This window comes from Camelus bactrianus, chromosome 11 (assembly GCF_048773025.1).
Source record: "Camelus bactrianus isolate YW-2024 breed Bactrian camel chromosome 11, ASM4877302v1, whole genome shotgun sequence".
Taxonomy (NCBI): Eukaryota; Metazoa; Chordata; class Mammalia; order Artiodactyla; family Camelidae; genus Camelus; species Camelus bactrianus.
The window spans coordinates 34,123,558-34,184,505 of NC_133549.1; the positions used below are offsets into that span (position 1 = coordinate 34,123,558).

The 60,948-nt window shown below is 43.3% G+C and overlaps 1 protein-coding gene and 1 long non-coding RNA gene across 7 annotated transcripts; one reads left to right on the forward strand and one right to left on the reverse strand.

The window, feature by feature from the left end:
- Positions 1-29,751: 29,751 nt before the first annotated feature.
- Positions 29,752-48,065, reverse strand: LOC105080723 (uncharacterized). 5 transcript variants are annotated; one of them, XR_006720063.2, is made up of 5 exons: positions 47,950-48,064; positions 41,252-41,458; positions 40,128-40,403; positions 39,965-40,014; positions 29,752-29,766 (listed from the first exon to the last, which is right to left on the reverse strand). It is a non-coding gene; the product is annotated as an uncharacterized LOC105080723 (long non-coding RNA). The 5 variants fall into 5 exon arrangements; XR_836377.3 differs by lacking the exon at positions 29,752-29,766 and adding an exon at positions 33,830-39,468; XR_012510131.1 differs by having other exon boundaries at positions 39,965-40,403; positions 47,950-48,065.
- An 86-nt stretch (positions 48,066-48,151) lies between these two features.
- On the forward strand, positions 48,152-59,001 carry SMNDC1 (survival motor neuron domain containing 1). Of its 2 annotated transcripts, none has more exons than XM_010969783.3 (6): positions 48,152-48,308; positions 49,521-49,640; positions 54,338-54,480; positions 55,091-55,252; positions 57,118-57,271; positions 57,727-59,001. In XM_010969783.3, the coding sequence occupies exons 2-6, from the start codon at positions 49,521-49,523 to the stop codon at positions 57,862-57,864; spliced, it is 717 nt and encodes a 238-aa protein (XP_010968085.1). In that variant the 5' UTR covers positions 48,152-48,308; the 3' UTR covers positions 57,865-59,001. The 2 variants fall into 2 exon arrangements, with proteins under 2 accessions (XP_010968085.1, XP_074229752.1); XM_074373651.1 differs by lacking the exon at positions 48,152-48,308 and adding an exon at positions 48,668-48,686.
- The last annotated feature ends 1,947 nt before the right edge of the window (positions 59,002-60,948 follow it).

Sequence of the window (60,948 nt, forward strand, 5' to 3'; positions counted from 1 at the left end):
GCACTGCGTTTGATGTGGGAGATTTGCAGTGAGCGATGCAGACAGTCCCTTCCCTCGGTGGGAGTCCATCCTGAGCCTCCCACCACCCAGGACCTGGAATCTGCCCCCTCGGCTGTCTGCATCCTGCCAGGAAAGTTCATGGAGTGCTGTCTCCCCATCAAGCCTGTTCTGACTCCCCTGGCCCACAACGAACACCTTAAACTTCTAACACTGCATTAGTCTGGGTCCTCTGAGAAGCAGATGCCGAGACAAGATTGGACATGCCAGGGTTTCACTTGGGGAAATCCCTATGTGAGGGAAAAAGGAGAGGGAGCCAGAAAGGTTGGAGGAGCCACCCAACCTCAATACAAGTCTTAATCTGAGTGAAGGATGAAAGGAAGAGAGGTTGGGTGAAGCATTCCAGACTGTTTAAGGAAAGCCCAGCAAGGCTGCCAGGGTCTTCAGCCAAAGCCAGCAGTCAGAGGGGTCCGTCATCTCTCCAGAACGCCTGCATGGGTACCCCTGCCGTCCTGTCACTGGCTGAGCGTAGCTGGTGGGAAGGGGGGCCTCGGCAGCACTGGATTTCAGAACGTAGCAGCTGGAGCCTGCAGTTAAGTACCCTTCCTGTAGCTAGATGTCTGTGAGGCTCATTCTCACTGGCGTCCCTGAAGCACCGGACTCTACAAATTATACCCTCGATTTCATGTTTCAGCAAAGATTGTTTTCTGCATTTGCAAATTGTTTCAGGTATATTTTGACCTCTCAATTGGCCTGTGAGCTGCTCAGGGCAAGGGTGGTCGCACCACAATTCTCCATCTATCCATTCATCTGTCTATTGATCTATCAACCCATTTATTTTTTTCAACACACATTTACTGGAGCACTCACTGTCCTGAGCATTAAGTGGGTGAGCAAGGGAGGCCTCAGGAGCCTGGAGGGGAGAAAGGCATTAAATAACTATGAGACAGGGAGTTTCTAGGTAAAGGTCAGTGAGTTTCTATTTCCTTTCCCCACACCAGGAGGGGCTTTTCTCTGAAAGGGCAGCTGTCTCAGGGGCACAGCTCCTGCCCTGTGGACGTGAGTCAGCCTCGAGTTGGAGGAACACACAGCCCTGCAGGACCAGTGGTGACACAGCCTTGGATTCTCCCGGGGAACTGCTTCACGCCACTTCCCTGGGGCCCTAGGGGATGAGAAAAGAAAACACCGAGGGCAGCCTTCGAAGGAGAAACATCCCATGCTTCTTGCAGGACAAATGCCAGCTCCTCCTGCCCCCAGGAGCTTCTCAGTGCGCTCAATGAAATGCTGAGAAATCCAGTCTCTTTTCCTGAACGTGTTTTGGGAGCGGTCTCCTTTCACTCCCCATAGAGGAATAAAAAAATCCTGAATGAATGTTGAAAGAGACAGGAGTGAGGAGGCAGATGGTGAGGCAATAAATAGTAAGGTTTCCCTCCCCCTATGTCAGGTCTGAGATAAGCACTTTCCAGGCAGGTCCTCGGCAAATTCCCCCGCAGCCCAGCCCAGATCCCCATTTTACAGAAGAGGAAGCTGAGGCTCAGAGATGTTAAGGAGTTTGCCCAAGGTCACACCACTGGGAAGTGGTGGAATTGAGACCAGAACTTTTTGCCCCAAGAGCCTGTGCTCCCAACCACCCACCTAACTGCGGATGAGATGCATCCCTCTGTGGTTTCTCTTCCGACTTTGCAGGTGGAGCCTGATGCCGGCCATTGGCTGGAGCGAGGACTTGTAAGCAGGGTGTAGAATCCGGCCAGGGCCTCCTTGGCCCCGTCACGTGTAGCTGGTGGTCAGCTGGTCTTCACACATAGCATTCCTCAGTCACAGGCTGTGGAGACAGTGGCAGAATCGGGGTGCTGACACCAACAGAAGTTGATAAGCATCAGACACCCTTACCATTATATATATGGATGAGTATGCTTCCAAAACCTATAGAAAGCTATTATCTTATTTTGTCTTCAAACTGAGGCACAGAGTGTTTGGCTGACTGATTACTGGAGGCCACACCCTTTGGCATGCTCTGGGGTAGATTTCATGGAGTTCTTTCCCTCTCTCCTGCAGACACCCAGTGCTCTCTTCTTTTGCCTCTTTTCAAAAGTATTCTTTGCAAAGAACTGGAAATTCGGTGATACTAAAGAGTTAAAGACCATTATGATAACCACTACTCACTGCTTCTGCTATTAGCTATCAATTATTAAGTGCTTATGGTATGCTAGGCATGCATGTGTCATCACACACACTAGGTAAGAGTTTACAGTGTTATCATGTGGAGGTAAATGATGTCTAAAGTCCGTGAGAGGTGAAGAGGCCCAGTGGTACAATCTCAGACAGGATGGGTGCTTTTAATCCATCACCTTCTGTAACTGTGTCCAGATCTTATAGTTCAGACTCTACTGGGTAGACCCACGGGAGAAACATGAGAAACATGAGAAAACGTGGCAGGTCTGGCTGCCAAACAGTAATTCTGAGCAGCCTCTGTAAGCTGACCACCCCCTTCCCGGGTTGCTTTGACCCCTGCCCTGTCCAGTGGCCTTTCCTGATGCCCCGATCCTTGAGGGAATGGTCCACTGCTAGCGCCACCAGCATCAGAGCCCTCCACCTGGAGAAGGCCAAGGAGCCCTGGGGTGTGGACAGGCTGCTGCCTCTGGACCCAGGGTCATGGTTATCAAAGAGCGAGTGGCCTAAGAGGAAAAGAAGAGCTCAGAACGTGGGCTCTCAAGGCACAGAGGCCAGGAGCAGCCCAGAGGAGGAGGCGAGCACAGCCAGCAGAGGGGAGCCTGGTAGAGCAGGGCCTGGGCTGTGCCCAGGGGTGGAGGCCTGGCGGGCATTCATCTGAGGGCAGCCTAGCCTGAAAGGCCAAGACTTGGAGACAGCGCAGCTGCCGATAGCCTCCGTGCGGAGAACCTTGGCCTCCTCACAAGGCTCCTGTGGAGCATCGCTCTGCCCAGCCCAGCCCAGCCCAGCCCAGCCCAATCCCTCGGGCTTCCAGTGCACTGACGGACGATTCACAAGCTGACTTCTGTTTTCTTTTCGAAGCCAAAAAAGACATGAAACTGTCAAGGAGATTTTCCAACAAGACTCTGGCTGGGTGGAAGAGCTAGGAGAGAGTCATCTCTTTGCTCCACGTAGAAATGGCCAACCCTAGGATTTTAATTCATCCTTGGGGTGGGAAAATGGGGTGGCAAAGAGGATTAGTTCAGGGAACAGATCACCCACTGAAGCCCCGGCATCATTTCCCCTAAAGAACAGGACAGCTTTGAGTCAGAGCCACAGACACATGTCAGTACCTTGAGCACCCGTGTGTGTGGTGGGGTGGGGAGCAGGGGACAATCGGATCCACCAGCAATAGGAACCAACATTTATGATGTGCTCAGTGCCTTCCAGGCAGTCTGTTGGGCCTTTATTTCAATCTTCTCATTTACTCCTTACAGCACGAGGACAGTATTATTACCCTCCCCATTTTATGGGTGAGGAAACCGAGGCTCAGAGGTCCTATGGCTGGTGAGAGGCAGAGCTGGGACTTGAAGTCTGATCTGACTTCAGAGCCTGAGTTTGTAGCCATGAAGCCAGAGTTCTCACAGTGGAGTCCAGAAACTACCCACCTAGGGATTACCCAGGATGCCCAATAAAAATGCAGCATCCTGGGTCCTGCCTGGATTTGTGGAATCAAGACCTCAGGGAATGAATGGGGCTTGGAAGGTGTGAGTTTGGCAATCTCTCCAGGTGGTTCTAATGCATGTAGTGTAACACCTCTGGCACTGTGCTCTGCAGTCCACTTGGTGGGGAACAGGGTGAGTACTGAGGGGATGAGATGGGAGGCAAAGAGGCCCCGAGTGGCAGTGCATGATGCACTAGGGTGTTTAGAGTGGCAGGGGCATCCTCTGGAGGCTCCCCGCAAGACCTGGAAACTGTCCTCTCACCCTGCCTCTGTTAAGTTACAGCCTAACCAGTTAGCTCTGCAGCCCAGGCCTGAGCTATCCAGGCCCACAGGAGAGTCCTCCTGAGGCCTGAGCTGGTGTTTGTATTATTTTAGCCCAAGTTCTTGCCAGGTATGGTGGCTAACTCATCCTTAGGACACCTCAACTTCCAATTCCCCTAATCCCTCTGACATTGAGAAGCTGCTCCCAGAAGACTCCTTTCTCTCCCTTTCTGTGAACCTCATCTTGACCTGCCTACTCCCTGCACTGCTCTTCTGACCACATCACCAGCCTGGGATGATGCTTCACTAGAGTTAGTGATGGTGATTTCCTGGGAGGTGGTGTTTGGAGGTGTAGGCATCTTCTGAAGCACAGTCAGAAACAGAGAAGGGAGGCACGTGGCTGATGTTAAGTGACACATGGCAAGGCAGGCAGGCCTTCATGACTCACTAGGGCGGCAGCAGGTGGCCCTTGGAACATGGTGGAGCAGAACAATCCCTCCTGGCCTGGAAATGCCAGTGGGTAGGGTAGGGGGAGGCTGCTGCTAACACCTGGGGCTCATATGCTTCTCTGCAGACTCCCAGACCTGCTCCTGCCCCACCAGCATCACCCTGGGAAATGTGTGGGACCCACTTACCCTAAGCCCAACTCACTCAACTGGCCTTCATAGCTGCCCTCAGTATTAATTTAAAACTGACTTCCCCTGCATGGGGACCACACTTGCCTGGACAATTCCACTGATAGGGTTGGTCTCAAGCAGGAGAGTAAGGTGATAAATTCCCCTTTCCTGAATCTGGGAAAGCCTCTGCCCCAGGAAGACTTCCGCTGCATGAGCCTGGGAGAAAGAAACTAGGTCTGCCCCAGAAGTGATTGCCACTCAACTCACCTGTAGATGCATCTGCATCTGCTCCCTCTTCTCCTGACTCACCTGCCTGACCATGTTTTGTCCTGGCATGGCTCCTGGCACCCATCTGGCTGGCATCTCCAGGCGGCCCCAGAGGCTGTCGAGTTATCAGAGATGGAGGCTTCCGTGGGGCAGGAAGCAGCCCGGATCTCTTTCCATCCGCCAGCTGAGTCTCCTTTCTTCCTCCCACCATGCCACCTCCTCCTCGTGTCCTCCAGGAGAAGGGCAACACAGATGGACGGGTGCTCCATCTGTTTGGCAATGGCTGGTCCAGACGGTAAGTCCTGTTCCTTCTCCATCTGGCTTTCTCGGTGAACTTTCTGCTGAACTCCTTCCAGCTCTGCCGGCAGCTCCCCTGCCAGGAGGAGCCAGTGCCAGGAAGATCAGAATAATTGCCTCTCGTGTTGTGCATGCTGAGCCTTCATTAACACATCCCCAGAGTGGCATTTGCAGCCCTCTGTCACAGCAACCCGCCATTGAATAGCATGCAATGCATCACCCCCAGATTCTGCGCTGTCTTGAAAGAGCCAATTAGCCCTGTGTTTCCGTGTGTGGCATTGGCTTATTTGGAAAGTCACATCATTGGCACTGTTTTTATTTATGGAGAGGAGTTTTCTCTACGGCACAGATACATGAGCTGGCTCAGTCACTCTCCATTTTACTTCTTATCTTTGGCACAAGAAAGCAACGCTTCTAATCCACAGGGAACGGGGCAGGAAGAGTACGGGGTGGAAGGTAGTGCATGCGGAAATCAGGAGACCTGCGTTTTAGTAACAGCTCTGCCAATGGTTAGATGTGCGACCTCGAACAAAACGACATTTCCAAAAGCCATTTTCTTCACTTACAAAATAAGGGGGTTGGCATCAACACACGGGCTCATGTAATCTCAGAGTTCATCTCGTCTACCCATCATTTCACATAAACTGAGGTGAGAGTGGCCGTTCAACTCACCCAGGGTCATGGAGCTAGGTGGTGTTAAGACTGAGACCTCAGTTCTGGCTTTCTACCTCCTGGACTGGGGTGGGATTGGATGAAAGAAGGAAGCATTTCAGGAGAGCAAAGACACAGTGAAGGCATCCCACCCTCTGTGCCTGCAGGGAGGGACGCAGGGACGGCTAGCCCTTCTCACTCAAGTTTCCAGGGCTTAAAGCAACGGATCTCACCCAAGACCATTTTGCCCCTTGGGGATATTCGGCAAATGTCTGGAGATACTTTTTGGTTGTTACAACTGGGACAGGATGGAAGGCAGGGGGCACCTAGGGGTCGAGGCCAGGATGCCACAAATACAGGACAGAGAATGATCTGGCCTAAATGTCATTAGTGCTGAGGTTGGGGGTCCCCGTTGAATACCAGCCCCTTTCTCCACTGCCACCTTTCTGAAATTTTAAAAATACTCAATTCCTTACCTTTAGCCTCAGAGAAACTGTCTTTTTGTTGATTTTGTTATTGATAATGAATTTAAAAATGATTTTTTTTTCTTGAATATAAAAATCATCCGCATTCACTTTAAAGAATTTAGAATATTCACAAAGGTACAAAAAAAAAATGGGTCCCACCACACGGAGGTAACTGGTAAGAATATTTTAATATTTGGTATCTTTTCCCCGTTACCTGTGATTCCCCGAGCACACTTGTTTTCTCCTGTTTCGTGGCTTTTCCCAACAATCCTCTCTGCCTCCTCCCTGCACCCGCCCCACCCCCACCCCATTGCCACCTGTTAAAATCCCATCCTGTCTTCCAAGTCACTTCAAAGAGCACCTACTCCAGGAAGCATTGTAAATCACTCAGGACCCCACCTGAGCGGGATGTGAACTCTCCTGTCTCTGAATCCCTGCCGCACTTTATAGCTCACAAATGTCAATCTTCATGTTTGGTTTTTTTCATCTTTGTACTTCAGTTCTGTGCAAATGGCTTGAGGGTAGGGACTAAATTTTAGTCTATTAAATGTGTGTCCTCTCCCCTCCTGGCTCACCCACACACACACTTGCACACACACACACTCACACACACTATGATGCAAGTGTGGCACCTAAGATGGGCCCATCGTGGCTCCTCTCCTCACACCACTGTCCTCCTGCTTCCAGACGGGACACCCATCCTCTGGTTCTTAGCCACAGAGAACATTCCTGTCAGTGGCTTTTGTTGCTCCATCGTTCGGGATTACTCTGGAGCTCTTCTTTTCTGATGATGTGACTCGGGAAGACATTCAGTATTACAATAAAAACTAAAAGCTTTCACTCAAAGAGTCCCTAATATGCATCAGGCACTGGGATAGATGCTCATGTAAATTTCCTGATTCAACCAAAACTATGGGCAGGTGTTACTGACGCCTCATCCCAACATGAACCCTGAGGCTCAGCAAGGCATGGGGCTTGCCCAGGGTCACTTGAGGGATGAGAGGAGGTGTGGGATTTAACCGAGGGCCACCTGGCTCCACAGCTACACGCACCTCCTTGAAGTGTCTCAAGCCCTGTGCAGCAGGCCTGCCCCTGCCCACCTGTTTCTACAGTGAGAGGCAGCAGCTGGTGCATCAGTGCCTGTGGTCCGGGCGGCCCCAAGCAAAGGAAGTCACAGAGCCCAACCCAGCTCCCTGGCACGGCGACCTCTGGCCAGCGGGGCGAGCTGCTTGGGAGCCTGGTGGACGATGCATGTGCGATCAGAGGTCCCAGGAGGCTGAGCGTTCTCTGGCTGGATGAGCAGCCTGAGGGTTGCAGCATCCAGAAGTCTAGCCTCTCGGCCTGGTGCTTCCCTATGCCTTGTGCTAAGTGTTTCGCAGGGGAGGCAGCAGTGGGTGGCTAACCTTACGGACACCTGATGTTGGAGGGCCGGCATCCTCTTTCTCTCTGGTGGGGACTACTGAGCTGGCTGGAGCAGAAGAGGGCACATCTCTCCTTGGCCACCCTCTCCTTCCCAGTCAGCCTCAGCCTGCTCTCCAGACTTCCGAAGTCGTCCTGGCTGCTGCTAAGAGTCTCTTTCTCCCTGGCGAGGCTGACCAAGCACAGGCTCTAGATCAGGTCAGCTTTGTCTCAAGCTCAGCTCTGTCAATGACGTGATCTTGAGTGAGTCCCTCGCCTTCTCAGAGCCTCAGCTTCTCCATCTATAAAACAGGAAGAGTGATGCCCAACTTCAAAGAGTTGGGATGAGGGTTAAACATCTGATGAAGAGATACTGACATGTTGTAGGTGCCCAGATATCTCTGTCTTCCTTTCTGGTGGACATCGGGATAGTGGGAGGGTGGTGAGAAAACATGTGAGAGAGGGAAGTGGGTTGGAATGGGGAGGCTGGGAGGAACAGGCAAGGAGTGGCCCATCCCTTCCCATTTGTTTTTCCAGCTGGGGCCCTGGTGGAGGGGAATCCCTCCACTGGTCGTCGGTGGCTTTGCTCAAACACGCTCAGTCATTTGCACTGATTAAACCTGTTGTCCTAAAGCTCTGTGTGGCGGAATCAGTTTCACTCTATTTCCATGAGGCAGCTGAGCACGGTGGTTAGAACAGGCTCCAGGCTGCCTGACTCACAGGCTCCACCCCTTTGTGGCCTTGGGCAAGTTTTTCCAATTATAGAGCCTCACTTTTCTCATCTGTAAAGTGGGGATATCAATATCTGATTGGGTTGCCTGCAATGATGAAATTGGATCCTACAGGGGGTGTGACTGACTCGAGCCCTGTATATGGGACAGTGGCTTTAAGACAGTGGCTACCATTGTTCATTTTTGTTGTTGCTGTTCTCGCTCTTAGCCACAGACGGTGTCCTTAACTGGGCTGCCTGTCTTGGAGACATGCTCATTGGGAGAGTGGAGCTGGTTCATCGGAGGACCCTTGGCCCTTACTGGGCAAGCGGCATCATCTGATGTTGAGCCCGCTGGATCAGCCTCATGGCTGAGGACCAGCAGCCCAGGTGTCAGTAGGGGCTGCATTCCTCCGACATTCCTCCTTGGCAGGAACTTCAAAACCAGAGGAAGACATTACTCAGGCAGATTCGGAAGGCATTCCAGGATGTCAAACCTGAGGCGTATGTTGCAAACCTAACCTGATGGTCATATGGAGTGCCACAGGAGGCACTGACTGTGCTCCTGGCCGTCTCCAGACAGAGGGGGTATGAGGGAGGTGGGTGCCGAAGACGAAGGGTGATGGTTACCCCACTCCACCCCAGGTCTTGCACAAACACCCTGAAGACAGAACTCTGGTTCCTTCTACTAGAATATCCTAGGAATTGGCCTCCAAAAGCTGTGACTTCCTCCTCCTGCTCCTCTTCTTCCTCCTTATAAGGAAGTCACCTGGGGAGGGGATGGGGGCTCAGCTGGTCTTTCTGACTGTCATCCTTTCTTGGGAGGATGACAATTCCTGGAACCTCTGTGTTGTGATGGGCAGGTGGGCAGAGGCTGGATCCTTAAATTGGGGACTTTCAGTGGCTCCTGTTCTGGACCTGACTCCATGCTAGGTCTGCAGTCCCGAGCTGGGAATGACCCTAGGGGAGCTCCCAGTGTGAGGGAAGGAGGGCAGGGATGCAGGGATGTAAACAAAGCAGACAAAGTCCAGGAATTGACAGAACAGTATCCTGCCTAGAGCACAGAACCACCCTAAGGCAGGCAGGAAGTGATTGCTGGAGTCCAGACTGAAAACAAGAGACCTGGCACAACACACGTTTGGGGAAGAAGGAGGAAAGTGAGATGCAAAGGTGGGAGGATCCACAGGCCTCTGTGGCCACTGAACAAGGTGGTGAGGGCGAGCGAGGCCTCGAACGCTGGCAGGACCCAGTGGTGAGCACTGTCATCCCAGAGACAGTGCAGTCAGTGGAAGGGGCTCAGAAAGAAGGGGAGGGGGCCATGAATACACACTGAGCATCTCCTATGTGCCAGGCACTCTGCTAAGTCATGTTCCTTTAACCCTCCAAACATATCTCTGAGGTGGGCGCTGAAGTCACCCCCAGACAGAAAAAGAGGGCCAGAGAGCGTCAGTGACGCCCCAGTTCTCAGGCTGCAGGTGTCTGGCTTTTCACACCATGCCCACTGCCTGTTTATCTTCCACTGTCTTCAGGCAAACCAGGCCTGTGGCCTCACGATGTGAGCACGGCCTCAGAAACCCCACTGCCAGCGGCTGCAGACCAACGCTGCCTCACATGACTTGTAGATGTTTTCATTTATTGCCTTGTTTTCACCCAGCTAAGAACTTCAAAGGAGCATCATTCCTGGAGGATTCGTTCATCGATGCGTCACAGTCAAGCCACTGAGCCTTTGCACAGGAAGGAAATGGGCAGGTTCAGTGATCAAACATCTGTCTCCTGTGCATCTTGTAAAGTTGGGGAGCTGCGACTTCTGTGACCCGCTTGGACACTGGGCTTCCCTCTGATCTGGAGGGTCTGGCCACCCCTCAAATGGCCTGAAGCTTGGACCGCAGGGTCCGCCCTTGACTTGGGTGGGAGAAGGTGGGGACAGGAGGGACTTCCAATGTGGGAAGGTGCTTTAGTAGCTCCACCTTCCGGCAGGGCCAGCTCTTCTTGTCGCCTGGGGCAGAGGGGTGGTGCTTACTGGGTGCTGGACACTCCACCTGTGCCACGTCACACCTCACAAAAACGTAAGTTGTTGTCCCCATGAGGATGAAGACCCAGGGGCTCAGAGCAAGTGCTCCTTGCGGGGCAAGCTGAGAGCAGTGTGATTTCAGTGACCTTCTGGCCCAGGGCACACAGCCAGGAAGGCACTGACCTGAGGTTTGAGCAGGTTTCAGGAGTGACCACAGTCCCTCTCCAGTCCTGCAGGCAGCCCTTGTGTCTCTTACAGAAGTCAGTACTCGTTGGAAGCCCGGTTCCTTTCAGGTGTTGCTTTTTCTGTTTCTTTTCTTTTTTCAGGCCCCGGGGCTGGGGTGGGAGACCGACGGGAGAGATGTGTTATTTTGCACAACTGACTTGCCTGCACGTCATCCAAACACCAGTTCCGTTCGCAGAGGAAGTGAGAGGTGTCCGATTCGGTCATGCCGAGCACAGCTGGGCTGCCTGAAACGAAACGCGGTGGCTGTTCTGAAGGAGGTGTTGTCCCTGGGCTGGTCTGGGGTTGAGTCACAGCAGATGCTGCTCCCACGTCAAAAATACTGGCCCATTGTCCCAGGGAGCTTGGCCCCTCATTCAGGTCGTTTCCGACCCACTCCCTGGAATCCACATTTAAGGAAAAAGAGAGGAAAGAAAGAGAAGCAGAAATCAAGGTAGCTGAGCTTCCAAGTAAGAGGAGGGCTGGCCAGTCCGAGCAGCACCTGAGTGGGATCCCCAACTTTACCCCGACCCCAGGTATCTGACTGTCACCGGCCTGGCCAGTGCTGACACCCACTGGGTCAGCTCAGCCTTGCTTCCTTTCCAGGCCTGGGAGCGAATCCAGGTAGTGTGGTGTCCAAAGACTTATAATTCGGGGGCGTTCCTTAATTAAAAGAACATAAAACTCTGAAAACAAAGTTAGGTACAAAGTGAACATTTCTTTAGAATGGGGGTGGGGTGGCGAGGATTACTGCAAATCGCTGACACCCCGCAGATTCTTCAGTGATCTCTTTAGGCAGTTTATCAGAAATGTGCACGCAGAAATGCTTCCTGTTTGTGACTGGCTTACTCCCTGCCTAGAACACTCCCAACAACTCCCTGCTCTCACAAGGCCCCGGAAGCTCGTGTCTCATGAGCTTTACAGTAAGTGCACCCCTAACCAGACTTCAGAGTTGACAACCCAACAGTCGCGAATGCTGTGGGTGCACAGACATCACCCAAGGCAGGTGTTTGCAATCCTTTGGGGTCCTGGTCCTTTTTGAGAATTGTGTGAGAGCCATAGACCCTACCCTAGAAAAAGGCACAACACTCAAATCCACTAAATTTTACATACAATTCCAGGGATTCTTGTGAGGCGGGAAGCCCCAAAAAGACCGGCAGGACCCCTAGGCAGGCCCGCTGCTCTCCTCCCAGCACGGTCCGGTTCCCTGGCCCAGAGCCTCTATCTCACTTTTTTGCCTCTAAAGCGGCTAACTTACATCTAGAATTCTATTGGTTCCCTGAGCTCACTTCTGATTGGTTATTTCCTTCACTCCTGATTGGTTATTACTCTCACTCCTGATTGGTTATTACTCTCACTCCTGATTGGTTATTACACTCACTTCTGATTGGTCCACTTTCCTAACTTCTGATTGGTCCATTTGTAGTACTTTATTTGCATGGAGCTCATTCCTGATTGGTCTATTTCTACAAAGCTTGTTCCCGGTTGGTCAACTTCTGTTGTACTTTATTTGCATATGATGTTGCAAAGTGTAAAACTGGCAGCCTATAAAAGGCCTGTGTAAACCTACAGACGGACTCCAGAGCTTGAAGTGTCAGTTACCGTTGTCCAGCTGGTGTAATAAACCTGAGTTCTCCGACTGTTCAAGTGGTGCTTGGTCTTTCCCCCAGGTCCGGGTTGCTGTTACAACTGAGCTGTAACACCGAGCTGTAACACATTCTTCTGCAACACTTGGATCTCTTTAAAGCCTATCTGTGGATCTCAGGTGGGGTGCTCGTGAGCTAATGTGATCTATTCATTTCACAGATGAGGCAGCAAATACCCAGAGGGGTGAGTGACTTGCTTAAGGTCACATGGTCAGTTGGGAGCAGAGTCAGGACTCGGTCCTTCAGCAGCTCTGGAGGGAGACCCCAAGTAAGGGCCCCTTAGAGGGTTTTTCTCGTGTCTTCTGGCTTCTTTCGTAGACATCTATTTTTGCCTAGTATAACTCAGAGTAGAAATGATGGCACTGAAACATAAACACAGACAAGGGAAAAAAGTCTGCAAGGCCTGAATTTAAATGCTATGAAAATATAAAGCTGAGAAACAGTAAGCAAACAACATGCAAATCTCCTGAGAAAGAACTTGGTGCTGCTCTGTTTGGTACCTGGAGACCCAAGCCCCCAGGAAATCCCAGTAAAAGTCACATCTGAGCAGGGCCTGCCAGAGCCCCTTTTGTTTCTTTTTCTCATGTCGCTCTCTCCCTTTGTACGCAGCTCAGGTCGTTGGTGGCCTAAGCCCTGTGCTTTGCAGGTGTGGTTTCTTCTGCTGTCACGGCTTGCCCCCCACCCCCAGCCTCAGCAGCTCACCCACCACAAAGCTGCACAGCTGCCTCAACACTTCCTCTGAGCCCTCGATTAACTTAGGTTAGGCATTGCCCTTCTAGGCACCTGGCTCTCCTCTTTGAGAGCATGCAGTCGTTTACAGTTCTGTATTTGTTTCGGCTCCACGTGGGCAGGGTCTGGGCCATTGGTGCCTCTTGGCCCTAGGCCTGGCATATGGAGATGCTCCCTAATCACTTTCTGGTTTCAGTGAACAGTGGCATCTGCTGCTTTGGACAGGGCACCTAGAACAAACATCAATGGGCCAGTTCATGCCTGGAAGCCTGGCCAGGCCTGCCTGCAGCTGGGAGCTTGCTTAAGCCTTTAGCCCCAGGCACAAAAGGACATGAGCCAGTGGTCAGCAGCCCAGTCCCCCAGAGCAGAGGCACCAGCCAGACAGGCACAGAGGTGCTGAGGTACAAGCCAGGCTCTGTGTGTCTTTAAAGTGTGTCCCAGGGCTCCATTCTTCACTCGGGAGCTCTGAGCTGCGCAGCCAACCAGCTCACCAGCAGTTGTGCCAGGGGCTGTCTGCTGAGGTCTTGGGCCGATGGGTGAGGCGGATGTCCCCTGAGGGCTGCCTCACTCCGAGAATGATTAAGAAACTCAGAAACAATCCCCTCTTCTGCCTTATGGGCTCACGTCCAGATCGTGGAACTATCTTGAGAGGGCAGCCTGTTATTCATACCAAAGTATTTTTTCTTTAGTTTGGGGCGGACTATATTCTCTTTGTTCAACTTGACACCCACGACTTCGTCACTGATGCTGTAAGTGATGCCTCCCAGGGGCCAGGGAGGCTTGATCAATTCTTCTTGCATCATCTTTTCCGTGTTGGGCCGGTGAGGTGGGTAGGGAAGGATTTATGTGACAGGGAAGCGCTGAAGTACCACCTTTTCCTCCTGCCTGGGGAGCAGAGGTGGGTGGAGAGGGCAGATACCGACTGTAGACAAATTCCCCTCAGCCGCCAGTATCTCTTCCCCCTTCCACCTCCCCAGCAGCTGGGGGTGGAGTGGCAGGAGGCCAGGGACAGGTGAATTCACCTCCGCAGGTGGATGTCTGCGCCGGTGCACCCCTTGTTTCCTCTGAAACGTCCTCCCACAGAGCAACCTCCCTCCTCCACCCACCCCAGCCTCAGCTGAAATCATCAGTATGAAATTCTGTGTCTCCAGACAAGATGCCAGATACATAATTTTCTTGCCCCAATCACCTCTGCAGAGGGATGAGAAATAAGCCGTGGTGGGGTATTCAGGCAGCTAAACAAAGCTGGCTGGTGCTGAGAGGGCGGGGTGCTGTGCTGGAGCTGACTGACTTGCCCGTGAGTCTTATCCTCCCAGTCAATCACGGTGTGGCTTTCAGCAGAATCCTGCAGCCTCAGTGGATGTAAGGCATCCTCAAGGCCAGGGTGACTAGTCTCTGGGCGTCATGACAGGGCTTCTCCCCCCACCATCACCACTGCCGCCCCAACAGCTTCCCTCCCTTCCTTACTCAGCTGATGACTCTGTCTTTGATCACAGCATCATGGCTTTAGTACTTTGTCTCTGTTCTGGAAAAGCTTTTGCATTTGCTCTGTCATAGCTTCCCTGACCTCCCAAGGACAGTGCATCAAAAAAGTCACCATCCTGTGAAGAGTGTTTATCGTCCCAGGTGAGTGGCAGGGTGTCTTGGGCTGGCAGGAAAATGTAGGAAATGCCTGAGCGGGGAAAAAAAAAAAGAAAAAAACAGCTCGCTCTTCTCGTAGCCCTGGGCCTGCATCACAGCAGGACTTGGACATTCTTGTCAAATGAATTAATGAATGTCCAGGATTCCTAAGGCTGTGAGAAGTAATACTGAGGTGGTTCCACACCCAGCCTCTGGCAGGTACTGCCCAGCTTTGACCTTGGGCTCTGCCACTTGCTGGCTGTGCAAGCTTGGGCATACTTGATCTCTCTGTCCTTGTTTTCTCATCTATAAAATGGGGAAAATAATAATAATGAGGAGTTGCTATGTGTAAAGCAGTTAAAATACTGCCTGGCACGTAATAGTCAGCACAGAAGTGTTTGCTATAATTAAGTTATACTAGAACAATAGTTACTCTGGGGAATTGAAGACTACTCTTAACAAGAAGCTGTGGGTTTCCTTATCTTGTGGGCATTACCTCCACCCTCACAGGCTCCTCACACACACATGGAACCACCTCTTGCAGGGGTTGATGTGCTTTTTCTGTAAAGGGTCAAATAGTAAATATTTTAGTGACTGCAGGTAGCATAGTTTCTGTCACAACTACCCAGCTCTGCTGCTGTGGCATTGACAACATGTGAACAAGTGAGTGAGGCTGTGTTCTAATAAGCTTTATTTACAAAAACAAGAGGCTGGCCAGATTTAGCCGGCAGGCCATAATTTGCCCGTGATCTGTTGGGATTCCACAATTTTCCAAGACTCTGCTTGAATTCTACTTCTTCTAAGAACCCTGCTGGGCTGTGAGGTTTCACTTTTTCCTCCCTGGACTTCCAAAACACTGAGTTTGCAGAGAGCTCGCTATCCTGGAAGGACGAGGCAGGGAATCTGGGTGTAAGCTCTGTCCTGCTGCGTAACTTTGAGCAAGGCACTTGATATCCCTGGAGCCTCAGTTTACTCACCTGCAAAACAGGTATAAAATGTTTTGCCTCAGGTGGTGGGAAGATCAAACAGATTAAAGCACAGGGATTAGGACTTGCAAACTCGAAAGCACTACACAGTGGATAGGGGTCTTCGTGGTGACCCTGGTGCCCAGCATGGTGCTTGGGGCTCATTCAGTGTTTTGACTGCACCAAATGTGAGGGGTGGTATTAGTGCAGATTTTTATATCAGACACATTGGTACGTGTCTATATGTATACTGATCTCCTTGGCCAGATGGAGAGCTCAAGGGACACAGGCCAGGAGAGAAAAGGTAGGATCAGCAGACAGCTTGCTGATGTGAGATACAGGCTGGGGTCCCAGCGCCACAGGCCTGGATTGTCATGACAGAGAGTAAAGCTTCTCAAGGCACATATGGCTAGAAATCTGTATTCCTTTCCCAGGGCTGATGCAAAAAATCCCCACAAACTTGGTGGCTTAAAGCAATAGAAATTTAAGCTCTCAGTCTTGGAGGCAAGAAGCCTGAAGTCAAGGTGTCAGCAGGGCTGCGCTCCCTACAAAGGTTGTAGGGAAGACTCTGTTCCTTGCTTCTTCCAGCTTCTCCTGGTTGCTGGCACTCCTTGGCTTGTAGCCACATCCCTCCAATCTTTGCCTCTGTCTTCACATCACTCTCTACATTTCTTTATGTCATTTCCTCTTCTGTCTTTTATAAGATACTTGTCATTTGGTTTAGGACCTGCCTGGGTAATCCAGGATGATCTTAAAATCCTTAACTTAATTACACCTGCAAACGTCCTTTTCCCCAGTAAGGGCACACTCACAGGCCCCAAGGATTTAGAGCATCTTTTAGGGGTCACCATTCAGCCCACCACAGTATCATGTTTTCACTTAACTTTTTATCTAAAGTACTTCCTATGTCACTGAGCAGTCTTCGAAGAACTGGTTTTGATGGCTATTAAGATTTCATATCATAGATATACCATTATTAACTAAATTTGTTTCCTCTTGTTAGACATTTAGATTGCTCATGATTTTCCACTATTATGATATGGATGCAATGCATGGACTTGGGAGTCAGATATTCCTGGGTCAAATTCTGGCTCTTCCATTTGCCAGGGATGTGACCATCGTCAAGTTTCATAAAATTTTCTGAACCTTGGTTTTCTCATTTGTAAAATGAGGATCATAATACTTATCTTATCAGGTGACTCATAGGATCAGATGAAAGAAGAGATGTAACTGGCCAGCAGCTGACTGTTTGGCATATATAACTGCTTAGTAAGTCACAGCCACTCTTGTTTTATTAGTATGATGACATCTCAGTCAGTTTCCTTAGGACGAATTGATAAACGTACTGTTCTCAAGTCCAGGGATGGGGATAGTTTTTAAGTCTCTTGATTCACATTTCAACCTGCATTCCAGAAAAAGCATCAGCAAAGACATTCAACCTTACCCAAACCTACATAGTAAACTACTCTTTCTGGACTCTGATGGCCACCTTCATCAAGGGATAAGAATTTTACCGAGTCTGTTACGGAGCCAGGGTTAAGTTTTGAAGAAACTACAGTTTACTTAGGGCAACCAAATTGCATCCATGAAACAAAGCAAACAATACAAAGTGGAATTCACTAAGTCAGCAAATGTTTATCGAGCACCTGTTGTGTGCCAGCTACTGTCCTAGATGATAGAAATTACACCTTGGCAAACAAGATAGGAACAGCCTTTGCCCTCATACAGCTTACAGTCAGGTGGGTCAGAGCTGGGATGCAGCACTTCGTTCCTGTAGCAAAGTTCACAGAGAGAAGAGACCTTTCAGGGCCCAGGTGGATAGGGGAGGCTTCGAGAAGGAAGATGACCCAGAAATGGGCCTTGAAAAAGGAGCAAGGACTAGAGATAAAGGAGTGGGTGGGCATGGAGGCTTGTGACCCACTGCCTGCAGATGTCTTACAGAGGGCAGAAGCGGAAAAAGGGTGGGGGACTCCATCACGGAAGACCAGGACAGCCTGGAGCACTGGTCTGGCAGGGGAGGTCATATTTGTTTTGCTTTAGAAAATCAGAGACTCATAACATTCTCTGAGCAGGGAAAAGCCAGTGAAAGGCATTTAGGAAGAGCGGAAGGGTCTGGATGGGTTAAGCCTTGGGCCAGAAGGCCAGCCATGCTTGAAGCTGTAACTCTCATCCCGTTTCACAAGCAAGGCATGGCAGCATGACTTGGTGGCAGGGCTTACGCTACCCGGCATGTAGAGTCCTGAGCCCCTGTCCCATGCCCTCCTCCAACCACCGTCACTTTCTGATAGCCAACGCTGAACCCTCAGCAAGCTCCAAGCTTTTTTTGAGTGGTTGCCATTGCTTCTTGTGGCCCTGGGGTTAATGTATCCTAGTTGCTCTGATCCTAGGAGGCATTAACTTGATGTTTCATTATTAATTGTCCAGGCCATGTGTCCTAATAATTGACCAGGTCTGTGTCCCTTTTGACGATTAATACGCCTCTCTGGAACAGGGGTGCAGAGGAAGAGGCAGCCTCCTCCTGTTCCCTGCCTGACCACATCAGCACATTCCAGAGCTGGAGGAGGAAAAAGCACCTTGGGAACCCTGAAGGGACTATGGGGAGGTCCTGTGTATTCAGAGAACCCCTCTTCCAACCCAGCTGTCTTAGTTAAGTTTGCTGTAACAAATTACTGTAGACTGGGTGGCTTAAACAACACATACATTTCTCACAATTCTGGAGGCCAACAGCTCCAGATCAGGGTGCTGGCACGGTCAGATTCTGGTGAGGACCCTCTTCTAGGTTGCAAATTGCCGACTCCCCATTTTAACAGAAAGAGAATGAGTTAGCTCTCCGGGGTCTCTTTTATAAGGGCACTAATCCCATTCATGAGAGATCTACTTTTACGACCTAATTACTTCCACAAAGCCCACCTCCTAAAAACCATCACTTTGGGGGTTAAGATTTCAATATATGAACACTGGCGGTTGGGGGACACAAACATAAAATCCCTAACACTAACTACGAGGCCCACTTCTGAGTCACAGGCCCCGTGGGTGGAAGTGAGAGGTGGGCTCACTTAAAGCCTTCACAGAACACAGAAAGAGACACTTTCCTCATCTCCTTCCATCCTGTACATCAGACCTCACAATGTTCCCCTTCCCCAGATGGGCAAAATGATTATCTTGGGACACAGGCAAGCCCACCGAGGCTCCCGCTTGGTGACCCCATGCTGTAGGGCTTTCCTGGGCTTTCAGGCAGGAGGAAAGAGTGACATACACCAACCCTGAGCTCAGGGACCCAGGTGAGTCATCAGGGTTAGAGGAGGGCTTGAGAGCCATCCCCTGGCCAACCCCTCATAGTGCAGAGAGGACCAGTGATGTGCAGGGGCTCCTGCCAGGAGCTGAGGTCAGAGCAGGCTCAGCACCCATGGCCCCTCCACTATTTCACCAGGCCCCCAGGAGGTGGTCTGTCCTTCTTGAAGGTGACTGTCACCAGTGGAGCTGGTTTCAGCTTGCTGTTACTTGACACATCCCTATTTTATTTAAAAATAGCAAAGCTCCTGAATGGGTCAGAAAAATCAACGGATCCATTTAAACCTCAAACAAAAACAATTCGGGAAAAGCCACAAACGTTTAGAAAAACTTGTCCTGGGAAGATGGCTCTTCCTACACAACTAAATATAAATGCTGCCAAGGGCCAGAGTTGAGATGGGAAATAGAGAAACCAAGGACGGTCTCACCAAATGGCTTTCGTCTCAAGAGGGAACAAAGTGGAGTTTAAACAGAGTGGGGAAGGTGAGGAAAGCTTACCAGAAGGAGCACAAAAGGAGACTCGCTGGGGACAAGTTAAAGGGCCCACAGAAGCTGGGAAACCCTCTTCCGCCTACACACGGTGGGCATGTGGGTCGGAGTGGTGAAGGAAAGAATGATGGTACGAAAGCCACCTGCTCGCCCAGGTGCCTTCAGGAAGTCCTGCTCATAAAGTGCAATGAAGCAGAAGTGTAGGGTGTTCTGAGCATGTAAATGGGATCCAGCCTCGTCTGGGGAAGCCAGGAAGGGCTCTCCTGGGGACGTGACTTTTGGGTGGAGCTCTGGAGGCTGAGCGTGAAACAATTAGGAAGAGGCAGAGGGCAAGGCGGGAAGAGGGGCCAGAATGTGTGCAGATCTGAAGGGGATAGCTTGTTCAAGGCCATAAAAGGCAGACACAGAGAGGGGAGCCCAGAATGGCCCAGTGAAGTTGTGGAGGCGTGGGAGAGGGTATACACTCAAGATTGAGGGGCATTTCCTGAGGCTGTTTACTTCAGAGAAAGAAGGGAGAGAATTAAGGTGATGAAAATGAAAGGTTAATATGTCACCTGCCAGCCGAAGGTCAGACTCAGATAAGGTATAAGTGGAGCAGGACTGGGAAAGGCATAGGGAGAGGTGGGGGCCATGGAAAACTACAGGAGATATATATATATATACATACACTACTCAAAGGCATTTAAATTTAAAGTGTTAAAACCTGTTATTTGCCAAACAAAACAAAATCTGAGGGTCAACAGTTTTGGATACTTGATTACAGAGGAACAAGTTGCCTGAAAACAATGAATGTGGAAGAAGGAGCCGGGAACCTCTTGACCGTAGAGCCAGAAAAGAGCCAAGAGAGCCCATCTGGTCCTGCTTCGTCCCTGTGGCTGTCAGGTTGTCTGCTCTCTACCCACGCCCCTTGGAGCCCCCTTCAGCTTGCCTACTGGGGCTCACTCCACTCTCCCTAAATGCGGAATGAGGTGGTAACTGCTGACTTGCATGAATGATGAGATGGGAAAAGGGCCCTGAGACATCCTTTGCGCAGGAGGGCATGTCCACGGGTTGCAAGCCCTGCTGTGCTGAGACTGGGAAGCTCCCATGACATGAAGATGTGAGGGTGGGGTGGATTTGGGAAAATAAACAGAAGGAAGATGCAGAAAGGAGTAAAAACAGATGCAGAAACTGAGAAAGTAAGGTTAGAAAATTGACCCACTCATTGGTTATCTCAGCGTTAACTACCTAGCACGGCTTTGGGTCATTTGCATCTCATTATTGGCTCTTTTGAAGCTTGAAGGTAGGGGAGCTTATTTGGGGACCTCCTCCACTTTCTCTTTGTGACAGTAAAGGCATTTCTCAAATGCAATCATATTTGATCAAAACACAAAGATTGCTTTTTCCCTCTTTGCTCTGATTTAAATGTCCTTCCACGTACTGCGGGGTTTTCTGCACCCAGTCTCTTGTCAGTTGTGCAGAGGAAAGATGCTCAACCCCTACACGTTTGCTCTCCACACGGCTCTGGTTAAGAACTAAATTCATTTTAATAGCTCTTTATAGGGCAAACTTCTTTGCTTGACGGGGGAAGAGTCTTCCGTATCATGAAGGAAGAAACATTTTTAAAGGCCATTTCAATACATAAACACTCCTTTTGACACATGCATGTGTCTAATTGCTTGTTTTACCACCTCCTAAAACAGAACGTAGAAATATTCCTTGAGAGGAACTCAGCTGTCTGAGCAAGAAGTTTGAAATGACAGGCTCATGAACAGCAAATCCCCAAGTGTGGTGAGCACGTGTGGCTTCTTGATGGCCCAGTGTCCACTTCACTTAATGCCAGAATAGCAGAGGGTTTGTGTTCAGATATCTACTCATCCTCTTGATCCCTGGGATTCCAGTGGACTTGACGTTGCCTTGAGTTCCTGAAAAGGCATGACATCTGGGCTGGGACAACCAGAGAATGATATTCTCTGGTTGGTTCAGGGACAGCCACTTGACTAAAGACTGGCCAATAAGGGTCAAGGAGACTCAATTTTGGCTACTAGGAAAGAGGATTCTTTCCCTTTCCTGTTGTAGGAAAGCCAAAGGGAACCTGAGGCTTGGGCTGCTATGGCCATCTTGTCGCCACAAGGGAGAGACTTCTGATAATGGAGCCAATACATCGGGAGGTGGGGCTAAGATAGAGAAACTGAGTCCCATGACATCATTTGAGCTTTCAAATCTAGCGGCGCCTAAAGCCAGCCCTATGCTATGGTCTTGTACACGAGACAATACACTTCCAGTTTTTCCCTGAGTCCGTCTGAATTAGGTGTTTTCAATTTCCCTAGTGTCATTTACCCAAGCATAAAGCAATGTGGCTGATTCCAGTATATAATTCCAGTAGAATCTGCCCATTACTTTGTGGCCACACCTATTATATCTGTACAATGTTTTCAATTTCTTTAAATTTTTTATTTATTTATAATTTTATTTTCTTTTAATGTTTTCAACTTCTTAAAGTACCTTGACCAATGTGTTACTGGACTGCATCCAGACCATTCTTCTGGGAGTTTTCCCCCAGCCCCTCCACGTGACAAGCAGCTCCCCCGAGGGGATGTGGTAGTAGGCAGGAGAGCCCCATTTTCCCAGCAGGACTGCAGAAGTCTCCTCCCTTCCCACATCCTCTTTTCTTGAAAGGAAAAGTTAAACATTTGAATAACTACCCAAGGAAACTTAATCTGGAAAAGGTCAGATGAAACAGAGAGGTTCTTGTTCACTGAAGCCTCATGACGCCAAGTGTCCAGCGCCTGGAAGCTCTACACAGTGGAGCAGTACGATGCCTTTAACAAGGCAGAGCTAAAATGGCCAGTTGCCAAGAACTCTCAAGTAAAAAAGCAAGCATTGTATGTAGTATGTTATTATTTGAGGTTTTTAAAAGGAGCAAGGCTATAGATACATGTAATCTTTGGTAGAAACTTGTGATGTTGCCTCTGGAGAAGGGGCTGGGGAGGTTGGAGACAGGAATGAGATGAGAGACTCTTTTCACTGTGTCCCATTTTTACCCTTTGAATTTGGTACAGTGTATAATAGGCTTTTACCTATTTTTTTTTTTTAAAAAGCAATACAACAATTAAAAACTATAGACACACACCCATCTCAATGTGGAGCCACCACAGGATTCTGAGCTGATCTGTGACTTGGCTGCTTCCAAAAGCTAGGGCTGGGGCTTGTCCTTCCTGCATGCTAACTGGGGGTGGGAAGTAGATTTAGAGTCAGTGTTGAGGGTTCCTTAGTAGGAAAAAACCACAAGAGCTATTGGAGCAATTAGGCAAAATTTAAATGAAATCTTTGGGACGTTTTGGAATGGGGTTGAAAGACATGGTTAAGGGCCTGCAGCTGGGAAGGAAAAGAGGAGGCTGGTTACTTTCCGGAGAAAAAGGTAGGCCCTCAGTACTCTGTGCACTCATTCACTGTCTTAATATTTCCTTGTGTGTCTTCTCCCAGTCATCAATCTGGGCTCGTCTGCAGAGGTTAGGGGTCCTGACTGCTTCATTCTCTAATGCTTCTGGGGGACCTTATTTTGGATGAGTATATGGCTTGAAATAGCATGTGAGAAAAACCATTTTAAAATGTGCTAAGTTCAAGGGGAGGGAATAGAGGAATGAAGGATGTAAGAACCTAAGAAGGGCCCCACACCATCACCAAGCCCCCGAGGAGGTGGCACCAGGAATGCAGGGTCCACCGCAGGGAACAGCAGCAGGAGCCAGGGAAACACTCCGAGAAGGGCAGGCGCTCAGCCTACCAGGAGCAGGAGGACTGAACGACGCAGTCTGAATGAGCTCCTGTGGTTCAAGAGCCAGCGGGCCAAGTGCTCTTGTCGAGAGTGATCCAACAGCTGCCACGGTGGACCCCTCGCACCCACCACCCTTTCAGGGACCCTCTCTCACCCCTCGGCAGGGGCTCTGCAGACAGGGGTGACTCCAGCTGAGGACGTTACTGGATTCATACCAGAGTCTGACCCTGAAATGTCCTGAAATGCCCCGCACCAATGTCCTGACCTGTCCCAACAGAGGGTGTGTGCTGTGAGCTTTGTTGACGTCCTTGTCTGAAGCTGTGGCCTGACGGGCTCACCGCGGCTTCCTCCTCCACGGTGTGAACAGCACAGCAGCTGTTTATCGGGTCCACTCTGGGTGCTCGTTTCTCTTGTTCCCACCTTGCAACCACTGCCAATCATGCTGCTGTTGTCATCAGGTCTGTGCATGTGTTGGGGTTGGAGCCTAGGACTGGGACTTGGAGTGGAACTGCTTGCTGCTCACGAATCTGGCTTTTCATGCTCAGCTTTAGCGAATGTTGCTAAGGAGTGTTCCAAAGGCCTTGGCTGGTTTGCTCTCCCACCAGAGAGTTCCTGCTGCTCAGCGCTCCCAGCATCTGCAATTCCGAGACTTGTTTTCTGTTGATCTGATGGCCCTGCGGCTTCCTTTGTGGCTTTTACATTCTTTTCCCTGGTGATATTGAGGTTGATCACTCCTCACATGCTTACTGGGCATTAGGATTTCTCATGTAAATATCTGTTCATGTTTTTGGACCATTTTTATTTGAATTGACTCTCATAACTCCCTTAACAATTTATGTGCTGCAAATATTTTTTTTCCCTCCATTCTTTGGCTTGTTTTTCCACGTGTCTTTTCATGAACTGAATGTCTTGGTTTTCATGTTGTTTATTTTATTGCCTCTCAAACTACCTGTGGGTGAGGAACCAGTTTTGTTTTGTTTTGTTTTGTTTTTCATTTCCATCAGTGGCAGACAGATATGCTCTAAGATAAAATAAGATTGGTTTAAATTAAAATTTTAAAAACCATTAAAAGTAAGAAGACAACTGTCAGGGAAATCTTGCTGAATCCTTTGCTGTAACTTTGGCTAATAATACTCTATCAGATTTTCTTCAGTGAAGCACCTGTATTGAGCCAGACACACTGAGACACTCGACAGATGCTTTAGAATCTAAAGTCCAGAGGATAAAGATACCACACTGTCCTGGACTACCAAAAATGGAGCATGACAGAAAAAAAAAAATCAGGCTTTCAGACATTTAAAAGAGGAACACTAGAAAACTAGTGTAATGACAAAATGTCCTCAGGCAGAAAAGTCTGAAAACAACCGGATTAAGAACGGAATACATTCTTCCCTAGCATATTTCTTGCCATATGAGTGGTCTACCAGAATCAAAAACAGGGAACACAGTGATCTTACTCATTTACACGCCATTCCTCAGAATGCTCTATGGGCTTATCATTTTGAGGAAGAACTCTGCTGGCGTCAGAGTTTGGAAATGAAAGCATATTAATTTTAGATAAGGAGAGATCATCATTTCCACTTGTTCACAGGAGTCTTCAGTAACGTTTTGGTTTCACATCAACCAGCATCCATTTGCCTACACAGTGTCTGGAGTATTCTCTAAACCTCCAAGCTTTGTGGGAGTAAACTCAGGGTGGCCTGTTTCAAACACATCCCCTTTAAACGCCATAGTACCTGTTAAGTATTTTTGTTGGGCTAATTTCTAAATAGGTCACCCTTCTGGGCTAACTTTTCCATGATCAGAGATAGAGACAGAGAGAGAAAAAGAGAGGGTGCTCTGTCGGTTGCATCTTCATGCGCAAGAATCAGCTGCTCATTTTTCTTGATCTCCTTTCTACCGAACTCTGATCTGGCAGATAAGTGGCGTAAAATTATAATTGAAAGTGATGAGTGTTTCCTGAGTCACTGCAATTTTCCACACTGTCCCACTTTCGGTTGCTGGGCAATAAAGGTATAGAGATGGGAACTGTCTATAGTCCGCTAGAATCATGAACATTCGGATTGCACATGAATGTTTACGTGAGTGTTTGAATGTGTGGGTGCTGAGTGTGTGTATTGCCTGTGTGTAACTGTTGGGTATGCGTGTGTCTGTTGAGTGGATATTGGGTATGTATGTTGTGTCTGTATGTTGTATATGTTGAGTGTGTATTAAATGTGTGTTGAGGGTATATGTGTGTAGGTTGTGTGTGTAAGTGTGTATGTATGTGAGTGTGTAAGTGCCTGAAGATGTGCCTGTGGTAGGGTTGTGTGTGGCAAGGATGCCAGGAAGATAAAAACACACCGGCCTTAAGTCACATGTGTTGCATCAGGAATCTAAAGGGCTGCTTCCACAGTCTGGTTTATTTTGTGTGATTTGCAGCTTGGCACAAATGAAACAGCGGCGACCAGCTAGTAATCATTTGGAGGGGATTACTCTGAGTAGCCTGCAAAAGCAGCGAGGACACCAGGGCTGGTCTCTCGTGGCTGGTATCTTCTTAGTCGTCTCTTTCTTCACTGGGGCTCACAGCCCACTTTTGCTTCCCTTTCAAGTGAGAAACTAAACCTTAATTATCCGGAGAGAATAATTCGATGGGACACAATTCACCAAGAAAGTATGTGGGGGGTGGGGGTTGGAGAGAGGGTAACGACAACAGATTGACCGTCAAGAGATCAGCTCACAGGCTCTCTTGACCTGTTACCCATGTAACAGATGTAATCTGGACCCTCAATTAGGCGGAAAGCTCTTCAAGACCTGGGATTTTCCCTTCATTTCCCTGCCCCGCTCCCTTGCCACCTGTCTCGCACTTGACGCTACTGAGCTCCTGATAACAGCAATAAAGCACCTGCTCTATGCCAGGCCGGGTGCTGAGGCTTCCTTCTAGCTGACACGTGATTTGACCCCTGCAGACCTCTGCCTTCTCAGCTCCAACCACACCAGCCTTTTTTTCTGTTTCTTGCACCCACTCAGCTTGTCCCTAGCTCGGGGCCTTTGCGCTTGCAGTCTCCTCTGCGTGGAAGGCTCTCCCTCCAACTCTCAGCAGGGTCCACTTTGTCAGAGGCTGCTGACAGGCCACCTCAGTTCAGAATGGAGCAGTAATCACGGGACTGGGGCAAGGTCATTGTCACGGGCGTGGTCTCAGTGCCTTAGGGATGACAGAAGCCCAAGTTCGAGTGTGAAGAAGACCACATAGACTGAATAAACGGAGACGGTAACTGCAAAAATTCTGCCATGAAGGGAAGGAGGAAAAATAAGGTGATGGCAGGAGAGAGATACAGGGTCAAGGAGGGCTTTTTGTTTGTTTATTTCGTTTTAAGGCAAGAGATTAGAGAGCATGTCTCTATACGGAGGGAAATGACACAGGCCTCTGGCACAGAGTCCAGATGCAGGGGAGAGAGGGAATAACTTCTGGGAAGAGATGTTTTGGAGAGGAGCGAAGTGAAATGGGTTCTGAAAGGAAAATTGTAGATTGTTAGGTCATATTGAGTTTGCTCAGTAAATTTAATGCTCACAAAATCCTACAGGGTAGATACTGTTATTCTTCTTGTTTTATAGATGAGGATTCTAACGGCCAGAGATGTAAAATAACTTGCCTAAGATCACACTGCAGGCAAGCAGGGGAGTCAAGGTTTGAAGTGAGATTCTCATTCCTGGATAATTACAGGATCCAAGTGCAAGATAATGAAGGGTGAAAAGTCAGCGAACTCAGAGAAATCAGAGAAAGGCCTGAGGGTATCAGAGATACACCTAAACCCCAAGGCTAATAACAATTCAGGTACTAGAGAAATGGAATAGCTCCAATGGTTTATAAATAGAAAAATTTTCCAGATTTGGTGAAAAATGCATCTGTTGGCAATGTCTTTTTCTCAACAAGGAGGTGGACGTGGGCATTTGCTTGAACCACATTTGTTTTGTGTGTTTTTCTGAATGTGTGTTACACTTTATAACAAAAGATTGAGAAAGAAACCTGAACTGCCTTATTGATGGTAGATGATGTGTGACTATCTGTCCTGAAAATGTGGTCCAAAACTTAGTAGCTCCCAAACCTGACCCAGCATCACAATCACCTGGGGAAACTTCTAAAGATTCCTGCCTAAGATGAGGGACTCGGAATTCCCTGACACAGGGCCCAGAGCTTGTATCATCAGCAAGCCCCCCGTGACTCTAATCTCAGCCAAGTTTGGGAGCCGTGGGCCTCAAACACACCAATTCAGTTAAAATCAGTGTTTTCGGCAATGCCATTTCCTGTGGCCTTTGGAGATGTTCAAAATATGCCAGACAAAAGGCTGGTTAATTCAACAATGGCATATGTTCCCTTTCCTGCTCTGCACCCTGAACTTGACCCTATCTTTTACTTTCCTTCTGATCTTTCCATTGCTTTGTACCACGGAAATAAGACAATATATGCAAATACAACGTGTGATAAGAAAAATCCTTTAGCTTAAACACCAAATGATCATAAAACTGATTGCATCTCTTCCTTCCCTTAAGTATTCCTCTCTCTTGACACTTCCTGGGGAAAGGCTTCATGTCATCCTGAGAAGAGAGCTTTCTAGGGACATCAGAGCCATGGGCAGGAGCACTTCCACCCATGTAGGAACTGACCAGCCTCTTCACTGAAAAGAACGTAGCAGTGATGAGGTGGTGCACCTGGGGAGAAGGCCCCACAATGCACCACCCAGGGAAGAAGTTGTTCTCCACACTTATCGCTAACCTAGAGCCAGCTGAGAAACCAGTGGGATGGTGGCCACTCCTAGAAGGAAAGGGAAGGGCAGAGGAGCTCAGGTGGAGGTTGATGTGTTAGGAGGAGGTGAGAGCTGAGGCAGTGAAGAACCAGCCTGCGTTCATGATCCAGATTCACAGAGGCTCTAAAGGAGCCAGCTCTGAGAGTATCTCTTTCCTTCAATCTCTAGCCCAGAAAGAATACAACCAAAATGCGGTTCCAGGGGCCGCCTTTCCCCAGAAAAAAAAAAAAAAAAAAGAAGAAGAAGAAGAAAGGAAGGTGAGTTTGGGACTTGCTTTGCAATTTGAATCTCAGGAATGCATAAGAAACAGCAAGTCGCTGCCTTCTGAGCAAAGATGCTCTATTGAAGCTTGACTCATCCTTGACAGTTGATCGTGTGCACCCCTCTTCCTCCTTCCTTGTGACACAGAGGAGTGAGGTGAGTAATGCTCTATGTGGTGAGAGAAAAATAGATACCCAAATGCCTTCCATTATGTGAAAGGCCTGTGTCACCAGCTGTGGTGGCAGGGGGTGTGGTCACCATCCATTAGGTGGAAGAGTCAGAACTTCTGACTCCCTCTCTCCAGGGCTATTTGTGGTTCTAAAACACAACAAGCAGGACTGAAAACCGACTAGCCCAGAGAAGTCTCAAAGCCCTGCTGGGGTCTTGTGAGAGCCACAGTTGTCAAGAGCCCTTGGCACAGGAGTCCCCAAGGCCACACAAAAGGAAAACAGTCAGATCTACTTTCTGCTGCCTGAGCCTGCCCTGCTCCTTCACCACAGGCATAAGAACCATTTTTTCCCCCAGAGTAAAAATAGCTAATATTTACTGAGTGCCTGTTACATGTCAGGCACTGAGCAGAGCATTTTCCATAGGTTATGTGAACTAATTCGTGTCTGTGTGTCTGCATACACACATGCGTACACACACACACCCTGAGGTGGGTACTAACAGTATCTCCTTTCACAGATACGGAAATTCAGGACATTTCAATAATTGGCCCAGAGTTACCTGGTTAACGTAAGACACAGACCCAGGCAGTCTTCAGAAGAAAGCTCTAAACAAACATAGCCATATGTTATTACTTGCTTGGCTAAATGTGGTTATTTGAACAATGAACAGAAGTATAGGAAAAAATTTTTTGTCGTTTCATTTAATTTGTTTCATAGATTATCCAGGTCTAATCCCAGACATAGGAATACTGATCGATAACTTCAAGTATCCTGGAAGCATTTTTAGTTACTAAAGGCTTTCTAAAAGGGGGAAATGGGGGTGTGGTCATAGTTGGAGCCGGTGGCTTGCTAATAAGGCTGCAGCAGGTACAAATCACAGGTAACTATTGGGAAGCGGCTTCTTCCCTTACAGAACTTAAGAAAAAAAAATTAAAAGCCCCTATCTTCCCCTGTGCAGTTTTAAAAATATGTATTAAGTTCCAATATATCAGAAACATATTTTCCCCTTCTGGAATTAACCACATTATCCTCCTACTCAGCTTGAATCAGGCTAGGGAGAAAAATAAACGTTTGTCTCAATGGCATTTTCTTATTCAGCTAATTGATTTTTTAAAATAACAATAATGCTTGAACATCCAGCCGCCTAATTACTAGCAGCTTTTTATTTGCACTATCATTAACTTCACAGCTGCCTTGCCGGTGACAAGTGGTACCACAGAGACGTCAGCTGCAACTGTTAGTTTCTGAAAGGAAGGTCACAATAAAGGCCTGGCTCCCCTCTGCCAAGGTCAGTGAGGGCTTCAGGGTGATGTCAGCAGCACAGGTGCCCAACTTCAAATGAGGAAACCACATGTTGGGTAGAAGAGGCACCGGAGGGCATCTGGCTCAATCCTTTCCATTTACAGGTGAGGGAACCTGAGGTCCAGAGACGGTGAGTGGCTTGCCTAAGATCACACAGCTAGTCACTTCCAGGCTGGAACTGAAGCCCAGGTCTCCTGATTCCTTACCTGTTTTTAAAAATTAAATTAAAGCATACGTACAGAAAAGTGTACATGTCTTAGATGTACAGCTTGAATAACTGTTGATAAGTGAACACATCCATGCAACCACCACCCAGGTCAAGAAACAGACCACCTCTAGGACCCCAGGAACACTCCCCCCACCACCCCCCCGCCGCCCGGTGCTCTCCTTCCATTTACCACAGACTCTCTCCTTCTCAAAGGTAACCATGATCCTGACTTCTTACACAATAGAGCACTTTGGCTTGGCCCAGGTTCTTCCAATAAAGAGCTATTTTACGTGGAGCTTAGCTATTTGGAGCTAAAAAACAAATCTTCTCTTTTCTTGGAGTGCATTAAATGGTTTATTAAGAAAGCATATTCCAAAAGGAAACCCCTATATCCATTAAGGCATATGGGATCCCCCTTGGGAGTGAAGACAATGTTAAGGAATTGGATAGAGATGATGGTTGCACAATATTGTGATGTATTAAATGCTGTTGAACTGTTCACTCTAAAATGGTTAACTTTATGTTATGTGAATTTTACCTTAACAAGAGAAACTCATCACTTAACATATGTGTGTTTCATTGAATGTAAACTTAAACAAAAAATAAACTGTAAAAATATTAGACTCAAAAAAAAAAAAAAAGAGGAAGAAGAAGAAGACAGCATATCCCTTATAAGGGCTGGTCAATAACGTTCCACATGTCCAGACCAGCAAGCCTTATATCACCACCTGGGTGTTTTCCTCTGGCTCTCTTCTCATTGCTTTTGTCCTTATCCCTCCACTGAAAGGTCCCTCATCAGGGTCATCTTGCCAAAGCCAACAGTTGGCTCTCTGTCCTCATCTTACTCAACTTCTGAGCAGCATTCAATCTAGATAACAACTCTCTTGTTTGTCTGGTTTTCTTCTTACTTCGCTGGCCTTTCTTCATTCTCCTTTGCCCTGTATCTTCTCCTCTGAATGGTGCAGAGCCTAGGGCTCTGTTTTTTGACCACCTCTCTTCTTTAGCTGGGTGAACTCATCCAATCCATCTGTCTGTCTATGACTTACAAATAAGTATCTCTAGTCTAAACATCTCCCTTGAACTCCAGACGTGGCTAAGCAACTGCTCACCTGACATCTCCACTTGGATGTCTCACACAGCTGAGACAAAAATATGGATCCTTTCCTAATGCAAATCTGCGCCCCAGCTTGAATTTCTCATTTTTGTAATTGGCACCATCATCCATCTACCTGCTCAGGCTAAAACTTAGTCATCATGTTGAATCATCTCTTTTTCTTCATACCTCATTTCTAACTCATTAGTACACCCTATTGGCTCTGCCTCCAGATGTATACTAAATACAATTACCTTTCTCCATTTCCATCTCTGCTGCTTCCATCCTAGTGCACAGTCCCTCCATCATCTTTTGTCTGGACCATGACATTATTTCCTAATAGATCTTTCTTACTTCCCTCATGTCTTCCTTTAGTCCAACCTTCACCCAACAATGAGAATAACGTTTTTAAAAGGTAAGTCAGGTCCTGTTAACATTCCAGCAAGTGCCCATTACATTCAGAATGAAACCCAAACTCCCAAGGTCAAGGGGTCTGCCCCAGCTTGCCTTTTGAGTCTCATCTCTCTCCACTTGTCCCATCACTCAGGACACTCCAGCCACACTCACCTTCTTTCTGTCCCTGACCAGGCCAGTCTTGTTCCTGTCTGAAGGCCTTTATATTTGCTCTTCTTTCTGCTGGGAGCATTTTCCCCCATCTCTGAACAGCTGCCTCTTATCATTATGACCTTTTCAATATGACCTCAACTCAAATGTCACGTCCTCTGAGAGACCTTCCCTGGCTACCCTCACTAAAAACATCCTCTTCTTCTTATGATCCTATTCAATCTTATTGATCACTCTCACCTATTGATCACTCTTATCCTTTCTTATGTATTTATTGTTGACTTGTTTAATGGCTGTCTCCTCCTGCTAGAAGGTAAGTTCCCTGAGAGCAATGACTCTATTTTGTTAATAGATGTATCCTCAGAGCTCAGAACAGTATTTGCAATAGAAAGCATGATATAAATATAAGTTAACTGGCCGGATCTCATCAAGTCATCTGAGAAACTGGGAAAGCAAAGTTATTTTTCATAATATAGTCTCCATTATTTACAATTTCAGGATGACGAGTTACAAGTAACAGAAACCCAATTCAGGATGCCTTAAGTGATAGTAACAAAAAAGGCTTGGAATCGGTCTGTCTTCAGGGACAGCTGGTACCAGACACTCAAATTGTATTATCAGAGTTATTGTCTTTCAGTCTCTCTCTCTTAGCTCTGCTTCCTCTGGATTGGTTCCACTTTCTGGCAACTCCTCTCCATGCAGTGGCTCCTGCCAGCTCTGTGTTTACATTCTACATTGTACAGTTCAGTAACCTGAGGAGAAAGAAAGCGGTCCTTTCCCAGTAGTCCCAGCAAAAATCTCAGAACTGACTTTCATTGGACCAACTTGGATCATATGCCCATCCCTGAACCAATCACTGTGTCCAGATGGATGGAATATCCTAACTACTCAAGCCAAGTCACTCACCCACTCCTAGATGGGAGTGTAATTCAAGGTTGGCATCATCTGAGTCACATGGTTTGAAGGCAGAGGAGTGGTCTTCTGAAGAAAATTGCAATACTATCACCAGAGCAAGAGATGCAAGTTGTTTGGGGGAAAAAGAATGTCTACTACAATTGTATTTTTGTTTCAGGGAACTGAAATTTTTGCCAGGGGAACTTGTAATTTTAGAGGTTAAGGATGAAGAAATGTCTGATTGCCTTCATCTCACAGGACAGGCTGGTAAGCTCACTCACCCACCCAACGGTTATGCAGCACTGACCATTACCTTATCTCACAAGGTCAATATGACACCTCCTATCCTGGCAGGGGTCATGCTTTGTCAGTCTTCTGTCTATGAGCTGGTGCTGAATTGAATTACTAAGACATGACCTTAGAACCTTAGGGTCAATGTCTTTTACTCTTGTTTCTCTCGTGTCAGGCATCAAAGTTCCTGAGCCCTTCACAGAGAAAAAAATGTGACAAGAATATATATATGTTCATGTATGACTGAAAAATTGTGCTCTACACTGGAATTTGACACAACATTGTAAAATGATTACAAATCAATTTAAAAAAAAAAAACTAAATAGAAAAAAAAAGTTCCTGAGCCCTTCTCCTTGAAGCTCTCATCTCCCTTTGCCTTTGCATCATCATTAATCTTTTGATTTTGCCCAACTCACTTTGCTGGACTCTTCCCTCCTACCACATCCCTCTGAATTTGTTTTCTGACCAGCTTGGCTGAATCATCAGGCCTATTGCTACCCAAAGTCTGCCTTCCCATCAGTCATTTCCCTTACCAGGTGATTCCTTCCTTAATTTTCAGTGATGGGTGCACTCATCCTCACCAATGTTCACTTCCCCAGAATAGGAATGAGATCATCCTACACATGCACAAAGAATACATCTAAGGCAGTCTTAAATGAGAGTCTGTCCTCTACTAAAATATCACTAAGGAAGGCCAATCCCAAGTTTAAGCTGGCACTGGACCATCTTTAAAAAGAAGACACTCCCTTTGCCTGCTTTCACTAGGAGGGAAGACCTGGCGGTGAGCTGATCACTACCACTGGTGATTACCTTTCACACACTCATAGATGGACACTCAGTAGGTCATGGGTTTTCCCTTCTTCAAATTCCACTCACTTACTAAAATCAAGCTTTCCTAACCTTTTCAGATTGTTACTCCCCACTTGGTCCTCTGCAATCACCTGTCTTAAGTGCTGAGTCTGAGATATGGTAATAAGAGCAGTATGTTTTTTTGTCTGAGTCATAAACTTGGGAACAAAGTACTCTTCGTGATCCCATTTGTCATTTCCCTTTTCTTTAACTTCAGAAGGTCACTCTAGTGGTCAGGTGAATTCCTGAGCAGTGGCCCTTGGGCGCAAGTGTTCCTGTTCTCAGATGGTTGAACCCATCTACCTGCACAAGTAGAAACATTAAGCTTATTTCTCCAGAGAAGTTGCCAACCTGACCCACAAATGCAGTTTTATTCCCGCCAGAATATAACATCCATGATGACAGAAACTTTGTTTAGTTACTGCACCTCCTGTACTTGGCATATATAGGCACTCGCATAAACTCCTTCATTCAGTCAACAAATGCTTATTGCGCATTTGCTAAAGGGGGCATTGTGCCAGGTGATACTTGGGACTGAGGAATAAAAACAAGTGTATCTGGGAGGATATTTCAGCCACAAGTAACAGAACTGTTTTAAACAATCATGCATTTATTGGTGCACGTAAGTGGAAGTCCAAATTTACATAACTCAGGTTTGCTTGACCCACCATCAAGGATCCAGGACTTTCACAGCTTCATCCTAAAACTTCTTCTCCCCCTCTGGAAAGGGGGGAGGAGGAGGGAGAGAGAAAGACCACACAGTGGCTGCCAGTAACAACTAGGGTAATAGCAAAAGAAAGGGTGACGCTTCCTAGAAGAGGAAGACCCTTCCCAGAAGTCTTTAGCATTCTTCTTGCTTCTCAGTGGCCAGAATTAGGTCACAAACCCCATTCCTGAATCATGCATTTAGTCTCAGACCATTCAGCCCCTCACCTCACACTGAAGGTGGGGTGGGCTTCCTCTGAAGCAAGGGGACTGTGTTGAGGAAGGGTGGCCCTTTGAACATACAGAGGTACTATTAGGGAGTAGGAGCTAAGGGCTAAACGTGGGGCTAGGGAGCAGCCATAGCATTCACTCTAAGTCATAATTAGAATTTATAATGAAAGTCTATAGTTTTTAAAAAGTGCCTGTCTACATAGTAGTCCATGCAATGCCTCACAATGATGGCAAAGTGGTAGTTCTCATCCCAGGGGTAAATCAGAATCACCTAAATAGTGAGTCTACTTTATTTAGAAGGTCCGTTGTGAGATCTGGACATCTGTAGTTTTCAAAAGTTGCACAGGTGATTCCGATGCCCAGTCAACATTGCACACCAGCGGCATAGGCTAAGTACCACCATCCTATAGATGTGCGAATAAGAATTCAGCATAGTCTCTACCCTGAAAATCGACTAAAGATTCTGACTTATGTGCCAGAGGAGTTCAGGGGAGGAAAAGCTGCCTCTAAGCCAGCAAGTTGGGGAAGGTTACTGGGAGAGAGTGGGACCTCCACAGGTGGTTTAAGACTTGAACAGAGAACCCAAGGAAGCAATGTAGCCAGAAGAGCACAGCACGAGCCGGGGTGGAAAAAGATGGAGCACTTGTCAAATTCATGTGTCATGTTTGTCAGAGGACAGGCTGATCTCTCGTTTGTTGTCATATTAGTATGTGACAAAGGGAAGTTTTCTCATCTTGAACCAATGATTGAAGAAACTGAGGTTTGTTTCCAGAACTCAGTGAATCAGTGCTATCTGATATTCCTGATACTTCGCTCAAACTATTCACCAAGCTTCCTCTTTGAGCACAAAGGGGATTTTAAGAGGCAATGATTGGGGCTTTCACATATTTGTGTTTTAAAAAATCAGAATCATTGGGTGGAAAAACCCTATGAGATCACCTCTCTGCTCTACCCAACCTGTGGTGAGAGAGATACACAATGATATTCTTAGAAAAGGAGGCATTTCAATTCCCCCCCTCAGAGCAAACTAAGATAAACCCGATACAATCCAGCCAGGCTGCAAAGGAGGGAGGTTAGAAATGACCTGAAGAATATGCAGAAAGTTTGTAAATTGACTGGCAATTGGATTACATTTAAAGATTCAGTTAGTGACAGATTTCCTTTAGTGAGTTTGTTAATTCCCAGGCAGGAGGCTTGGTGGTTTGCTGATGGCACAGCAGGTGAGTCACGCAGCCCTGGCTCACTCAGCCAGGCTGGGACAAATGTCACCCACTCGCACTGATGAATGCACCTCACACATAGAAATATGTGGATATTGATTTTTTAGAAAATGCTATTATTACTCACTGTTCTTAACAACTTATTTTCCTTCTTCTGTATACCTTTGTTGTTGCTACTTCTGCTGCATCTAAATTGTGTTTTAGTGAACTCCAAAGGGGTCTCACTCCTGCTGAAGGAATTTCTCAGAGATAGAAAGAGGGTTGGCAACAGACTTGCCATATGTAGCTTAAGCTGGATGCTCTCAAGGAATATCGCCTCTCCCAGGTTTCTAGAGCCCTTCCTATGTTATTTACTGAGTGTCTTCAGGGTGAGAACTCTGGGTAGGTCAAGAGATATCTACATCAAGTATTAATGTGGTAATTAGCTTCCGCAATGAAAAAACTCAAACTGTGTGCCTACTTTTCAAGCAGAGGGCTATACTATAAACTTTGTAAGAGAATGGTTATTGTCTGGGAGCTCCTAGAAAGAAAATACCAGGACACAGAGGAGAGGACTGGCATAAGCCAGTGAAGGCAGAGGTAAGAGCTGGCTCACCTGGTTCCCAGATCTGTACCCAACAAACTTTGGAAGATGGACGATGGAGCAGAAGCAAGAGCAGGAATGTGCGAGAGGGCAGCTCATGTCGGGGTGATGCAGTAGCAGAGGCCTCCCTACGAAGTTAAAGATGACTCACACCCGCTGAGCTGGGAGAGCCAAACCTTTCTGCAGGTTCCATTTTTCCTAGTTTGTGCTAGTCTCTAAGTTCAGAGAGAATCATTGCTCTAGTGTCAATCCCATAGTGTTCTCTTCTTGGTGGATCTAAAATCAATAATGCTGATGAGCTGAAAATGATAGCAAACAAAAGATAACATTTTGGAGAAATTTGGGCCTTGTTTTGGCAAATGAGTCGCTTAAACCTATTCAAGATACACCCATAAGGGGGCCTGTGAAAGCTAGGTTAGAAACAGAGACCAAAGGAATATGAATGGTGAGCATGAGTACTATTCCACAAAAAGTGATATAAAAAGCAAATAAGGGCAGTCTATCGCCTATAACTGGGGAGAATGCAAAAACAATTTCACTGAAAAGGACCACTCTCCTAGTTTAAGTCAGCTGGTCTACCCATGTGCTAGTGACCATACAAAGAGATGATCACCTAAAAAGGTGAAACACTTAGCCTGAATTATTCTCTTGGTAGGAAAAAAAGCCAAATATGTCTCAGTACCCTCAGATCTCTGTACCTAAGCATATGTACAAAGTTTCTCTCCTTTGGCTGATAAGAACTAGGGACTAAAATAATGATTCTGGCAGCTGAAAGAAGAAAGAGCAAGGTGACAACTTAGGAGGCTTCCAAGCTCTAAATGATAAGGGGTGAACTAAGCAGCTCTGAGGGGGGAAAGAGATTTGGTATAATAGATGGAGTTGATACCCCATTGAGTTAAAGAAGAAAGAAAAGGACAAGTCCAGAGGGACTCCAGGCTTCCCCCAGGAGAATGTGGCAGGTGGCATGCTTCCCATCTGTTCATTCATTATGAATATATCTTTATGTTCTTGAACAGAGTTATAATAGCTAATTTAAAATAATTGTCTCCTAATTCTGACTTCTGCATCATCTTAGGATCAGTCTCCATTTGTCTTTTCTCTTGAATATGATTCCATTATTGTTTCTTTGATTGTCTAGTAATTTTGGATTGTGCTTGTACATTGTGAACGATACATTACAGAGACTACCTGTTACGTTCCTCTGAAAAATACTTAAATTTTTTGTTTTACTAAAGAGTTAACTTAATTAGAAGAAGTTTTTCTCCTCCGTGGTGGGCAAGTTGAAACTTCTATTCAGTTCTTCATCATCGGCTAGGCTCACTGAAGTCTGCCACACATTAGTATTGTTCAGAGATCAGCCAGAGGTTTGGGAAAACTTAATGTGAAGAATTTGGAGGTTCTCTTCTTTCTAGGATACCTCCACCACCACCGTCTTCCACTTGCTGTGATAGCTTCAAATTCTATCTTCTAATTCCACAGATCAATTCACCAAAACTGTGGGTTTCTATCCACATTCTAACTGCTCCAGCATGGAGCTGACTGGAACTTGCCCTTGGGCAGAAAGTCATTTTAAAAAAACAAACAAGAAACTCATCTTGTGCCATTCCCTCCTTCTAAGTGTCAACTCTTCTCTAGTTTCTAGGTTGGTCACTCTTTAATGCTTTTAGGTAATCCCCCTACCACCCCAAGTTTATAATTATTATGTATAAAAGGGTTAATCCAATATAAACTATCTGCTATTAACAGCCATGGAATTCCAGGTGCCCAATAAATATTTGTTAAATAAATTCTAGTACCCACTTTATATCTCCATGTTGATCTCTAATAGACACCACACACTTAACCAAGCCCAATTAAACTAAATTCTTTTCTCTCACTCCCACCTCAGCAAACCTGCTCCTCCCCAAGTCTACTTTATTTCATACACATGAGATACATATATATCATATATACATAATACATATGAAATGACTGAAATAACTATCATCCACAAAGACACCAAGGCTCTTCTACCTCTCAAAGACAGCCACCCTGTAGTTCTCACCTCACCTGATCTTTGCAATATTTGACATCTTTCTTATGGAAACTCTGATTGTGGCTTCTGGACATTATTCTCTCTTGGATTTCCTTCCTTTGGTTGTGGGACCTTGGGCTGTTTTACAGGCTCTTGTTCTACCACCCAGCCTGTGAGTGCCAGTGAGCGTTCCTTCCTTATCCATGTTTTCTTCTCACTCTCTTCTATTCAAGTAGCTTCAACATTCACTTAACAAATATTCGTCAAACATATACTCTATTCAAGGCTCTTTTCTTAGTGCCAGGGATACAGCAGTGACAAGGCCTTGCCCACATGTGGCTTACATTCTAGAGAGGGGTGATATCTACATTTGTATCTATCTATTCATCTGCTCTCTTGGCATTTCCTCTGGAATGTATAATAGACCTTTCAAATTCAACATGTCCCAAACTAGAGCACTCCCACCTCAGTCTTGGCACATGGTGTTTCCTCTTCATGGAATGATCTTCTACCAGATATCCACACAGTTCACAATTCTTACCCGCTTCAAATATCAGCCCCAAAGTCAATTTTTCAATGAGACTTCCCTGAATATTTGCTCTAAAATGAATACAACCTATGCCCTCATTTTGTACTACCCATCCTCTTACTCTCCTTTATTTTTCTCCGTAGGACTTATCACCATGTAAATATTACAGATCTAATTTTTAAACTGTTGCTGTCAGTGCCCCCTCAGTAGATAAAGCCAACTTGCTCTCCAGTGTGGATAAAACAACATGTACTCCCATCCATTGTGCATGAGTGTTAACCACTTTCTGGGGGTTTTTTTCCCCCAGACTTTTAAATTTTCTCCCATTTGATGAGTTTTTGTTGACATATCCCTGATTATTCATAAGTTTGAGTATTCCTCATATGTTTATTGGTCATTTGGGGGTCCTTTGTAAATTGCTTATTTGTATCTTCTCCCCCTCCTCCCCATTCTTTTCACTTTTCCATTGGGTTATTTATCTGTTTTCTTAATGATACGCAGGATTTAAAAATTCTGGTTATGGCTTCTTTTGCAAATATCTTCCTGTGGTCTGTGGCTTGTCTTTAACTTTATAAGGATGCTTTTGGTTGTATACATGATTCAAATTTTATTATAGTCATATTTTCCCAATCTTTTCAAGGATGAATTAACACAAATAAATTTTGGGTGTGTGTGCTGGAGGGGGAAGTTATTAAAGGAAATTCTTGCCAAATGGCCTTTCTTTTCTCTGTAAAGTAAAAGAAGTAAAAGGAGAAGTTGACTCTTAAGAGATAGCTGTAGTCACTGAACTTCCTCCTTTAGCCAACAAGTATTATGAGTCTACAACAAACGCCTAGATCTGGGAGTTGGCCAGGGTTGGGGAAGGGAGGGAGGGGATGAGATGGGATTTCGTACATGGAACCCTGCTTTAGTAGAACTTACCATGAGAGGACTAATACTGGTTAGACTGTATAGCCTTGCTATACTTCAGTAGAAACTCAGAGTAAAGAGAGATGAGGGTAGGACTGTGTAATTGTCTATGGACTGAATTAGTCAGGGAAGATCATATGTCAGCTTTCTTGACTTCCTATAAACTAAGAATCACAGAATCTCAGGGATACAAGTTAAAACAGATAAGGACGTGAAGGCCTACTGAAGTTTACGTCTCCCTACTGAAGTTCTCACAGCTAAGAGGCAGAATCCATGCTAGAACTACAGAACCCTGGTCCTGTGTACTGTTTTACCTGTTAGTCAAGCATGTTGGTTTGTCTTCCTTTGATCATAAATTAGAGACCTGAGAGCAATGCAAAGGAAAAACTGAGTAAGACAAGTATCAATTACAACCCCCAAAGTCCATGACCATTTAATCTGGGCTTACAAACTGTTAGGTATAGCTATTATACTCACATCAAATTGTCTGTCTTATGAGGATAAAGAAAATGTGTTATCCTCATTTTTTTTTCCAGATGGGACAGAAAAAAGAGAAGCGACTTAGCCCAGGGCACTTTGCAGGTCACAGCAAAAACGAGAGTATATAAACATGGGCTCTGTGTTCAATACTTCTCATAAACCACAAGGTAAATGACCACATACATCTGTAAATTGCAGTCACTCTCTTGTTTCAGTTACATGAGTTTTGTTCTTCCACTGATGGTCAGGTTAAGTGGTTCTGCTTCACTCTGCCTGTGAAAAAAGCATCAGATGAGGCAGCTAATCAGTAACACTGAAAAAACAACAACAACAATGATACATAGATTAAAGGGCTCATAATCAAGCTATTACAGTCCTGTTTTTCCTATTATATCCTTAGCAACAAACACAAATGTAAAAAAAAAATCACTTTTAACTGCCTTCAAATAGATATATCATTAATTAGGTTCAGTCAGAAGTTCTCTCCACCAAGAAAATGCTTTAAAACATTAACTCTTTGTATCTCACTATAGTAATAACCTTATGAGGTAACTGATATCATGTGCCCATGAGTCAGTGAAATTTCATAATGCTAATTGCAAGAAATCTTTAGACTGTTCTCCAAAGTCAAATATAACGTTCACAGCTATCAAAAGTTGCTTCTTCCATGTTCTCAAGGAGACTGAATTCTACTAGTGCCAGGCACACCTTGCCAAATATTGATGATGCAAAGAAGAACAAGATGTAATCACCGCCCCTTAGATATGATGTCTGGAGTAGCTCCATTCTAAACACCAATAGTCCAGGGTGTTCATCACTAGATGTAAAAATGCCAAGGGAGCAGAAATGGGAAACAAGCAAGGAGCTCTGCGAAAGCTGGTGAGCAGTCACCAAAGCCCCATCAGAACTGGGTCGTTAAAGATATTCCTCCATATCTGTCCAGGCAGGAAACTACAGAACAGTCACTAGAGGCAAAGCAGTAATGCATGAAAAACAGGGTAGGTTTATACATGGAGAACATGATCAGTGCTCAGGCCAAGAAGCAGGCTGCGGCCATATCACCACAGCCTTATATGGTGGGCTAACAAGAGGATTTGACAGGTGGGTGTGGGCATGCTTACATTGGTGTTTCCAAAAGATCAATCTGGCAGCTAGCAGTAGAAGATGCGTCTCAGGATTCCCATTCTTAGGCTATTGCATCAGACTGGGTGAGAAATGATGACAGCTTGGTCTGCAGCACGGGGGTGGAGGAGAGAGAATATATCCAAAAGACATCTAGGGGGTAGAATTAGTCAAATTGCTATAAGGGGGAAAAGTGATTCCTTTAGCTGAAATTGGGGGAAAAAAATAAGAGCATCAGCAGCACAGAATACAAAAGAAGACAAAAAGTCATGGAAAATATAAACATTAAAAAATTATTTATTAATAGCTGATCATGCATTTTCTGCCTGCAAAGAGGTTACTTTCAGCAAATATCATTTATTCCATTAAAAAAAACTTACCCTAGTGGATTTTCTTTTTATAAAATTTGCCCTATTGGCTTTTGATGTGCTGGAGTAAATAATTACCAATTGGGCCAAAATTTTTTGGAGCATCTTCAACAATGGAAATGCTTAAACTTTGTACCTGAGATGCTTAGGCATAAGCAAGCTCTCCTACAGCATAAAAAATATATACATTACATACATATATATCAATTTGAAGCAAACACAATATCATCTGCAGGAAGTGCCGAGGCATTTTTCCATTAGCTTTTAATGCAAGGAAAGCAAGATGAGAAGGTGACGTTGTTTCACAGTTTCTAAAATGGGTAGCTTCTCAATATCTTGTAATAATCTTTAATGGAAAAAATATGAAAATGAATATGTATATGCAAGACTGGGACGTTGTGCTGTACACTAGAAACTGACACTGTAATTGACTGTACTTCAATTGAAAAAAAGATAGTTTGTAAACTAGGAAGTTACAAAAATAAAAAGGGGTTGAAGAATTTTTTAAAAATGAAGGTACAATATGAGAGATAATTTGTCCATGACTTTGCACTGTTGGTGACAACCAGGATTCTAAACCAAATTGCTTTGAATACAAAGATCAGGCTCATTCTGAAAAAAATAAAGATCAGGCTCATTCTGTATTTAACAAACTCTAATACTGATTGTGCATAATTGACAATAATGAAGCTTTGCTTTCTATTTGTTAAATAAATAAATAAATTTTAAAAATGGGTAGCTTTTGCAAGAGAGGCAGCATCAGAGTTACCAAAAATAGGGGTGACATGGGAAAAGGATGCCTTCCCTATTGTGGATGCTGTGGTGTGCTCCCCAGATTGCCTCTTCAGGACTGTTCTCCCAGAGGCAGGGAGTGAGTGTTTGTGGCTGACAGTTTTCAGCTGAATTGCTCTTAGCCTCCTTCACAGAGGCAGCCCACATCTATTGGCTGATCTTCTGGGGTTGGGTGAGTATAAAGCTGAGGATGTCACTATAAAAGTATATATTAAATGTACTGGGTCTTGAACAAAATGAGCCACACTGCCTACTTATGTTTTAGCTTATGTTCTGCACAAGAGATGTTGTAAACAGCACAAAAGTGATCTAAAGGACTTCGGATATAAAGTTATTTTAGCAAAAGAATCATAGCCAAGTACAAATAAAAACATGTATATTAAAACCAAGAACAGGCATGAGTACAGATGACTAGCAGGCCTTTATCACTTGGATACTATAAACCATGGGGTTTTTTTTTTAGCTGTTTGTTTTTCCCTGTCTCCCCCACAAAGCTGCTTGGCAATGTTCCTTCGCTAAGGCTCCATCACTCGGAGGAAAAAAAAAAAAAATCAGACATCAAAAGATGCCTGTGTCCCCACTGCCACCTAATGGGTTCTTTGAGCATTAAAATCTCCATTGTATAGTTCTTTTTTTTCAACTGCTGACACTATACCAATAAAATGGCTAAATGTGATCACATCAGACTATGGACCACTAGCCTTTTTTTCAATTGAAGTGTAGTTGTATTAGTTTCTGATGTACAGCAAAGTGATTCAGTTATACATATATATATATATTCTTTTTCATATTTCCTTTCATTATGGTTTATTACAGGATATTGAATATAGTTCCCTGTGCTATACCATAGAAACTTATTGTTTACCTATTTTATATATAGTAGTTTGTATCTGCTAATCCCAAACTCCTAATTTATCCCTTCCCAGACTCTTTTCCCTTTTGGTAACCATAAGTTTGATTTCTATGTCTGTGAGTCTGTTTCTGTTTTGTAAATAAGTTCATTGTGTCATATGTTAGATTCTACATATAGATGATATATGGTATTTGTCTCTTTCTGACTTACTTCACTTGGTATGATAATCTCTAGATCCATCCATGTTGCTGCAAAAGGTAGTATTTCATTCTTTTTATGGCTAAGTAGTATTCCATTGTGTAGATACCACATCCATTCATCAGCTGATGGACATTTACATTGCTTCCGTGTCTTGGCTATTGTAAACAGTGCTTCTATGAACATCAGGGTGCATGTATTTTTTGAATTACAGTTTTCTCTGGATATATGCTCAGAAGTAAGATTGTTGGATCATATGGTAACTCTGTTTAATTTTTTGTTTTTGTTTTTTTTTTTTTTGGAACCTCCATACTGTTTTCCATAGTGGCTGCACCAATTTACATTCCCGCCAACAGTGTAAGAGGGTTCCTTTTTCTCCACACCCCCTCCAGCATTTATTATTTGTAGACTTTTTAATGATGGTCATTCTGACTGGTGTGAGGTGATACCTCATTGTAGTTTTGATTTGCATTTCTCTAATAATTTAATAATTAGCGGTTAAGCATCTTTTCATGCCATCTGTATTGTACCACTAGTCTTTTTTTTTTCAGGGTTTCAAACAAATATTTTTATACTGATGGTTACAGCAGCACTATTCACAGCAGCCAAGCAGTGGAAACAACCCAACTGTCCACCAGTGGATAAACAGATAAACAAAATGTGGTATACACATTCAATAGAACATCCCCCAGCCTAAAACAGATGAAATTCTGGTTCATGCTCCAACATAGATGATCCCTGAAAACACCATTCCAAGTTAAATAAATGAGACACAAACCCACAAATATTGTATGATTCTATTTATATGAAGTATCTTGACTAGTCAAATCTATACAAGAAAAAAGTACAATAGAGGTTACCAGGGACTAGGAGGAGGAAAGAATGGGGAGTTATTGTCTAGTGAGCACAGCTTCAGTGTGGGATGATGAAAAAGTTCAGGATACAGATGGTGATGATGGTTGCACAAGAGTGGACCACTAGTCTTAATGTGGCAAAACTCGGCTCATTCTGGCCTCTGGAAAAAGTCATGTTAACTGTCTCCTTTTTCCTCTTTACATCTGGGAATGTATATCCCCCTACTGTGTGGTGGTTTGGTACAACTATCCTTTTTAAAAAATTGTTTATTATCCACTGTGCAATGAAAGTGATGTGGAATGTACCAGGCTTTTCCTGTGATAAGTTTTTTCTAAGATACATAAATAAATAGGCAACATGAATATGGGGATGGGAAACACCCTGATAAGGAGGGTACTCTTTCAGGGTCTGTAATGCAGATGAATACAATTAACTCTGAATTAAAAACACTATCTTAAGACTACTGCTGGAGACTTATATGAGAAAGCCAAATCGAACCAAAAAGTTAAAAAAGCTCCTGTTACCACATCAGAGGGCAAGGCACACTGGACTCTCCTGCATGTGGGGAAGTCAAAGTATTCTTTCTCAGGCCTTTTTTCTTGGCCTTCAAAGAGCTCCTGTGAATGATTCAGCCTCCTCGCCCACATCTTCCTGCTAAGCCTTGACCCATCTGGTTTTTTGCGGCCTTTTGTTTCTGACAATCACATACGCTTTTGTAATCTCTTACATTATTTCTGACCTTTAGCTATTGCTAGCTCCTAGAGTTCTCCTCAATTATCTCCTGTTTTCCCCTACTCTTCCCCCCAACAACACAACCAACACCTGCCAAAACTATTGTAGCTAGTCTATGAACACTTTACTCCATCTTTTCTTTTGAAAATCTTGAAATATACAAAAAAGGTGAAAGACTTGTACAATGAACAAACACTTATATCCTTCACAATGACTGTTAATATTTTGCCACATTTTAATTCTCTCTCCTTATGAGTACATATATGTATATGTGTCTCTATTTGTATACACACATAATGAATTTGGCAACATTTTATGTAATTTTTGACAGAACCATTTGAAGGTAAGTTATAGATATAATGGCACTTCACCCCTAAATATCTGAATAGAACATTCTCCTAAGTAACTGAAGTAAATTTCATACCTAATGAAGTTAACCATAATTCAATATCTAATATCCTGTCCATATTCAAATTTCCCAAAGTGTTTTCAAATTTTCTTTTGTAGCTCTAAAGAACTTTCAATGACCCTGCCATTTTGGATCCTTGTAAAGCCTTAGATTATCATCTTTTTCAAACTAAAGGAATCTTTGTTTTCTGTTTTTAGTGGTACACATGAACCACAGAATAGCTGAAAATGCACATCCTAAGACTAGCAAAGCAATGCAAATTTCAGTGAACAAATCAGGGTTGCTATGACTGATGGGCACCTGCATTGGTCAGCATCCACTTAAGTTGTTTTTCCGTCAAACTTAAATGGATGATGCCACCTAAGAGTCACCCTAGGATATATTTTCAGTGCACTGAACCCTAAAACACTCAATAGGTAGGAAAAAGCCAGTAGCTTGTCCTGCAGCAAATATCCACACAAACATTCAAAACACCCTATTATGACTAAAAAGGGCAAAGGGCATAGACAGTTATTATGACTCTGTAGACATCTCTAATTCCTCACGTTAGGCATTTGTAGAGATAGTACTAATGTGCGCAAATCTGGGCCTACTTTTGGTCAAGAAGGGATACAATAAAAGCTAAGCTAAAGGACACAATCTCCCATTTTACCAATGTGTATTACTTTATTACATACTTTTGTGTTCTGCAGCGTGTTGGCACATTTCCAAAGGCAGCAGTATAGTTTAATTTTATTTAGTAGTGAAAGGAAATAGCTGTGTATATGACAATTTGGATTCTTTAAATTTTGCATACTGCGTTTCAATAAAATAAATACCAGATTTAAAGAATTAAGAGGTTTTAGATACTGTTCTTTTGGAAGAATAAACATGATTAAATTTGAATGAGAATGTTTTAAGGGAAATCAGACATTGAAAGTAGATTTTAACACTTCAAAGAAGGTGGTAAGTTGGAACACCTATTTGAAGTAACACTGTTAGTCAAAGTTTATACTTGCTCCAGTTTTGTCTTTAAAAGCACATAGAATCATAGTGAAAAATAAATGAATATATGTAAAGTGCTTAGAATGGTGCCTGGTACTGTTATCCCTTTGTGATAACTAGTAATATTCAACATAGCTTTTCTTTCCAAGTATAATCTATGTTGCACAGAAGGAACGATTAAAAGCAACCCTGAAAACAAAAGCTATCAAGAAATCTATATTGGAAAACTAAAATAGTTTAAAATAGTTAAAACTAAATAGTTTCTTATTTTCTGGTTTAGGGGGTTCATGAAGACTTCTTCAGAAATTTTTACACAACTGTAGAGTTTACTTTACATTCAAGTAAGATCCTCCTAGCATTAGTCCTTAAAATACACAATTAGATAAGAGCAGCTGTCAAAAATTATATTTTAAACAGATTTCTATATATAAGGAAAAGTATATCCCTTTTGGTTTGTCTTCCCTCTTAATTCTAGCTACACACTGCTGCCCTCTGCAGTTCCTGCAACTTGACTGCCACCCCAATCATCACAACTTGTTTAGTTTCCATCTCTATAGGTTACCTGACTCATCATGGGGGATGTGTGTCTATGTGCGTGTGTGTATGGATAGAACAAAAGGTTAAGTTCAAAAAACCAAAAAAGGCAAGAAGACACTAAAGCAAGATGTTCTAACAGTCCAGGAGAGTTAGCCCATTTTAGAAGAGGGCTTTATTAAGGGTCCAGCAACAGACCCCAATCCCCAAGGTAAGGTTCTTTCCTGGCAGTCATACAGCCTCTTTGTGTCTTGGCCCTTACTTTTTTAAATTGGAAAAAGTTATATGCTTATTTTTAAAAAATGATAAACAGTAAAAAGCGTAATCAATGAAAAACATTTGGCTTCCACTCCAAATCTCTAGATAGGTTTGTATATCTGTCCAGAAATGGTATATTATCATCACAAGTTTGCACAATGTGCATTTCTTTTTAAGCAGAAATATTCACACCATTCTGCTTATCATTCAAGATTATAACTTGGAGATTGTTCTCTTTCAGGCGATATTAATCCATATAATTAACTTAATTAAAATCATGTAAGTTCTAACAAAATAAGTTTTAAATATATCAATCTCCTCTGTTAGGTTCTGCCACAACAAGCTTTTTGCTGCCACTAAGGCATTATTATATAGAGCGGTGGTGAGCGGACATCGGTAACACCTGGAAGGCTTGTTGAACCAGGTTGCTAAACCCATTGCCAGTTTCTGCTTCAGAGGCCTCAGGTGGGTGTTGAGAACCCGCATTTGTAATACATTATTTTTGTTAAAAAAATTTACAAACTATTGTAAAAAAACAAACAAGGCAATGCTGATGTTGATACCACACTTTGAAAAACCACCTCTATTATGAATGCTGCATTGAACCCCATTCCTCCCACCTCTTAGCACCCTGGGGAAGGCCCGACAGCTCCCACCCTTGGAAAAATAATCCAACTACTTCCCACTCCGAGCCGGAGCTGAGATAAAACGAACCTACGTCCGGCGCCCGTCGCATCCCAGAGACGCCATTTCCTTCTTACTAAACCCCGCCCACTTCACGTCCCTAACGTGGGTAAGAGCCGGCGGCCTAGAGGGCTCCATGAATCACGTGAGTAGAGCGACGTCTCGCGAGGATTTTTAACCTCTCGCGATGCTTCACGCCTCTGTCTTTTCCAGTGCCCGGTTTTCCTCCCCTCCCCCTCACCGCTGACCGAGTTCTTCCTTTTCAGACCGAGTCGCCTTGTTGTCGCCCCGGAGATTTTTTCTGCTGTTGTTGCCGCTGTCGCCGCCGCCACCACTGGGCTCGTTTGCCCGAACCCCTTCCCGCCGCCCCGCCCCCAACCCCACGCAAGGTAATAAACCCAATGAGGGAGAGAGCAAGGCCTCGCCGGGCCTCGGCCTCTCCTGAGTTGAAGCGAAGGCCTGAGGCCGTGGAGCCGGCCGCGCTGAGAGGCCCGGGCGCCTACCAGAGTGTTAGGAACGCTGGCCTCCTCTCCCACCCAGAGTTGAACCCTGAGTAGCCTCGGACGGGGTTGGGGCCTCCGTACTGTGGCGGCGAACACGGCTAACCCCGGGGACCCGACGGGTGGGGTTGGGACGCGGGAGGCGTCTTAAGGACGCCCTCGGCCCTTCGGTGCAAGAGCCTGTCTGCGGCTGTGGGGCTCCGGCTCGGCTGACCTCCGTTCCGTTCGTGCTTTCGGTTTTCTTGGAAGCTGATTGAATTTCGAGGTGTGAAGTAATGGAGCAAGTTGTGGCGGGCTTTGAGGTGTGGGTGGCTGGGGGAGAGCAGCCTAGCTTGTTCTGACCCCATTGGAGCCTTTCCAGACTCCAGGCAGGCTGGCGTTGGACGGGAATTGTCCCCGGAAACCCCGTCTGTTTGTTACTAAAGCGAAAAAGGATTCTGTCGTTATCTTATTTTCAGGAGAAGGACAAGCCGGATTTGGTGAAAGGCATGTTCCTTAAAACGCCTAAATGCGAGAGTTATCTGTGCTGTTTCTTTTGTGGAAGAAAATGCATTGACAATGTTTAAACATTTTTGTTCTGGAGAAGAGTTTCTAAACACGCGCTTACTAATTGAATATCTCACGTGGAGAGAGTTATTTGTGTAGTTAATTCCAAAGCCACTTATATTTGGTTTTGGAAGTATTTTTCAGTGTTTAACATTTTTTCCGGAAGTCTCAACTCCTTTAACAGTTTAGGGGTTTTGTTGTTGTTTTTGATGACGGTATAACAACCTGTTAATTGAGCGTAATACAGTACTTTCCCTGCTACAGGAGTGTAAAGATAATCAGAAATTTTCCTTTTCCCTCTTATCTCTAGTTTTCTGTTTCTGTATTGAATTTGTCTGACATGTCTTTAGAATTTTTGCCTTGAAGTTTGTGGTTTGGCTCACAGCTTTGAACTGAAAGTAAAGATAATAGTAATAAATTAAGCTGCTTTAAATAATGATGAGTTGGGAATGGAATTGGTAAGGATTAATTAATTCAGGCAGACAGGAGAAATTATTTTTTATTGTTTTTTTTTTGGTTCCATTTTCATGGTCTTCCCCTTTTTATTTTTCCCAGATGTCAGAGGATCTAGCAAAGCAGCTGGCAAGCTACAAAGCTCAACTCCAGCAAGTTGAAGCTGCGTTGTCTGGAAATGGAGAAAATGAAGATTTGTTAAAATTAAAGAAAGATTTACAAGTAAGTATAATGTACAGTTACATTGCTTGAAAGGAGTATTTCTGTGTTTTACGAATGACTTACTGCTTAGAATCTATAGGTACCCGGAACACCCTTTGAAGAGAGTGTTTCTCCTCCTTGCACCCCTTGTGGGGACATGTGTGTACACACATAAGCAGACATGGTTTCTAGGAGTAGGGTTGCTTCCTCAGTTTGTGTACATCAAAATTGTTGAAGTATTGTTCTTTGTTACGTCAATCTTGTATGCTCATGTAATTTTTTAGTATAAGTTAATTTTAGAATTCAGTGTCAAACTTTATAGAGAAAGATGTACATATAACTTTACAATGGAAACCACTTTTATTTTTAAAAGACCTGGAATAGGAAATTTAGTTCAAAGGGTAGCTAAAATTAAAGGAGAAAAATAAAACCCATAATTAATTCCATAGATTATTTGAAAATAGGAGGGAGAAAGAGCATATGTGAGTAAGCCTGTGTTTGAGTTTGTAGCAAAGGTAGCTCTAGTGCCTTGTATTGAAAACACATAAAAATATCTGAAGAGATGCTTGTTTTCTGCGTAAATGTTACCTAATATTTGAACTTAATGCTAGGTTTTACATGTTGTTGACACTTTTTGACAACTTGAAATTAAACTGAATCTATGTGAAAAAGAGATGTAAATTTATTCTGTTTGTCATGGGAGAGTTCAGTAAGTACGAAACCTGCTTTTCAAAACTTGGACTGGGATTTCAAGACAAAGCCATTATAAATATCTATTGTTTCTTAGAACACTAGGTTGATTAATAAAAACACCATATGTAATGTTTGTAAATATGTATGACTTTTCATCTTAACAAATTTATGAACTTAAAATTCTGAGTACGACTTTTTGGAAAGTTTTATAAAAGGTGTTTTGATTAGATGGTCTGTCTTCATTATTTCAAGACAAAACTTGAGTCATCTTCATCCTGTCTAAGTAATTCCCTCCCTTTATCATCCTCTGCCCATTAATATTATTAATATTTTAGGGATATTAGAGCTGCAAACAAATGAGAGTTACTTGAAATGGGTTCCAGATTCAGGATTCTGAAAGAGCTTATCTGGGCGTAATTAAGATGAGTTGAGTATTTTCAGGTTCAAATTCTGGATTTAGGATTAACTTGCATGAAGTTGCAATAGTATGTTATTTTTAAAAACAAAAACCAGGGTCTCTCCAATATGCAGAAGTCAGGCTAGTGGATTTCAGGTTGCCAGTCAATAAGAAAAAGATGCTTTGGGAGCAGTTTCTCCCACTCTCAGGCCAACTTTCTGCTTGCCTCAAGGAGAGGTCATGGCATACCCCATCTTTTTCTTTTTTAACCAACTTAAAAGCAGTTCTTTTTTTCTTTGAAGGAAATACATCATGGGCCAATGTTGTATATATTGCTTCCTGGGCAGTAGGAGGAGGGGCATATGTGGAACTGGTGGAGAGGGGAGTTGGGAGTAAAGACCGAAAGCATTATGAGGTCTTTCTGGTGTTTCTAGAATAAATTATTAGAGTCTGGGCAGAATTGTCCTATTAGGACATGATCTATAGTGGATGTACTATAGGGAGAGAGAGCATTGTAGTTACCATGTAAATGACTTACTTAGCATTCAGTTAATAATGACCTGGGGGTCATTTATCTGTAAAATATCCTCTTTTCTATGACCATTTAGAAAAGCATTGTGCAGTAGAACTTTCTGTGGTGATAGAAATGTTCTGTATCCACTGTGCAATATTAAAGCCACTAGCCACATGTGGCTATCGAATATTTGAAATATAACTAGGGTGGCTGAAGAATTGAATTTTTAACTTTATTTAATTAAATAGTCATATGTGGCTACCATATTGGATGGCACAGATTTAGAAGTTTGTTTTAACACTTTCAGATAGCAATAATACACAATGTTTTTGCTGACCAGTCTTGACTATGGATTCTTTTCCTCTTCTATTATGGAAAAAAAATCATTTTGGTTACTAAGTATAGGTCTATTTTGAACTGAAAACCACTTAAAGATGGAAGGCATCATTTAGGATTAGATAAAATTCTGAAAGATTGTTTAACTGCTTCCATCTAGTAATTGTTATCTTCCTTGGCTACAGTTACAGCTTCCATTTTGTCATAGAATTTTTTAAAATTCCTTTTTCTTTGCTTTCTGGAATATGCATTGTGCAATTGATATTTAATTCGACATTTTATGTTTCTGAAAAATCTGTTTAGACTGATGACTGATTTTTGGCCTCCTTTATTTTTTTGTGTTCCTTTCGTGGAGTATCCTTACTCTGGTTAAGAATTTGTTTGCCCTTTCATTTATGGCAAAATGCTCTTTCTGCATTTTTTTCAGTGACTTTCATTTTGCCAATAAGGCTTCCATTTTTATCTATATGTACTGTGTTGTAAAGTTACTCAGCAGGCAGCAAAGTAATCTACTTAAGTCCTAATTGCATTTATTTCTTCTCTTAAAAAGAAGTGGGTTTAGTAAAATTCAGTCTAGCTAGTTGACTAGCTCCCTAGGCAGTCTATGATGGTCACAAAAATAGTCAATTTATTAGGCTGTTTTGCTAAATAAACCGGTTCTAAAGGAGGCAGGGGTCAAGTCACTTGTCTCATATATTACAGTGGCTCTCTGCATCCCCGAAACACCTTCCTTCAGTAAGCAGAGTGCTTGAGTGCACCCCCTTTGACCTGCTGATATGTAGATCACAACATCTGATGCTTCCTGGAATTGCCGATTACTGTAACTGCTGCCCATCTGTCAATGAAGGAGCAGTTTCAGAACTCAGACTTGGGGGAGGAAAAGTAATTAATGGTATGTACCTTTAAGAACTCCCTCATACATAAAATAGTGTCTCTAATACATATGCACATGTAAAGGAAAAAACATTTAGAAGGGTCTTCATAGTTATTGGGAGGGGTATGCAAAACATGGCAAAGTGAAAAGACAACTAGGGATAAATGCTCTGGATTTTTTCCAGTGTCATTTCCTTGCAGGGCTCTGGAAGTTATAACATGCACAACTTTTCAGGACCCTTTTCTTTGGTGAAAATGTATTTCCTTATGAAAATGTAGTGGGAATATGTTCTATACTAAGAGAAGTAGAGTTCTAAACCTGAGACCTCCAAATGCAGACTTCATGTTTGTGCTTTAGTAGTTAAATGATCCCTGGTTAACTGAAATTATTTAATGATAGGGATTTTATGGGCTCTTGAGTCAGACTTACTGGATTACATTCCTGGGCCTAAAAGTGGTTAATTAAAGATCTGGTTTTCAATAATTTACTACTTTGTGTAGCACATGATCTGTTTATTTGGAAGTTCTTTGCTTTATTTGCAAAGGATTGTCTAAAAGTTATTTGATGGCTATATGGTACCTAATAAGATTTCATTAAAGATAGTAATGTACTGAATTTTTAACTTAAATCTGATTTTTCTAGTTTTTTCTTTCATAAATTTGTTTTTATTCATAAAATTAATCTTTCTCCAAGGGCTTTAATAGTCTTTTTTTTTTTTTTTTTTTTCTTTTTTTTGAGACTGAAATAGTCACGAAGATTTAGAATCTTTCGGGGAGAAGTAACATTTAAGTTTCTTGCCATTTAACAAAAACAAATCTTTAAAATGTTAAAAGAAGTAGTATTTAACTTCTGAGCCAGAAGAAACTCAGTACAGAGTATAACTTTGCTAAATTTTCTCTCAAAGCACACAATGTGATGTTTAAGGTATTTTATATGCAACAATGGAGGAACAGGTATGCAAGTTCTTAAAATAATTAGATAACATGCATAATATGGGTCTTCACCAGAGTAAAAATATAGCATATTGGTAACAGAATCTAACAATCTGTTCTATTTCTTAAGTTTTTTAACCAACCCTTTGAATCTAAGTGTAAGCCTGAATTAGAAAGTAAGTGTAAAATGTTAGTAAAATAAGTGTAAGCCACACAGAAAGGTATTGCCTGCCTGTGTATGATACATTTATTTTATTTTTTTATTTTAAATGAAGCTGTGCTAATGTGCTTAACGTTAAGGTATTGGGATATTTTAAATCTGACTTAGTAATTTGCTTACTCAGATGGAGTAAATTTTGAGACTACTTTTTTTTAATATATGCCTACAGTATTTTAGTAGAAATATATATAAACAGGAACATTTTTATTACTAATAAGGCTGCTTTATGTTTTTGGGTTTTTTCTTTTGAGGGGGACGGGACGTATTGGCTAGGCAGTTAACACTGCTGCCAAGTAATGCCCTGTAAAAAGTACAGTTGCATGAAATACACATGACAATGGTATGAGCTAAAAGTGATTTTGAACCTAGTTCAGTGCCTTACAATTGACTATTTCTCTACTTTAGAGAGATCTATTCAGCTAAAATAGGTGCTTAAAAATAATGTACTGTAAATTCAAGTCTATCTTATTTCTATTATTGGTATTTGAGGTTAATTAAGTTGAGAGGCAACTATCTGGATTTAAGTATCAGCACCATTGTATAAAATATTGTTTCTCAATTTCCACATGGGGATAATCACAGTATCCACATCATAGTATTGTTGTGTGCTGTAAGTAGGTATGTATAAAGTACTTAATGAGTGCTATATGGTGTAAGAGCTGTTATTAAAAACTGAAAGAACTTGCTTGTTGAAAATAGGGAGCAATGTGAACTATATAAATAATATTAATGGGTTTTTTTTTCCTTTTTAGGAAGTTATAGAACTAACCAAAGACCTTCTGTCAACTCAGCCTTCTGAAACTCTTGCAAGTTCAGACAGTTTTGCTTCTACTCAGCCCACTCATTCATGGAAAGTAGGAGACAAGTGTATGGCAATCTGGAGTGAAGATGGACAGTAAGTGTAGAAAAAACTCTAACTATAACATGAAATAATAAAATACAATGGTAAGATGTTTTTATTCAGCTTGAACTACTCTATTTTAATCTTTCTATATAGCCAGTCTGACTTACAGAGCCAATTTTATTCTTGGGTGGTAATCATTAATACAGTTGAGTTTTTAGTTTTTAGCTTTAGATTAAGTTTTAGGGCAGAAGCATGGCTTGGATCCTAGAGGAAATAAACATAAAAGTAGAGGGAAATGAATGGGTATTTTTAAAAAAATAATCTAAATTCTTTTTTCCTTGAATTAAAAATTGATTGGTTGGCTCTCTTAGACTTCTGTGAAGCATATACACTGTAAGAAATATCTTTTCTCAAAGAGATTGACTGAAACACATTTAGTAGACGTGTAAGAGACTTCCCTGCCAATATTTTGATTAGGATTTCCTTTTTTGATAGCAGATGACTTAAGTTCAGCCACTCTTCTGTATTATCTTTGCCAAAGGGACAGTTGATTATAGAAGTTCATTTTAGGCACATTAATAGTTGAAAAACTGCAGTATAAGTCTTGTAGGCTGAGTACTAGACCTTTACTCACCTGCTTACAGCCATGATATCTTTACAGGTGTTATGAAGCGGAGATTGAGGAGATAGATGAAGAAAACGGCACTGCTGCAATCACCTTTGCTGGCTATGGCAATGCTGAAGTGACCCCACTGTTGAACCTCAAGCCTGTAGAAGAAGGAAGGAAGGCAAAGGAGGACAGTGGCAACAAACCCATGTCAAAGTAAGTGATTTTGACTTTAGCATTTTAAGGGTAATCTTCCCTATTTGAGTATATGAAGTAGTCTGCAGAATCTGTGCAGATTAGATTAGAGTAAGAAAGTTACACTATTTACCAGTTTGGAGACTAGCAATATATGGTCAACATTGTATATGTATGCCTAGATAGAGTGAAGACATTTTGGTTCTCATTTAGGCATTTAATAAATACTTATTAAGAGGGTACTATGTGCCTCTCACTAAAGCAGTTGCTGGGTTCCTGCACAGTGAGGAAGACCAGCTTAGGCCTTTTTCTGACTGAGTTTACAGTCTAAAGGAGAAAACACATAATTAAGAAGTTTAATAATAAAATACAGAAGTTACGGAGGGAATGTAAAGGGTACCTTTAGGGAACAAAGAAAATGTACCTAAACTGCATTTTAGTCATCACGGCAAATTTCTTTGAGGAAATAACATGTAAACAGGTTTGAAAAGAACAGGGGCTAGCCAGTTAATGAACTAGAAGGTATGACCTTGGGCAAGCTAGTTAACTTCTGTCTCCTCGTTCGTAAGACAGGGACGATGGTATTTACATTATGAGGTTGTGGACATTAAATGATAGCATTAGTAAAAGTGTGTAGCACTGTTCTTGACATGGTAAGAACTCACTCAGTAATTGTTTACATTTTAAAATGAAAACAAAATGAGAACATAGAGGTAACAGAAAAATTCCTGTGGTAAAAACTTGGGACTTGATGGTGGGTGGTTTGACAGGAGGTTAGAGAGGTAGAGACCAAATCATAAGGAACTTGAAAGCCGCTGATGCGTTCAAGTAGAGAGGATTTGATATGACCAGATTTGAGCTTTCAGATAATTAGTGGCAGCAGAGAGAAGCAGCTACTACTCTGGATTCAGGTGTAAGATGATGGTGGCATAAACCTGGGGAGTAGCAGGAAGGATGGAGATGTGTACAGTTTGACAGGCATTTAAGAGATAGTTAACAATTTTTAGTTAATTTCTGCATATTTGCCACAATTTGCTATCTTTTGGATTTGTTAAGAGTTTTCACAACTTAAGTTGCTACATAAATATATTTGAATTTGGGAAAATTATATTATCTATTAAAATGACATTCGACTTAAGCATCCCAATAAGAAAATCAGCTTGTAGAACAATGTAACATTTCGTAGTCTTCAGCATTTGTGTAAAAACCACATTTAACTTAATAGTGATTATATGATACAGAGGAATCTAGATCGTATTGCCTCTTTTAAAGTCCTCTTTCTTCATCTTTCTTTTGGTGAAAAGTCAGTGTTAACTGAGCAGAAATTACTGAGAGAACTTTAGGCTCTGATCCTATTTAGAGTGTTTTTTGAAAAACCTGTTTTTTCTTTTTTAAGAGTTAGCCATAATTTCCTGTTGTGCTGCGGTACTCTTCCAATCTAGATGGAATAGTTTTATCTGCATTGAAATCTTCATACACTTTTCTCTAAATGTAGCATATCATACTTGCTGTCTATTTAGAAATTGATAAAGATTTAGACAGCTTTTAGTGTTAAAACTCATCATATTCCTAAAACACAGCTGGCAAAAGCTATGGTAAATGGCAAATAAAAAGTCATAGTTGAAATATTTGATTTAAATGGATAATAGATTACTATATTTGTGTTCAAAATTTTCCAAGGATGCTGTATATTTCAAATAACATTTATTTCTTAGTAGTCCTGAGTGATTGGCATTGATGTTAGTGCTTTTATTCACGAGGTGAAGAGTATGCAAGTGTATTAGGTACGGGGGTTTTGGTGGGGGGGTAGTTGCATTACTGAATATCTCCAAGGAAGTCATCTTTTAAATTTTAGGAGTTGACATTTAGCTATTCTATCCACACAGAAAAGAAATGATTGCCCAGCAGCGTGAATATAAAAAGAAGAAAGCTTTGAAAAAAGCACAGAGAATAAAAGAACTTGAACAGGAGAGAGAGGACCAGAAGGTGAAATGGCAACAGTTCAACAACAGAGCCTATTCTAAAAACAAAAAAGGCCAGGTTAGTAAGTCCTTTCATCATACTTTGTAAATTTGTAAAGTGCGCTGTCATTAAATAACTTTAGAATGAAAAAGGAGGTTCATAGATTTTTAAAAACATGGATCTTAAAAAAGAATCTTCTTCAATCTTCATTTTGGCTTATTGAAAAATATCTCCTTTAGCCATTGTCTCTGCAATGTAAACACTATGAATGAGTTTATATCAGGAATTACAAAAGATCTAGGTTCTTTCCTTTTATAAACTAAAATTTGAAAAAGCATTTGCTACTTTACATACCACTTGGAGTGTTGAACCCTACCTGCTTTGTTAACATGCCTTATGCTAAGTATCACTAGTAGATTTTATGAGCACTCAAGCTCCCTTTTATGTACTTTTCCTTTTAAGTATATTACAGAATTTTAATTTCTTTTTCCCACAAAACTAATCAAGAACGGTTTCTGTTTCATTTCCCCTAGGTAAAGAGGAGTATTTTTGCTTCACCTGAGAGTGTAACTGGCAAAGTTGGAGTAGGAACTTGTGGAATTGCTGATAAACCTATGACACAGTATCAAGATACCTCTAAATACAATGTTAGGCATTTGATGCCTCAATAATCAGAAAAACTGTTGGATTTCATCTCTGCAGGGCTTTACATTTACCTTTTTATCCTTATATTTTTCTAAAGGTAAATTATTTGTTAGATGAGTAAGGAAGATACCATTGTCGTCATTGTTTGACTTCAGTAGAATGAAACTTGAAGAAATTGCATTTGATAACTGCTATTCATTTAAACTTTTCATTACTACTACCACAGTTTCCTCAAAGTTTGTTGGATAAAACAACCTTTTCTAGATAGATGCTGCATAAATACAGCACTTAGATGAATTATTGATCTTCCTAATATCAGGCCCCCACTTAATGGATGGTATATACTTTTTGTAAAGTCCTAACTGGGAATTTTCAGATGCTCTGAACTTGCCACATATTCTAGCAATTCACTGGAACATCAAGGCAAAACACCAATCTGATACATCGTCTCTTCTTTTTTTTTTCTTCAACTTAAATTTAGCTGTTGCCCGGTTAAGCCTAAAAATAGGTTAATTTGTAAGTGGCAAATTTGTTTTGAGGTTTTTCCTTCAATAACTTGTTTCCTAAGCCTGTTAGGCCATTTCTAAAGTTGATCCAGCTCTTCATTCTTTTCATTGAATTTTAGTTTATGTAAGAAACCATGTTTAGGACCAGCTACTTTTTCTAATGTTTTTTGGGTTTGTTTGTTTTTTTTGGGTTTTTTTTTTTTTTTTTGTATGTTTGCTTTTTTTCCTGCATTGATTTTCACTTAATGGTAGTGAAATGTTTATATGAGAAAACAAAAAGCTGATGTATAGCCCTGTATACAGTGTAGATACTATTTTTGTAAAAAAAAAAAAAAAAAAACCAAGCCTAAATTAATGAACAAGAGTACTGAATGTTTCATCATTATAATTTTACTGTATTTCTTGTGCATTAATCTGACCATAATTTCCCTGTATATTATGTTCATGTAGCTGAGTTTGTAATTTTTGTTAACTAGATCAAGTTGTCAGCATTTGCTGGTATAAGTGAACATCACAATTATCCAGAGTTGAGTTTAAGCCAAATATATGCATAGAAAAGGGTCTTCCTATTAATGGAAGATGGTAATTTTTAGAATGTGTGTTAATTTCAGTTTTTGTATGTTTAACTTTTATTAAATAAAGTGTTTTTAAAATCTCCAGGGTGTGTTAACAAAAGGGGGTGAAGTCTTAGCTGCCAGCATTGATATAATGATTAAGCATACATCATTTCCACAGAAAAGAATATTGAGTATGCGATAAAGGTTTTGATAAATCCTAGGTACTCCTATTAGACATGAGATTGGATCCTAAAGGACAAGTCGGTTTTAAGGGTTTGTGTTGTGTGTAGAGGTGTTTGTAAATTTTTGGTGGAGGGTGAAAATAAAAATTTTTATTTCATGAATTTTAAGTTTTTTGTTAAATTGAACTTTCAGAAGGACAGTGGTGAGAGATACGATTCCTCATCTTGTCCCTCCATCTCCATTCCCAACCCAGGAGATGGGTTTTTTCCCCCTGTCATTTATGGCCAGAGGGTAGAGCACATAGAACGGATTGAAAGGTGAAGTGTTTTTTTCAATACAGGGCACAAATTACAGTAGAAAAAGGGCTATGTAGGCTGAAAAACTCATAAATAAAATTGTGTTCTTGTTACCAGTGTAACCAACTTGATCTTAATGTACTGGTATCCTTAAGGGGAATCCTGTTGATTAAAAAGCATTGGAAGAAAATTTGGTATAATTCTGTGACCACACAAAATGATCTTTGGTGAGATTACCTTGGTGTGTTTGTTGGAATAGTAGTTCACCTGTTGTTTGTGTAGGCAAGACTCTTGTGTTGAGACTTGTACCTTCTTTGACCCTATGGGTCTTCCTTTCTGCACATTAATTTTCCTGGAGGGCTTTGCGGTAGGAAGAGAAAAAGAAGGGAATAATGTGACCATGTTGTAGAAAAGATTTTTTTTAAATAGGTATATAACATGAGATCAAGAGCCTTTGTGTCAAAGACCTAGATGTGTCTCTGAAAAGTCCTGTTGTCAGGACGATGATAGTGTCTCTGGACTAAACTTAAAAAGTAGGACTCCTTGGGGAGATCTGTCTTGTAGTGTGATGCTGAAGTTGAGAAGACGCTTAATGAGAAGCATGATACCGATTGTATTTTACAATACAGGTGATTAAGCTCTCAGTACTCTAAAACTGAATGTGATGCTTGGTCTTACGAAGCTTTCTTAAAAAAGTTCATGTAGAGTTTCCCCTCTGTCAAGAAAGACTTGAAGCTCTGAAACTGAACCACGTGGCTATGGTTACATTTGTCTTCTCAAAACTTGACATTTGACTTTGTGGTTGACCAATTCAAGGAAAAAACAGTCCTAACATCCCCAAAACAAGTAAACAAAATTTAAAATTTTAATATTAATTACAGGTAACAAATGTTTTAATTAACATGAAAAAGACCATATTGGGAGAGCAAGGAGTCTGGAGCCAGACTGCTGTGTTTGAATCCTGAGTCCCTTATTTGTATGCATAGCCTCCGTTTTCTAAGCTATAGAATGAAAATACCTGTTTCATTAGGTTGTAAGGATGAGTAAGTTAATACATGTAAAGTATTTAGTAGAGTACCTGGCATATTGTAAATACTATAGATAGAAGTATTTGCTACTACTGTGCAAAGTGGTAATGGTGAATAGCTGATCTTTTTTCTTTGAACAATAACAATTCACATTATAATGGATAATAATATCCATTGCTTATGATTTGAAGCCCCTAATTATAAATGTATTACTGAGATGTTATCAAATTACCAAGGTTAGAAGACATATTAAGTACATTCTAGTAAAGTTTTAAAATTTTGTATTAGAATATCTTAGGGTATGTTTATTAATGGGAAAGGGTATACAGCCTTTAATTAAATCGCCCCTAATTCTAGTTTAAAATTAAAGAGGGATTCTTGGATCTGGGTTCTACCCCAGACCTATCTAGGCCAACGTATGTCTATTTTTTGACAAACACCACAGATGATTCCAATGTGCATCCCTGGCTGAGCACCATGTTTTAGGTTAAATGTAAAAACAGTTCGATTTTTGAAATGAAGGAAAAATTTCCTTAATAA

Excerpts from the sequence above, each read along its gene's own strand:
- SMNDC1 (XM_010969783.3), top strand. The coding sequence starts at position 49,521 with ATGTCAGAGGATCTAGCAAAGCAGCTGGCAAGCTACAAAGCTCAACTC. Across the intron at positions 54,481-55,090 it reads ATCTGGAGTGAAGATGGACA|GTGTTATGAAGCGGAGATTG; the intron begins GTAAGTGTAGAA and ends ATATCTTTACAG. Across the intron at positions 57,272-57,726 it reads CTAAAAACAAAAAAGGCCAG|GTAAAGAGGAGTATTTTTGC; the intron begins GTTAGTAAGTCC and ends CATTTCCCCTAG.